Source organism: Nicotiana tabacum, chromosome 5 (genome assembly GCF_000715075.1).
Source record: "Nicotiana tabacum cultivar K326 chromosome 5, ASM71507v2, whole genome shotgun sequence".
NCBI classification, from domain to species: Eukaryota; Viridiplantae; Streptophyta; class Magnoliopsida; order Solanales; family Solanaceae; genus Nicotiana; species Nicotiana tabacum.
Genome location: NC_134084.1, coordinates 9,370,606 through 9,442,694, shown reverse-complemented (window position 1 = coordinate 9,442,694; position 72,089 = coordinate 9,370,606). Strand labels below are relative to the sequence as shown.

Sequence of the window (72,089 nt, the reverse complement as noted above, 5' to 3'; positions counted from 1 at the left end):
CTTTAATAGCAACCGACCCTAGACTACGCAGTCTTCCCCCTCTCCTGCTTCTAGTAAGAGCAAAGGGAAGTTCATCAATAATATGAACTTTTTGGGGATTAGGGTTCGAAGAAGACATAGTTGTACGAGGAAGTAGAGAATATTGAATATTCAAAGATGGAAAACTTTTCTGAGAAAGAAAAGACAAAGGATATATTTATACTCAGAAGAAACCGTCAAACAAAAAGGTAATGATGGGAACGTCATAATGAAAACTGTCACTTCGTGATTGATGTAAGACGTAAAAGAGCCTTAAAAGGCGCTGAAGGGTTGCAGAACCAATCAAAAGTCATCACGTGTCACATGCATTAAATGAAAGTGACATGCGAAGCGTCAGTTCTGGAGAAGGTATAATGACATATAGAATGGCGGCAAAAATTTCCGCTTTAATGAGATCCACTTCCCAGATATTCAATTGATGAATAAATGGCAAGTGGGGAGACTATTTGTATTGGGAAAAATCAAGTTAATATTTGAAATTAATTATGTGCTGACATGTCAAGACACGTGGATCAATGAAAGAATGACAGCTAGCAAAGAGTATTCAAAGAGACACGAGCCTTAATAGACACGGGCAAAGATTCGAGAAAACAAGAAGGAGCGGTTACTTAGATCTCTTGGTAATGTGAAGAAACATCGGATGAATGAACCTAGATAGCAAAAAGTATAGATATGTGTTATCTGTAATTAATGAGCATCAATGATGGAAAACGTTATAGAATCTTCACGAAATAGTTACGATTGTCAATTATAACGTTACATTAATGTCATTAATTGCTCATAATGGCTCTATTATGAGAGGAAAGAAACGTAGTACTTAGAAATAGCTATAAAAGGAGAAAAATAATATTTGTAAAGGGACACAGGATATTATTGGAATACACTGATTTACTTTGCATTGCTTACTCTGCTACCTTTCAATTTAATTCTTCCTTTTCATTACTTAGTCATTTCTTTATTTGATTATCAGTAACCCCAGTTATTCTAAAATTAAGCTTTGACCGAAATTCTTATTTTCTGGTTAAACATATGAAGCCTAAGGGCTAACCCTATTTCGAGTTCGAGCAAGTCCTCACTCGATCATAAAATCCCAAAGGCTATCTTAACCCGAGTTAGAGCAAACCCTCACTCGGGGACTATCCATAAATCCAATGGGCTAACTTTAATTCGAGTTCAAGCAAATCCTCACTCGGCTATAAAGCCTAAGAGCTATTTTCGTTTCGAGTTCGACCAAGTACTCACTTGACTACTAAGCCCAAAAGCTACCCGAGTTCGAGAAATTCTCACTCGGGGACTATCTTTCGAGCCAAAGGGCCACCTCATCTCAAGTTCGAGCATGTCCTCACTTGGTCATAAGGCTTAAGGGCTATTTTCATTTCAAGTTCGAGCATGCACTTACTCAATTATCGAGCCCAAGAGCTACCTTACCTCATCGACTGTTAAGCCTAAGAGCTACTCAAACTCAAGTTTGAATGGTCACTCGGGGACCATTGATCAGAAATGTTCGAGGGAAGAACTTATTGTCGGTCGTTACCATCTCAAAACTTTGTACATTTAAAAGGAATTTATGATAAGGCACTTTGACCCGCACAAAAGGGTAACATATTCAGAAGCCATGGAAGGAAAAAGGCTTTGTATAAACCTTTTTACATAAGCTATAGGTCACGATCAAGAGTTCCTCGCAAGGACCAATCAGTCTCAAAAGCAAAAAATTACTAAGAGCACAAAACCTAAGCAGCACGGTCCTTATCGGCAAAAGTGTCTTCGCCCTCAGAACCTTCCCCACCGCCGGACTCTCTAAAAGTTCACGAAGTTTTCCTCGGGAAAGGCCATATTCCAAGCTTTCATTTCCTCAGTCGCTTATGTCACGATAATGCTGTCGTGGCAAATCGGGGTAAAGATCAAGGACTTAATTCATTTCTTATCGTTATACTCTAAGAAATGCGGGGACTATCTGTATACGGTAGAAATAGGGGCTACCGTGGGCTCGAGGGTCACTTCAAGAGCGAGATCAAAATAGACCAGGAGCGAGCCCGATGGGAGGCTTCGAAGATCAAAGTATCCGATGAACATCGAGGCCAAACGTGACCGGTCTCGAGATAATGCCGTTATGAGTTTGTTACAAAAGGACAAAATTCATGCCACATCCCCAAGATCGTGGCGTAATCCCGAAATAGATTTGTACGAATTAGTACTAATCCGTACTAGGCGGTTAGACAACTGTCCCAATAAAATTCTTTATTGTAAATAGAAATGTACCTTATTTAGGGTTCTCCTATTATATAAAGGGGACTCACTCATTTGTAAACATCATCTAATCATTGGCAAAGAATATACTTTCTTACTTTTTTATTGTCCATCAGAATTGTCCCTGAGTTTTATTATTCTTGCTTTATTGTTCTTGGTTCATCTCGAGGTCCCTTTGGCTCGAGGTTGATACTGTCTAGCAACACTGGTTTGATTTACTTATTTCTTTCATTTACACGCTATACTTCTCGATTATTAATTAATATTGAATTAAATCACATATCTTTAAAACTACAAATCAAATTTAATTGTTACTCGTATTTTCGAGGTAAATAACTTATGATAAAGAATTTTTCCCTTGTGGAAAACTACTGAGTTTATTGTTGTTGTATGTACCACTTATGATAAAGAATATCATGTTAGTACATAGTTCCATAATTAAAGATTTTATTCAATTTCATTAAAAGATATATTTTTATATTTTCGAATACCCTTTTGCTAAAAGTTTGGACATAAATCTTCGCCAATTCAAACATTATATCGGTAGTAAGAGACTTGAATCTACAAAACAACCTGCAATTATAGAGTTCTTTCATAAATCTTGAAAGAATTAAATCTTCAAGTAGCTTTAAAATGTGTGCCTTAGAGTTAAATTTTTGTACATTTAGTAATGAATTTATTGATTATATATTAGATTTTTAAATATTTAATTAATAAAATACGCGTATCTTTTGAGATTTTAAATTTGAATAAATTTTTTACTTTTTATATGAAGGGGAGCCTTGACGTAACTGGTAAAGTTGTTGCCATGTGACCATGAGGTCACAAGTTCCAGTCGTGGAAACAATCTCTTACAAAAATGCAGGATAAGGCTGTGTAAAATAGACCTTTGTGGTCTGCTCCTTCTCCGGACCCTGCGCATAGCGGAAGCTTAGTCCACCGGGCCGCCCTTTTATATGTAAAGTTAAAAAAAGAAAAAAAGAAAAAAAAATAATTCTTGATATTTTTTGTTTATAATAGCCAAATAGTATTTAAACACCAAATGTTATTATATGCGTATAACAGTTATTTACTATAAAAATTAAAATACCGGAACAAACGAAGCTGTCATAAAGATGTTAGGTGACGGTAATTGGTTTATTCACACATCTATTTTGTCTCTTAAGAAAAATGTCTAGGGGCAGTAGAATAGTAACCATTACTAGAATTCTAATTATTAACAAAATGTAAAAGTTCATTCACTAATAAGGTAAGACGTCGATCATAATTATCATGACTCAAATCCAAATAAGTTAGATACCAATTATATGATTTATTCAATATAAAGTTAATATTACAAACAAAAAAAAAAGAAGATAATTGTGATAGCACTAGAATGTCTCTACATTTCCTGCTGAAATTTAAATCTCTAATAAAGAAAAGTAATAATAAAAGTGAATCAAATATAATACAAAAAGGTTAAAGTGGAGTATCATATATTTACTTTAACAAGAGCTATTAGGATTAAATTATTGAGATGGCTAATTATAGAAGAGAAATATATATTAAAAAAGGTACCACTTCAATAAGGTGCAATGTAACCAGAAAAGGTAAGAAAGCATTAGACTAAAAGCTGAAGTTAATATAATGTTTTAGAACAAATAATTGGTACATTTCGTACCCAAATTGAAATTGGTGGGTACTAGTAATTTATTTAAAAAATAAAATAAAAAGTACAATGGCTTATAAAAAAAATTCAGTCCTAATAATGTACAAAATGCCAAAAGGTTCTTCACTACTTTTTTTAATACAAAAAGGAATACTTTTATATCGGCTCTCTCATTTGCTAACTATCCAGGCAAAAGCTGCATTCTCGGAAGTTAGTTTCTTTGCCATCTTAGTGGAATTAGGCTGGAAAAAATTAAAGATTTGGCTCTCTTGTTTGATAACGGTTCGGGTCGATAGCTGAACTCTGAGCATTACTTCCACGGTTACTATCGACCCGAGCCTAAAAAAGAAAAATAATGAACTAAAAGCATTAGAGTAAAAGCTAAAATAAATAATTTTCTAAAGCAAATGATTGGTACGTTTCGTACCAAAATTGAAAAGGGGTTGGTACTAGGAATTTATTTTATTAAAAAATAAAAAAGTGCTACTATGACTTATAAAAGAATATTCACACCTAATAATGTACAAAATGCCAAAAGGTTCTTAACTGCTTTTCTGAATCCAAAAACTTCACTTCATATGCAATCAGACAAAATCTTATTTTATATAATGTTGTATAAATATATATTTTTTTATTAAGAATTATGTAATGTATATTTTATTTCATCATATAATTTTTAAGGTAAATTGTTGATTTAGTGTAAACTTCCAATGCAAACATGTATTTTAGCCAACTCCCTTCATTACATTTTCGTTAACACATAGTTAATTTGATGGATTTTCTATTTAAAAATAAAATCAAATTGGATCAATTCATTCTAATAAAATTTAATATCAAATATGCACCGTTTCTTACACGTATTAGCGATTTGATTTGAACACCGTAAGTAGAGATCGTGATCTTTATAATTAACTACCACTGGTGCAGCATAGGGGTGCACAAAGAAAATCGACAAACCGCACCAATTCGAGTCAAACCGAGAAAAAAAACCCGACTATAGTTTGGTTTGGTGTTGGAAAAAAGAAATCCGACCATAATTGGTCTGGTTTGGTTTTAACTAAAGAAGGTCAAACCGAAACCAAACCAACCGCACAGTACATATATAGAAATTTTAGATATATTTAATATATAAATATACTTATTGTGATGTAATTTATACATATTTCTTAAAAAAATTCATAATTTTATCTTTTAATGTATTATTTCAAGGTTGGACCTAGAACTTTTGAATATTCTAATAAGTTTTATAGCCATTAATATTAGTAAATTAAATAATACTAATAAAAGCCCAAACAAAAATTAAATCCATACTAATGCTAACAAAAGACATTCAATTCAATACTACGATCGAGAATGTATTGTATATCTATTTTTTGGTTTGCAATAATTTAGATAAAAATGCATAACCTATTTTTATTTTTTTGTAGCGTTTAGTCATGTAATTAATACTCCCTTATTAGTCTATTTATTTTAGCATGACTTAATACTTTTAGATTATATTTATTTTTATTATGGCTTTTATTTAGCAATATTTATATTACATAATTTTATTGTCTTTATTGTTGAATATTTTAGGATAATATCATGACACATCTCATATTTTGTATTATTTTCTTGAAAATACTTTATATAGTTGTATCTTACTAGGATTAAAGAAATATTTGAGCACAAGTTATATGTTTTGTTCTACAAAGATTTTACCAGAAAAAATCCGAATAACCCGAAAACCCGAAAAAATCGAGATTGAAAAACTCGAGTTTTATTGGCTTGGTTTGGTCTTTAAATTTAATAACCCGACACAATTAGTTTGGTTTGGTAATTGTAAATCTGAACCAACCCGACTTATGTACACCCCTAGTGCAGCGGATGGGGCTGCTTTTCTCTTAACCAGAGGTCTCGAGTTTGAACCCTAGGTATGGAAAAATCCTTAGTAGCAAACGCCTCTCCCCCTCCCCTCCCCCCTCCCCGAATGAAGTCTTATGCGGCGCGAATCTGGATATAGTCGGGTTCTAATGCAGGTATCGGACACCGGGTAAGAAAAAAAACAGATCTTTACAATTAACTAGTCATGTGTATCACTATTCAAATTAAAGATTTTTTTTTCTTAAATAAATTATTCATATTTCTCTTAATTGTTGCAAAAATGTCACATTTGCATTGGCTGATTCCTCAAGGAATCTTTACACGTTTAGCCATATCCCCACCATTAAGACACTACAGAATTAAAATCTATTTAACTATTCTATAATGCAGCCTTATCACAATACATGAATAATATACTACAACTAAAATCATATGATATCATATGGTTTAACCGTATGATATCTAAAGTTTACTGGTCAGTTTAATTTGAATTAGTATTCCTATATTCATTTGGGAAAATACTTTTTTAACCGAAAGGTTCTCTGTTTGTGTGACTCGAACTCGAAACGTTTGATTAAAAATGAAAATTTTTTAATTACCTCACCACACTCATTCATGGAAAACTGGTGAGTATATTATATTCAAAATGAACATATTTATGTATTTTTGAGCTACTAAATTAAAATTCATTTTTGTGCATATAAATAACAAAGAGTTCAATGCAGTTGACTTCTGTTCAACCCATCTGGCACCATTTTCATCAAACAAAAATCATACACAATCACATATTTATTATAAATATATCTTTATATATACGTAGCTTATGCATTAGTTGAAAATTAATGTAACATGGTACAAGGTGGGATAAATTTACCATCAACCAACATATTATAAATTCAGTCTCAACTTAATCCTATCTTATCCCATTAAATTTGATATAATTTTATCCCACATCCCAAGTGAGATAAATTAATCTAGAGATTATAATTTCAGGACTATAATTCCAGAATAATTTAACCCCACGTACCAAACGACACCTTACAATCTCACGTCCAAACTCATATACAAGCTTAGTTGGAATAATATACTGACATCTTGGGTCGAGCTAATAGGAATGAATAAATTTCTAATAGAGAGTGTTTTTCCCTAAAGCTTCCTACGCAACACAAATTCAAATTAATCGGACCAACAAATACCGAATAAAATGATAAAATTCATGTACTTTCCAACAATAAAACAAAAAAATAATTGATAGCCATAGCCCATAGGAAAGTAAGGGAGCAGATAGACAAATAACAGCAAAAAAAAAGATTTTTGTAGTGCTATTTATTGGGCAAATTTTCAAGTCCAAGGGACAAAATTAGCAGGAAAGTGGCTTCATAAAGTGAGCCATGCCTCATTTGGCCACAACATTGGTTTTTCCTTTCCCTTTATATTCTCATCATTTTGTCCTCTCCTTTTTCTTTCTTATTTTTAACTACATATACATGTATGGAATCACTCAGTTTCGTTCCGATTTATGTGATAGTATTTGATTAATCAGAATTTAAAAATTCTTTTAAATTTGTAATTTAAGATAAATCACAAATATTTGTATAGTTATAAATAATTTAATTAAAAATAAAATTAAAAATTTAAAGTTAAATTAATTTTAAATATAAAAAGGTTACTTTTCTTGAACAAACTAAAAAAGAGGAAAATCTAATTGGTTGGTTATATGAGCTTTCACCTTGCCGGTAAGAATTTGATTCTCCGCTTTATTATTTCCTTCCTTATTTTGTTGTCTCCTCCCCCTATGTATAATTAAGAAAAAAACTAAAAAGATAGTGTGCCAAATAAAATGAATTAAAGATAGTAATAATTTTTTGAATATTTTATTAGTTTATATCCAAAAATCTACTTCAAGCCTTAGTAATAACCGATGTTCAATTTCCTATGATGGTTTGATTAAATAAAAGAAACTAAAAGAATAATAGATAAATAGTCGAGTGAAAAAAAAAAAGAATAAAATAGTTAGAGCCGTAAATATAGGCTTGGACCGTTGGGCTAGCCCAGTCCAGCCCAACCCAGCCCGTAATTTAGTAGGGTTGGGCTAAAGTATTTGGAGCCCATTTAAAAACAAGACTTTTAAATCCGACCGGAGTAAGCCAGTGGCCCGTAAGGTTGGGCGGAACCGGCTTGTGGTCTTAATAAAAATATTTATTTAAAATATAAAAAGTATATGACATTGTAGCATCTAAATCAGTATTTAGCATTGGTGGGCGTGTTCTTACCAAGTATAGAAGTTGCATCCATCACGAAATGTCCAAAATCTTGTTACTACTCGAAATTGGTTCAACGGCTTTTCCCAAACTCAAACTGGTAATATTTTTGTATGTGAATTTGAATATCATTAGTTTTTAAAATTTAATTATTCTTAATATTTAACTAATTAATATTGCATATGAATTGTAGATGTAGATAAAAGTGAAGATAGTAAGACAACCTTGTCACAAGCGGATTCAAATGTGTTTGATGAAGATGATGTATTGGATATCTCATAAGCATCATGGACGTTCTCTTGAATAGTTTGTTTTGAGTTTGACTTTTAGCGAATGAAGTATAGTCTTGTCTTTTACTTTTTTAGTATTTATTGTGATATATTAGAAAAGTATAAAAAATTATTAACTTTTGCGAAATTTTTCCAATAAGATATTTTCAATTTTTAAATATTTATCTTTTTTTAGGTTAGTACTTAAAGAAAAAATATAAAATTAAATTTAAAAAAATTATGGGCCGGCTCATTAGGCCCACGACCTACATAGGGCTGGGGTTGACTAACAATTATAAGTCCCATCAAAATGGTGGGCTTAGCCCAAACCAATCAGTCAATTGTTAAAGCCCACGTAGGCTAATCTGGGCTAACTCGGCCCGACCTCATATTTAGAATTCTATAAATAGTATTACAACCATCAAAGGTTATGGTGAACAGATAACTATTTTTTCATTCTTAATTAGAAGTTTCAAATTCGAGTAGTGAATATTTTACCCTTTAAAATGGGACTTTCCGACGTGAAATTGAATTGGTCAAATTCCAAAATAAATACTAGACAAAATAAAATGCAGCAGACACGTAATTCCTCATCCCACTTCCCATTTACCAAACATTATCAACTTTTACTTTATAGCCGCCTTTAGGAATATTTATTATACAACATATACAAAATCTTTTTTCACATTGACAAAATGAAATGCATGTGTTAAAATACAAATAAAGAGTACTAAAATAAAAAAAAATTGACCAAGTCAAGCAGATGAAATTCTAAAAGTCAGAAAATTAAGTTTGACTAACTTTTAAACCTTTGAATTCTCACCATTATTTACTATGTTAGGTAGTATAAATTAACGTAGTAGCTATCAACAATGATGTAGAGAATTCAACCCACAAAAAAAGACAACGATATAGAGAAAGGGTCTTTTTGAGGTGTATAATCACAAGTTTACGCGTAATTTATTAATTCGATACTTGCTGATCCGACTAATTTAACTTTATATCGGGAAAATCTACTATAGAGAAAATCACTCTAGGGACTTGATTCCCAAAGATTGAATTTGAAATCTCTTGCTAAATGAAAAGGGAATTTTCATCCCGCCACATCTCTCTTTTTTATATTTCTTTTTCATCATATTTTTCGATAGTGCTGGAAAATTGCTATTGGGTCGGGTTCACCCATAAAGGGTGCTAATTAATCCGTAAATTCATAGCTAGTTCTCCTCCTAAAGAACATAATTGTTATAATAATAAAAGAACGGTTAGGATTTTACATAATAAAAAATTCAATCTTTGCATCTATAGGATTAGTAGGTTATTAAAAAAGGGAGTTCATCCGCCTTGCGAGGATTCCCGACTACCAGTGACACAAGTCGTGGTTGCTGTAGATCCGCTTCCGCTAAGAAAAAACCCATAAATCTCCTAAACTAATATTACAAGTTAAATACATAAGATGGTAACTTTCAGGGATATTATTACTTTTAGCCTGCGCCAAAAAATATTTATATTTGGTAGCCGAAAAATGTATAAAATTTATATAATTTTTGTAAATAACATACTGATACAAAAAATATATTTTTTTGACTATTATTTTAAAAGCGGCTATATATCTACTATATATGACTTCCAAAGTAGTGGTCTATATATGCAGCTATAGCCCCCAAAAGCCTTGACTTTACTTGCGTTAAAATTCTTATTTATATCAAAACGTGGAAAGATAATATTATTTTTTATTTGTAACAAACCTCAACACATTTATTCAGTCAAAAAATTTACTTTCCTTATATTACCCTTTCGATATAACTAATGTTTTTTAATATTCGTTAGTACGTAGTACTTTTTGTATGTTATATTTACGGAAAATAGCCAAATATATCCCTGTACTATCAGAAAAAGTTTAAATGTACTCCTCGTTATATTTTGAGTTCATATATACCTTTATCGTTATACTATTGGTCCAAATATACCCTTTTTCTGTTAAGTTTGTCAAAAGTGGACGTCCAATCCTACGTGGCACTGACATTTGATGAGGTGGATGTCACACGGCTTGCCACTTAAGCGCCCTAACCTATTTTACCCCTCCCTTCTATTTTTTTTTTCACCACTAAAATTTCCTTCCCCTTCGCCACTATTGCTACAATTACCGCTACCATGAAAACTATTGGATTTCAAATTTTAGTCTTTTATATATGGATTAGGAGCGCTGAGGTGGCAGGTCATGGGGCATCCACCTTATCAAATATCAGTGTCATATAGGATTGAATGTCCACCTTGGACAAATTTAACAAAAGAAGAGTATTTGAACCAATAATATTACGGCAGGGATATATTTAGACCCAAAATATAACTAAAGATATATTTAAACCTTTTCTCATAGTACAAAGATATATTTAGCCATTTACAGTATATTTTATAGATATAAAATAGCACATGAAATACAAAAATTTTTTGTGCGTACACACTTCAAACATCTTTTTTATAATTATATTTTATTATTTCTATTTTTCCCATTAGTTAGGCAGGTGGGATTTCGACGTTAATCCTTGAGTTCTTTCACTTATATTTGCACATAAAATTCTTTTACTTAATCATGATTAATTAGTAATATTATAATTTTATTAAATTACTTAACATAATATGTTGATATGATTTAGCATAAATATCGGTGGGTTAATTTTTTTACCAATTCGGAATTGCACCACTTATGACCCATTAAAAAAAAGGAAATGCTACGATTAAATAGTTAATGGATATATAAAACAAAAGCAAGTTATCAAGAACTTATCGACAAACTTAAGTAAGTTACGTTTATCTTTTTTACTTGTTATTTCTATGATGAATCATTGCTAAGAATAATTTTAGAATTTTATACTTATATTTTAAGTTAGCATTTTCAGATTTTTGTATATACTACACATGGCATTTAATTAATGGATCATTTCACGTATACAGTGGCGAAATCATGAATTTTCTTAAGGGTGTTCCAACTTGAAATAAGTAAAAAAAAAATTCAATAAGGAGTATTCAATATATATTATGTACCTCTAAAACCGAATATTTTACTTATATACACAATGTAATTTTCCAACAAAGGGTAGTCAATTGGCCACCCGGTCACGACCCGAAATTTCCACCGCCGGGACCGTGATAACACCTAATATTTCACTTGCTAGGCAAACCAATGTTAGAACAATTTATCCATTTTCAACCATTCAAATTAAATGATAAGAAAGAAACTGAAATAACTGTAATAATCCACAGTAAAAATGTGGAAGACCATAACAAATGAATCATCCAAATACATCCCTGAATCTGGTGTCACAAGTGCACGAGCTATTAGAATAATACAAATAAAGGTCTGAATAAAATTTAAGTTATTTGAAAGATAATACACAACTAAGATAAGATAACACACTGATTATATATTATTATACATATATTATATTACTGCCGATTATTTTAAAAAAGAAAAATTAGATGGTTAGGTATGCGCCTGTCTAAGTTAATTCTTCTAATTATAATTCAAAGCCAATCATAAGTAATAAATGCATGAATATCTTAAAGCATTTAATCCTTAGAATTTGACTCAGTATTTTGGATAGTGATGTTCAACTAAAGCATCTTTTGGGCGGTGGAATCAGTCTAAATCAAGAAACTTATTATTGGCTTGTTAAGTCGTACTTTTCAAGTTTCTTTTCCCTTTTTAAGAAATATTTTTCACTTGACATGAGTTGAGCTTAAATAAAACGGTAATAATTCATATAATTATTTTAATTTAATTTGGGACTGAGCCCTGAGGTATGATAGTACTAGTAATTATTGTTGTAGTCTTTCACAAGTTTAAATTAGTTTTCTCTATGGTTTCCTTTTTTGGCATTTGAGATTTGAGAATAGAAATTGTACCAACCATTGGTTCAACTCTTTGGTCCGTGACGGAGTCAGAAATTCTACCTCTGACCTAAAGTGATTTTTGAGCTAGATTTACGGTTGCATTCGAAGCTACCCTTATGTCAAGAGATTTGGCAATTTTTATGCATATAATTTTTTTTATTTTGCCTTATTTTTACAGTATAATTTCTGATAAAAGATAGAGACCTCAGAAAAGAAATTGGAATCTTTCTTTTAGTAGTAGATTTTAAGAGCATTGCAAAAGATAGGAGTATTTCTTTCTCTATACTATTTAAGCCACATGAACACAATGCATAGTCATTTCTAGTTTCATTCACTTTTCCCCAAATCCAGAATTATAGTGGCGGATTTAGACTCGACACAGCGGGGTTGATAGAACTCACCAAGTCTATTTGATGAACTATATAGTATATATGCATGTGTAGAAAAAGTTGGCACATATATAATGAGCAGAACTCACCGACTCTAAATCCTAAATATGCTATTACTGATTTAACTCAATTCCAACGGTCATAGTTATTAGTGAACTGAGGGTCTACCGGAAATAATTTCTCTACCCCATAAAGGTAGGGGTAAGGTCCGCGTACATCACACTCTTCCGAGACTTTGCTTGTGGAATCACGCTGAGTATATTATTGTTATTGTTGTTATTACTGAACTACTTTGTGGAGTAATTCATGCCTCGAAATAAAATGGATTGACTTGTCTAAGTAATAGTTCCTATTTGTTCAACCAGGGGAGGGTTAATAGAATTTTGGGAAAAATTGCATTTGCTTTTTGGTCAAAAGCCCAAAGTAAAATGAATTTGACAGAATCAGCGTCTTTGGGCTTGGAATGGGTAGTTCAAGAATAAAACTATTGTTTTCAGGCTGGAAAATGAGCAATTGGATTAGGGCGAAGTGTACCAGTAGCCGGTTTTAATCATGTTATTTAAAATATATTCACAATTTATAATATATTTAAAGATAAACTAGTTCATCCAAACTTCAGGACCAAGGATCCTGAATCTTTGTATCCTGAATTATTGAGTTGCTAATTTGAAATTTAATACTAAAGTGTCCTGAATTTTTGAAGTGCTAATTTAAAATTCAGGACATAAAATTTGAATTTCTGGACACAATTTTTGAACTTTAGGACACGATGTCCTGAAGTTTGAACTCTGAGGTTAAACTTCAGGACGTCGTGTCTTGAAGTTTGAACGAATTGGTTAATCTTTAAATACATTGTAAACTATGAATATATTTTAAACAACATGCTTAAAAATAGCTTCTTTTTATCCCCAGATTGTTGTTAATATTTGTTGCTGCCTTGTTTCGATTTTCTATTTGCATTACTTAGTGTTAACTTTGTATTTTCGCTTTGGTTGTCAAATTAGTTCGTTTGTTATTGCCCCTTCTCTTTTTTCTCCATGAGCCGAGGGTTTACCGCAAACAGCCTCTCTGTCTTTTTAAAGACATGGGTAAGGTCTGTGTACACTCTACTCTCCTGGGACCCCCACTTGTGGGAGAATTACACTAGGTTTTTTGTTGTTGTTGTTGTTATGCTTAAAAGTGGCTACCTGATATCATTTCCACATTGGATTACTCCCCACATATCCGCTCCTTTTTGTTTTACCCGCTCATATCCGATTCAATCCGCCCATTTGCTAACACTAACCGCTAATATCACGAACTTTTCGAACTCGGAACATAGAGCTAAAAACGAATTAATAAGTCACTTGAGAATGAAAATAAGAAGAAAAGGAAAGAAAAATAGCTTCTTCTTTTTTAAATGTGAGAAAATCCTTTACTTTTGGGGTTACTTGGATTTTAAGGACATAAGAGAGGAATAAATCATCATAGGCAACTGCGTCGCTCTTTCTTGAAGTCACCTCAAGTATTGTTTGGAGCAATACGTGATTTAGTTGATACATCAATTATCGTTTTTGCTTTAAATGTTGGAATCCTTTTTTAATTGCTTGACAATATTTTACTTAGATTATACTATGACTTATTTTTTCTCATTCGCGGTAACTCTCACTAATCTAAAAAAAATTCCAAAACTATTTACTCACTCCGATCCAATTTATATGCTATTATTATTTGACTATACATGAAATGTTAGAAGAAAATCATTTAAGATAGTGTGATTTAGAACAAGTCAGAGACACTTATAGCATGTTTGGTCAACCTTCTTTTTGGCCAAAAGTGCTTTTTTTTTTTTTTTTTTTACCAAAAGCACTTTTGACCAAAAATTGAGGTGTTTGGCGAAACTTTTGGAAGAAAAAAAAGTGCTTTTGAGAAGAAGCAGAAAAAAGTAGCTCCTCTCCAAAAGCACTTTTTTGAGAAGCACTATTGAGAAAAATATACTTAGAGACAATTTTTTAAAGCTTGGCCAAACACTAATTGCTGCTCAGAAGTGTTTTTCAAACTAATTAGCCAAACACAAACTGCTTCTCACCAAAAGTACTTTTGAGAAAAGCACTTTTGAAAAAAACACTTTTCAAAATAAGCTGATTTTTACAACTTGGCCAAACGGTTAGTGTTAAGTCATGTCATTAAGGGTAAAATTAAAAACTTAAGATTCAGTTATTTATTAAAAAATTAAAAAAAAAAAATGGCATTCTTTTTGGACAAACTAAAAGATGTGCTACAAATTGAGACAAAGAAAGTACGTAGTATTTAATCAAACATTTTATTTTCAACCTTAGGGCAAGTCGATGAGTCCATAAAAGGAGGAAAAAAATATGCATCAACGGCACACTAAGGAGAAGCAACAATCATATAAAAGGATGAGTCCAACAAAAACAACAACAAAAAATCCAGTGAATTCCCACAAGTGGCGCTTCAACGCAAGAAATAGCGTAAAAAGAAAGATACATGACGAGGTATGCATATCAAACTAAGATAAAAATCTCTGTAACGTACAAAAATAACTAAAGAATATAGAACCCTGTTGTGAAGAAACAACAGTTAAGATCTCCAAACAATTAGATAGTGAAATATGAACAATGTAATATTGTTGTACTCTACCACATAGCAGCATGTACTTATCTCAGCATGTACAAATCTTCAGATTTGAATACATTCATTGAGTATACCGGTGAAAACCAGCTATGGTCAACTCTTGTATAATATAACCCAAAAACAATCCAAATGACCGCCATTCAGCACCTGATAGAGGCCGTCCTGTTAAATCCATGAACGAAAAGATGATCAGAAAAAATGAAGGTTATTGCGGGGTAGAGGATATATAAGCATCTTCACCTATATAGGTAACTCCCCACCCACCCCTCCAAAAGAATAAGAAATAGAGAGTGAATGTCCCCATATGCAGGGCAGATTTTGTGAAGAGCAAAAGGGAAGTGCGAAAAAAGGATATTAAAATTGCAGCTACACCATCAACTCAAGGAAACAAGAGAATGGTGGGGATGGGGCGTTAAACTTATGAAGAAAGAATTCTGAAACTGAAAATAAATACCTCAATAGGGGCCTAGGTGGCTCTAATAACTTATCAGTACCATCTTGAGCAATTTCTGTAATATATATGCTGTTCATTGCTTGCGGTGAGGAGTCAGCAAGTTCTTTAAGGCCCTATAACAAGATTATGTGAAGTCAAATGCAAGTGCATTATAAAAGGTTACTGATTTTTGCCGAAACCATATGAAGTGAGAAGAAATATAAACCACAGAATGCTAATAGGTGATGGACAATGGGCAGTAACATGACATATAAACCATGCACGTGGAAATCAATCCTTTTCAATCTGAAATCATAAAAGGTTCAACCATATCCACACTGCTTCAAATTTGCAAAACTTGTTATTTCTACTCGCAAAAATGATGAAAGGCACATAGAATGCAAACAACAACAACAACCCAGTATAATCCCACTTAGTGGGGTCTGGGGAGGGTAGTGTGTACGCAGACCTTACCCCTACCCTAGGGTAGAGAGACTGTTTCCAAATAGACCCCCGGCATCCTTCCCTCCAAGAACTTCCCACCTTGCTCTTGGGGAGACTCGAACTCACAACCTCTCGGTTGGAAGTGGGGGTTGCTTACCATCAGAGCAACCCCTCTTGTCTAGGGTAGAGAGACTGTTTTATTACAGGCACATAGAATGCATCTGTAATAAAACACTATGTTTGTAGAGAACTTAATAGCCTTGTGCTGAAGAGTCTATTCCAATTAGAGGAATGTTTTTGGTTTCACATATATCCAAGAAATCAACATGTGTACCAGCATCCAGGAATAGTCCATGCATTTGATGGAATAGGAAATGAATATCTTTCATTAATTGTTATGAAAGTTTTGATAAATTTTAAACAAGTTTTCTGTTCCGTTTTCCATTTGTAAGGAACGTGCCTTGATAGATTCATTCCTCCGAATAAGAGACGAATACCATTTACATTCATGAAAATTGAAATATAAACGCACAATCACAGCAACTGCATGAAAATGGCAAATACCAAGAAAAGATACTTGGAAAAATACATCTAGTAAATCCAAGTTAGCGAAAGTACCATTAGACTAGGAATAGAGTTGCCCACGGTTTTAAGTTGTTCCTGCAGTAGGAAATTAAGATTAGAAAAGTTATTGATAACCAACATCTAATAATGCTAAACAATCAAAGTGCCATATCACTTAAAAAGGACAAGGTATGCTCATAGGTATAAAATACCTAGGAATTGAAACACCAAGAAAACTTTACAATTCCAAACTCTCAGGGGTAAGAAATCCCCCCACCTCCCCACCCCCCCAAAAAAAAAAAAAAAAACCATCTGGGGAACTAACACTTTCTTCATTTCCTTGTAGAGTTAATAAAAATATCACTATAGAAGTAAATAGTAAAAGTAAAGAACTAAGTTGTTAGCTTCATCAAATGATGAATGAAGAGGGTCTCTACACACAAGCACTGGTTAAATAATAAACAAAAAAAGTCAAAGTATCAGCCACTACAGGATGTTCACAATTGGATTATGGAGTTGCATTATCTCGTTCACTCACCGCAGCAAAAAGAAATAATTGCTGAATCTTCAACTAGAGATCCTACTTTCAATAATTACTTGCAATTTCCATTTTAAAAGAAGCTTCCAGATCAACCAAAGATATTTCCTTTTTTAAATGTCTATACATAAAAAACAATACTATTTCCACTATCTTTTGTTCTTTGCTCTCCCAATGATTTCGCATAAAACATCTCATATATAATCTCAATGCTGATTCAACTTTCGCGAAGCGATAAATAGTTTTTGGTCTATATAACGCAAAATTTTCCATCTATCCCACCTTCACTCCAGGACCAAAATCAGAATTATAACGACAAACATCCAATTCTGTGGTTCTTTAGATAACTGTATTAATTTCCAAAGAGCATTTCTCTGCACTTTTAATACAAAAAACTTCAAGCAAATCCTATCATTTTCGGAGAATAAGTTTCCAGTCAACAACCAGCTTTGTCTAAATCTGCTTTGCTTTAAGAATAAGGATCCTTAATCCTATTCTGCTTCACTAGACATACCCACACTACTCCATTCTATCCAACGCAGGGAGTGAAATAGAAGCATAAGAAGTCAAATCTGTTAAAGCATAAAGCTGAGGAAGCATCATTTTAGTGGAAAAAGTTATTCTCATCAAGAATTCTACGAACCTGCAGTGTTTCAGGCATCTTCACCCTTTTCCCGCTGATAAAATCGCACAGGTACATGACACCAGCATTTGTAAGGTCCTGTTATCAACAGTAAGTGCAGTTCTTAGTACTAAATATCTATTATGACACCTTGGAGGCATTCATTACAAGCTCCAGAAACCATATTTCAAACCTTGTTTCTTTTCCATTTTCTGGGCTAATTATAATAAAACAGAGCTAGTAGCCTAAAAGCTGAAATGGAGACTTTTTTTCTTACCTGCTTGCCTTCCAAGGATAGTAGCTTGCCATCCTACAATTCCAGATAGATTTGAGATAAAAGGTTCAGTGGATATAACATTAGGTGACAGATATTATTTATGTAATACACACGTAAATATATGTTAATATAGACGCGCAGAGTGACCAAGTGGCCGGAACAGACAGTGACTTTTCCACTGTCTCTGCTCCCATGTGAAAGGCTTGTACTCCGCATAAATTTCAAAATAAAACAAACAAAAAAAAGCCTTGCAATCACACTATGCCAGAAAGCAGAACTCACCAGACCATAAACCAACCCTTTTAATTCATCCAAATCACAATCAATCTTGGATAGATCACCACGCACACCATTAACCTGTTCCAGAACAAGGAAAACCCAATCATACCAACACTCCATACGTTTCATTATAGCAGCAGATTTGTGATTTTAACTTTGAAAAAGGCAAACTAGCAATATGATTCTCTTATTGTCATCTACAATGGAATACAAGAACTTGACATTTCCACTATAGGAGAAACATATAAATAAAATAACGGAGTGCGGGCAATGAAATCAGATGACAAGTCTCATAAACAACTAAAGACAACAATTGAAGTGGAGTAGATTTGCACCTCATTCCTTAATAGTTTTGATATCTCCATTTGCTCATCCAATTTCCCATCCACGTTCTCAATTCGCTGTGTCAAATGCTTCTTTGTGGCCTGATCAAAGGACAAAACAGAACAATATGAAATGATTGAATTATCAATACATTATACATAAGTACAAACACACATCTATAACATTTAGAAACAACTCTGAATGCATATACAATTTATGCATTTGAAATATCAAATATGTCAAAGTTGTAGCACGGAAGAAGCTATGTAATTTCTGACATACATTTATCAAAAGTAAATCTCTATATGTTTCACAGGATGCAGAAAAGTAGCAGGAATATGAGGCTTCCCTCAATGTTAGCCCCCTCTTTCTTGTTAATAAAATCGTCGCCCGGCTCTTAGAAACAAGTCAAGAATAAAAGAGATACATCATCCGTACATTCAAACGCACATCACCCTTGAAGAGGACCATAGACTTGATGATCCAAGTCAGCTTAAGAAACTTACAACTGTGGATAGATTAGTTGGAATAATCTTCACATTGACCGTATTAATATTTCAATCCCCACTTCGTAGCCTTGAACTTACTGTTTCCTGCAGACAGCTGCTGCATATTCTCTCTCTCAACAAATTCCAACTAATCAGAATAAGCTACAATGACAGCATCTGTAAGCAAGAACTTTGCACTGCAAGTGTGTCCATACTAAGCTACACAATAACAATAACAAACCCAGTGTATTCCCAGTGTGAAACTAAGCTAATTTGTCCATAATTTATATTATCAATTGAAGCTCAACCATGGCAGCTGAAATTAATCACTCCCTGGAGATTCAAAAATCTTGCAGAAAAGGGGGTTCCTCGAAGCAGGGACAAGTGGCACATATTGCCATGACGCACAGAAGCAGCAACTAACAAACAATGCATGTGCAAGCCCGGATAGGCCAGTCCAATAATCTCCAATATAACTTTGGGTACTCTACCTACAGTCTGATTTAAATGCCAAAGAATTGACAGGGTAAGTTTCAGTAATTAGAAGGTCAAACATTTATGCAGAGATATAGGACACATCAATCCAGGTAGGTTCCAAGTTCTAGTTCGCGCTTAAGCCCCGAAGTGACGCGCAAAACATGTTGAGAGTTTCGCCTCGCTTAGCGGCCGCTTCAACATCGTCATCAATGCTCCAAGGCATACTTTTCCTTGCTAAAGAGCGTATCCTAAAGCGGCAACACTAAACAATTGATATATCAATTTATCATAAAAAAATTCCAATTCCTTTGTCTATATATTTGTTATTCATGCTTATACTTATTAGTCTTAGACCACACACCCATATTTGTATTTTCTTCATATGTGCCTTTATTTATTAAAGCCCACTCTTTATTTGCGCTTTGCGCTTAGAACCCCAATTGACCTTAGAGCTTTTTTGCGCTTTTGCGCCTTTGATAACACGGGGGCTTGCTCCACTTCCTCTCCCTCCTCTCCACCTCCTCCGCCCGAAGTCATTTAACATCATAAAAGTAAATTCAGAAAAACACAACCACACCAATTGAATTTGGGAAAGAGGGTTTCTGGCCAACATCAAGAGTCCTGGGGAAGTAAGGGTTTCGGTAAAGCAGTAACAGTATGCTATTCACACATATATAGCATCTATCAAGCTCATGTTATAACTTGAATACATGGAAAGGCTTGTATCTGCCAAGATTAAAAGAACTCATGAATAAACCATAGGCATATAAGGAAGATACTCACAGCAAGAGCATCAGAGACATGCTCCAGATGTTTTGTCAGATTTGAAACAGCAGTTGCCATATTCTTTTTTGTTACATACATAAGGTCCGAGAATGACAGACCCTGCAAGTATTACAAGCGAAAGAGGTGAAGAAAATGGAATAAAATTAGAGACGGTGAGAGAAGGCAAGCATTTCATGAAATATTAAAAATTAGGCAGAAATTTGGTGTCTCCCGCTTACGTCTCTTAACTTTTATTCACTTACTTCTTTGTAGAAGGTTTGTTATCTAAGATAAACCTAACTCCAGCTAACTAAATACATACAAAAACATGCATATTACTCCCTATGCCCCAACTTACTTCAAGCATATTTAAAATCTAATCCAATTTTTTTGAACCCTTCATGCTTTTGAGAAAAGAAACTTGAACCCTAGACTTAATGAACTGGTACCAAAAAGAATCAAAAGAAATACCCGGATATTGATGGTTTACATTCTTGCTGAATCTTTCACTTTTTTATCAAGTAAAGAACACTGAATCTTTCATTTAATCAAGTCTAAAAATATCTTGTATTTCAATGTGATATTATTTAAACCTTCATGTAGTAATCATCACGTTAGTGACAATCCCCTTTGAGATGGAAAATTAATAAATAAACAATATAAGGTTTATTTCACCTTCCACCACATGTATCCATAACCTAAGGCACCCACTGCAGCAGCTGGCACTATCAGAGATGTCCAGTCACCTGCCAGGGTAAATGAGAATTAGGGAACATCATCTAATATAAAGCAAACTTCTTCCATGTCAAAGGCAAGATAGACAAAATCTAGCATGAGAAGGCATCAGTTAAAGGATAGTAGAGATACCGCTAGAACTTCCATTTAGAACAGTAATTGGTCGTGCCGAAGCCAACTGTCGAACCTCCAGTGCCAACCTACGAACCTGTCAAAGCAACAAAAAAATCAATTAGATTCCAGTTGTACCATGTAGCAAATCACAAGCCCATATATAGTTGGTCTATACACAATAGTAGGACTACAGGTGATAACTTTTTTCTTTTGACAAGTGGACTAGGGAAACAACTTCGTAAGCTATTTTTGGTAAAGAAGATTCGCTGTGGATTTCAAATCTTGCCTATACATTGACCGAAAAGATCCCATAGCAGAGGTAGCTGGGACAATGACATGCAGACAATCATCGTCCTGCCCCTCACCACTAGCTTATTGTTTCTTGACCCATGAACAAGGGATCTTAAACACTGGTATTTCTTTTCAGCAGATTTTACATAAATTTATGGCAAATTTATCTGTACATTCATCCTTAACACCATAACAAATTACAAAACCACATCTCATGCCTAAGCAACAATGTCTAGATACTGTGGGCGCCATCCACCTCCCAGAGGGAGAGGCAAAGACCCAAATTAGACAGAAAATTTTGTCGACCCCTCCCCAAAGATGATAAGCAAAGGCAACTCCAAAATCAATTCAGATATCACTTGTAAAACTACACTTAAACAAGATGAGAGGCAAAAGCACAGAATATAACCAAATTATTGCCAATTACGGAAGTTCTCATAGAAACTACATTGCAAAGTGATCTTGTCATTCAACTAAAAGAAAATTGAAATATAGAAATGAAAATGTATTCTCTGATGGTTGATTCTACATTGATAAAACAGATCACAGCTTGGATTGATCATCTAAAAAGCATATTACTACTTACTTAGGAGTAGTACATTAACAATCTTGACAAGACCAAGCCTTCATAATTTAAGCTAATATTATCTGGGTACCTGTGCAGCAATGACATCCGATTCTCCACCATCTGATTCCCCTGATTTTTCATAACTTTTGACCAAATTCTGCCAGAAATTTTTTAACATGAAACACTTAAGCTCAACGCACGCGGAAAAAAAAACTAAGAAAAGGTTTTTAAATTGACAAATAGATCCAGCCTTGTTACAATTTGTCACAGGACTCCTCAGACATTTATTCAAATAACACCATAATATGCAAACCAACCTTCAAAACCTATTCCACCATTGCAGTTTTAGTTAATAAAGTAGCTCATAATCAGTAGTTGACTGTGGCACTGCTAACTTTCAAAGGCATATTATAGCTTCATCTAGTTTTGTTTTCACTCTCATTGATATCATCTACTTCGAGATGGGAATTAATGGAACATAAATTAAACCACTATGTGGTTGAAGTATTTTACCTATCAGCATTAGTGACCCCAATAAGAAACCTAGTCAATCGTTGCATTATTGTTCACAAAAAAGATCATACTCACTAGTTGACTAAGGCACCTCTATCTTTCACATGCATACTAAATAACTTGCCTTGGTTTTCACTCTTATTCAGCTGTCTATTTAGAAATTGGTATTACTAGAATATAAATTGAGCCATTACACGATTAAAGCACTATACCACATGCAAATAGTTGATTTCAATTTAAATTACCCAGTCCAAGCTCATTGAACACACAACACTCACCAGAGGCGGAGCCAGGATTTCAAACTTATAGATTCGGGATTCTAGTACTTCTATATTACTGGGTTCTAAATTAATAATTTATACACACAACAACAACGGCAACAACAAACTAAGTGAAATCCCACAAGTGGGGTCTAGGGAGGGTAGTGTGTATGCAGACCGATCCTCGGCACAGTAAAAGCAAAGTCACAGCATTGTTGAAAAGAAATAAAATGATGGATACAATTCCAATGAATTTATACATAATTCAATGAATTTCTTAAGACAAGGTTTGGACCAAAGCTACAGAGATCAGCGAAACCCGTAGCCGAAGGGCTAGCTCTGCCCCTGCACACACACATGCAAGCGCGCGCTCGCACACAAAACAATATATAAATGTACAATCTCTATAACAGAATTTAAATAACACAAAGCAAATCGGAACTAACCTGAAGCTCGCCTATCACATCAGATAATTTACCGTTTTTGAAAAGCAAAGTACCTGTATACCCTAATATGCACACAACACACATATATTATCAGATCACATAACTAAAATCAATCACAAACAAAATTAGCAAAAATCTCAACAAAAAAAAATAGAACATAATAGTCGAAGAACAAGTGTGTGTGTGTGTGTACCTGCTCCGACGATAAATACGATCTTAGTTAAGCCTACTCCAGCTTGCATAGCCATGGCCGGCGTTAGTCCGGTGATCAACAAATCCTAGGTCTTTTTATGACTCTCCGGCAAGTGATTTCGGAGTTAAAAAATGTAAGAAGTGTGAGACAGGAGCTATATCTGGTATTTATATGCCTATATTACCCTTTCGCGACTTGTGTTAATTCGGCCACGTCAACCGTGTGGCACGTTAATGTTTTTTTTTTTTTTTGAATTAATTGCACGTTAATGTTTTACTTCTTCCCTTTTTTGTCTCGTTTTTTTTGGAGATTTTAGTTTTTTAAAGATTTAATTTTTGAGTTGTAATTTTATTTAAAAGATTTAAGTTTTCTTATAAAATAGTTTAAACAAATACTTTCTGAAACAAACAAAATAAAAAATCTTAGTAAAACTTGAGTTTGTGAATTCAAATTTTCAAAACTTAAAGCAAACTTCAGCTTCTTCTTTTTTGTGCTAGAATTATTATTCTACTTTTATAGTTTAATTTTTTCTCATATTAAAAGTTAATTAATTATACGTATTTTCACTTTTGAAATATGGTGAAGAATTTCGATAGTTGTATATTTCACAAATTAAGTGAAACGTTCCTCCGATCCCCTTAATGTTACACCAACACAACTACCCGGTGAATTCTCAAAAGTGAAGTCTTGTAAGCATAGTGCGTACGCAAACCTTATCCCTATCCCGAAAAATAGATAGTCTGTTTTCGATAGTCTAACACCAAAAAAATAAGAAAATAAAACTTGGAGAGAAAGAAAGGGGTGATATTAAACTCTATCAAGGTGATCATTAGCGCGTGTAATTTATTACAGTCAAACCTTTTTATAATAACTTTGTTGGTTCCAACTATCTTTTTTACTATTACAGTGAATTGCTATTATCAAAAATTAGTTCCAAAAACAATTGGGCCTTATAAAGCAATTTGAATATGGAATGTTACGGGGTGATCTATCATGTCAGGTGCATGTAAACTTAGTAGCTTTTGTACGATATATGTATTACAAAATTATTGAATATCTATAAATATTTAATTGTGAGATCAGTTATATTATATAATGAGTTGAGTCCGCTGTAAAAGCTGATAAATTTTAAATTAAGCGATTTGCACCCGATCATCTATGGTGAGGTAGTGTTACATATTATTTCTATTGTTTTGATTCCAATGTGAGCTGCAAGGTTAAGAAATTCTATAAATTTAGATCTTGACGGGATTTTCACTATTATTGTACTTGATATATATAGAGGCGGAGTCAGAATTTAAATAGTTTGAAATTCTAATTCGTTTATGTTACTGGATTCTAGCTTAACAATTTATATATAGTCAATGAATCTTTTTCGATAAATATAGAGTTTGCACCAAAATTACTATGTTCGACCGAACCCGTAAATCCTATGCCAACTCCTCCCCGGATATATATGTGTCTATAACCGTATACTCTAATGGTGATGAGTGTTTTATTAATGTAAGTTGAGATTTGAGATTGTTATTTTACATTGTCAAACTGTTTTAGTACTTTCCCTATTTCAATTAATGTTTTACTCCATCCATCCTGCTTTAATTGTTACTTTAATTCGTTTCATGCTCGTCAATAAAATAATAAATACATGATATAGTTTACAAAGTTACCTTCTATTAAATATTTTTTTAAGAATTGAGTAGTATTAAAAGGATTTACTATTTCTTAATCTCAAGGGTATAGTTGAGAATAATTGAAATCAGTACTGGATTCATAAACCTTCAACTATTTTGTAACAACTTTTTGATTAAAGTGACTGTTAGTTCGGGACCGAAAGAGTAAGTAATACTCCCTCCGTCTCATATTATTCATCACGATTCTCTTGTACACATCCCTTAAAAAAATTAATTAGAATGAGATTTGATTATTTTACCCGTATTCATATTTTAATATTTAATATATTTTCATGGACATTTGAACAAAGTTATCCATAATTGAGTGTTTGTCGTCTTCAAGGTCAATTATTACTACTAAGGGTAACAAAGGAAAAAGATAATCAATTTTGTCTTACACTTCTAAAATGACAAATAATTTGAGACAACTATTTTTAATAACCACGACTTATAATATGAGACGAAGAGAGTAGCATTACCAGATTCCAATGTATGGTCTTCATCAAATGTGAAAAGAGTACTGGTTCTATTAATATAGGTATTGCAAGTCACCTTGAATTTATATTTTCTCCTCAATTTTATGTACAGACAAATTTCTCTATAACAGTCTCGTTTTATTCCAAATATTTTTGGATGTTATAATGAAGTGCTGTTATAGAAAATATATATTATAACATAATATAAAAATTTGTTCCGGAAAAACTTGGCTTTTATAGTGAAGTTTTGTTATATAAGGATAATATTATAGAGAGGTCTGACGGTGATATATGTAAAATAATCTCTTTATTCAAAATCTAGAATTCAGGCTAACAATTTATTCTTGTTAGAACTGATAGTTGTAAATAATGCTCTATTAGATGGAGTAAAAATAGGGAGGTTGCGGGGGAGAGGAGGGGAAAGACCTTTTTAACTATTATCTCCTAATTAATTGGCTATCAAAAATATTATCTCTCTTTGAATAGAGTACTTAATAAGGATTATTATAAATTAGATATATGCTTGGTTGCATCCATTTTTTTTTGTATAACAGTATATAATCAGTGACGAAGCCACATAGCTCCAAGGGGTGTCAATTGACATGTTGGTGTGTCAATTGACATGTTGGTGTGTCAATTGACACTTTTTCGTAAGAAAATTATACTGTTTAGATAGGATTTTTTATTTTATGTTTATATACTATGCACTGAATCACCTTGTCCTGTGTATGTTTACTTCTTTAAATTTTGACAACCCTTAATAAAAATTATGGCTCTACTACTATATATAGCATTAAGCTTACATTATCAATTTATTAACCTGTTTGGCCAAGCTTCTAATTAACTTATCTTGAGAAGTACTTTTGTCAAAAATATTTTTTTTAAAAAGTACTTTTTGTGAGAATCACTTTATGTTTGACTAATTAATTTGAAAAGTACGTTTGAGTGCTTTTTAAAAATACTTCTAAGTACTTTTCAAAAAATGTTTTTGAAGAGAAGCTACTTTTTCTCCTTCTTAAAAACTGTAAAAACATTGTTTTTTTTCCTTTGAAAAGGTTAGTCAAATACTTTAATTTTAAGAAAAAAACACTTTTGACAAAAAAAAAAAATCGCTTTGCTTTAAAAAAAAGAAGGCGGCCAAATAAGCTATATACCAATATACCATTAAGCTACACAAATATCGTAAATATAAAATTTAAATACTTTAATAAATAAACGTACAAAATTTGTGAAGCAGAACTATAAGTCAACGGATAAGCACCTGGAAGAAAGAGAAAAACAACCGTCGTCAACTGTCGTGTCCGGCAGCATCTCCACCGGTCACCACCGGCTGAAAAGAGCAAAAACCACCGTCATCAACCACTGCGTCAGCCGGGCACTCCATCGGCAACTAACGCTTAAGCTGCCGGAAGTAGAAAAAAAATGTCCATTTTGCACTCGCCATCTCTCATTTTCAACACTAAAACCACCATTAAACCCTACTGCCTCATTTCATTTCTTCCTTATTCTTCAATCTCGAACTTTAGATTTAGAAAATTTACAATTCATTCATCCTTTTCATTATTTAATGATCCTCAAGATTTTTTTGTACCAAAATCTCCGGGCAATAAACTCAACCAAAACGACAGCAATTCTGATGATAAACAAATCTCATTTGTTGATGAGTGGGGCGAGAGGTCGGAACCGGATACCCGACCCGTAACGAAGTTATCAGAATCGGATCCTCCTATAAATGATGACGAATGGGGCAGAGGAGCTGAATTAGTGGGGAGCAGCAACAATCCAGTAATTGAAGATGAGTGGGGTGAGAAGTCGTATCCGGAGCCCCGGCCCGCTCCGACAGTGTCGGATTCGGATCCTCCTATAGACGAAGACGAATGGATCGGAGCTAAGCCAGTTAAAAATGAGAGCGTTTCTGATAATAAAACAGCGTCGGATCCGGAGACCCGACCCTTAACGAGATTACCAGTTTCGGATCCTCCGAAAGGTGAAGAAGAGAGGGTTGCAGAGCTGAAAAGGTGCTTAATGGACACGGTTTATCGGACAGAATTTGGGCTCAGGGCCTCATCGGAGATTCGGGCCGAGGCTCTGGAGCTGGTTTCTCAGTTGGAGGCAGCAAATCCAACTCCGAGCCCAGTTGAATCACCTGAGTTGCTTGATGGGAACTGGATTTTAGTGTGAGTTGTTGATTCTCATTTCTCTTTTTAAATTTTCTGTTTTTGGCTTTATGTACTCGCGGTTGTATGAAATGTATGTGAATCAAGTGGACTAAGTGGCGGATTCATATTGTTGTTCCAACTAAGTTGGGATCAATGAGTAGTTGATTGGAATAAAAAGATTTATATAGGCGATACCAATTAGTAGTTGGGAATATATTTTAGTTGTATTATTTGTTCTTGGAAACAACCTCTCTACTTGCACAAGGTAGGGGTAAGATTTGCCTATACACTATCCTAGACCTCACATATGGGAATATAGTGACTGTATTGTTCTTGTTGATATGTTTTTTAGGTGCTATATCTTCTAGGAATATTTTAGCCATTTTGGAGAATTTGGTGGTGGTGAAAAGTATAGAGAACTTCTAATACTCTTTATTTTTTTATTCGGCATAATGTGGTCATGCATAATATTGACATGCGATGATTTAAATGGAGTAACATGATCAGTGGAGATTCATATACTAGACCCCAATTTGTTTGGGGTTGAGGCATAGTTGTTACTACTGTTATCTGCATAATGTTGGCTTGAGATGAGAATTATGGTTAATAAGGATTCATATAGTTGATCCGGCTTGTTTCGATTGAAGCATATTTGTTATTATTGTTGTAAGGAATAGTTGATTGATTTGTTTATGTACTTGCGAAGCTATATGAGATTACAGCTGACAGTATCATTTAAACTGATGCTGCCATGCTTCATTTTCTTCAAATTTCCTTCGTTGTTTTGCTGAAAGTAGCTCTAGTCTTGGTATTTTGAGTGAACATGCTAGCTAAGATTATACGATAAAACAGTTTGAATTCGATTTTTTGTTAACATATAGATTCATCGTGAGAGCTTGAAGGGAACTGATCACGCCCAACTATGCCTTATAAAAGGACAATGCGGACGTTGCAAATATAACCTGAGTATTTATGCCCAGAGTCGAATCCACAGAGAATTAACCTATCAATTACTTTCGTTGGACTTACTAAATTCTTTAGAATCAACTTCCCCAAACGTTGTGAATAACAGTTGATGGTATATTTAATAACTAAGATTGAAAGTCAATAAATAATTGTAAACTAAATATGCTTAAGTTGTGAACAATAATGAGAAGGTTCTAAGGTAGTGATTTCCCCTATTGATGGAATCCCTTCTGTTTATGTTTCATATAGATTTACCAACACATCTCTATCAACCATGAACACTCTTTTTACCGTGAATCTCTCCCGAGTAATCACGATAATTTACTAGACGCACTCCCCCGAGATACGCTAGCTGGCTTTGTTTATTACAGTTCACTTTAGATTGCACCCAAGACTTCGTTATCCCTAATTCCACCTTTAAACCCGCAGTTATAGATCCCTCTTATACTTTAGTACTGGTGTTGTTCAACAATCACCTAAATATGCACTCTCTCCCGAGTTATGCATACTAAATAGGCACAACTAATTGAGGATCCTGTCAATTAACTACAACAAACACGTAGTTGAACAAATAGAGATTAAACTGGCAAACTATATTAACATAATCAAGAAGTTCATCCTTCAATAGGTTCTATCAAAACCCTAGACAAAAGATTTAGCTACTCATGACAATGAGTAAATAAACTTTGAAAATATTCATGATCAAAATTGCAAGAAAAATAAAGAGAAGAAGAAAATATGATGTTTTGGGTGATCTCTCACACTTGTTTCTCTTGCCAAAGTACTTTCTAAAACATTACATGCCTCCCTTGGACGAGTTCTATTGTTTAATATAGGGTTTTGGGCTAAAAATCCCGTGTTTTGCACTTCAGTCCCTCAATTTTTTTCGCTTCCTACCGCGGTTACGCCAGGACCGCGGCCAACTAGCCTCTCAGAATCCGCAACAGCCTTCTGCCGCGGTCAGACCGCGGTTACGCCGGGACCGCGGCAGTCCATCTCCAGTTCTGGTTTTGCTGCCTTCGCGTGGTGCACTTAGCGAATATTGTAAGATTGGCCTCTTTTTCTTCGTAATTGATCCCAAAAGTACTCCATAGACTTCTTTTATTGTATATAGCCTGCAAAGCATGAAAAACACTAATTAGAGCATTTTGTTATCACTTTTTACCATAAAAACTATACAAGAAGGTGGTTCTTTAGGGCCTAATTATAGTCCAATTCACCTATTATCAATACCCCACACTTAAATCTTTGCTCGTCCTCGAGCAAGTTGAACCACACTTCTAGGCCTAATCGTTCGATGCATTACCCAGTTTATGTCACACCCACCATTATGAAAGAACAACCTAAGCAGTGCAACAGCCACACCTCATATGAAGACTCTAATGCCATGCCACACTCGTGCTTACTCTAGTTACTCTAAACAGAGGTGAAAACTTGCTTTTTCTTCCTGAGTCACATGCCCTCACATCACATTTCTGAGAGAAGTTCCACACACATAAAATCAAGCAACAAGGAACTATAGATAGAACGAATCCACTCACTCTCAGCAAAGAACATTCACATGCCACACAGATACACCATACGCTTGCCCTTAGTGTAATACTGTACTAATCAAGTTGTTCAGTCCAAGATCAAGAGGTCTTTATTTGGTTATAATGTAGGCTAAGGGACGGGTAGGATATATTTGGATATAGTGACTAACCTCCCGAAACACTTTTAATACAATCGTTCCCTTTATTCCAATTTCCATGTTCAACCCAATCATTCTTCCACACTTGTTTCATAGGCTACCCCACTTTTCTTTAGGTGCAACTGGCCTCTTTTTTTTTTTTTTCATAGTCATTGCACCATTCAAGTATTTTCCTGATTTTCCTTTTCCCTCTCCATTACTACCCCACACTTTGACTTTTATATGCTCTTTAACGATTCAAGTGCTTCTAGGAGGTACAGGTTCAAACAATCAAATTATTCAAACACAGGGATGTAGGTTATTGTAAGGTTATCAAAGAACAGGCTTCAGGCTCGAAGGGGTTAACTATGACAATATGTACATGTGGATTCATAATTATACAAGCTACACAAGGAACTGCCTCAATCATCTCTAAGGCCAAACAACTTCTATTTCGCTTTGCAAACACACAGGGCAAGTTCTAGGTATCGCATGCAAGCACAGAATACAAGTATTATCTCACACACACTTACGTGTAACTCATTCCGAATTAGTTTGTCAACACACTCACGTGAGCATTCAAGAAAGACAAGGTGTGCAGAATTAAGGCATAAAATTACGAGTCTACAAACGAGCCTAGACGTCGCACCCTCAAGTTCGTTTTCGTTATTTGCAGGTGTGTACATTACGGGTTGCATTCTTGCCTTCACCCATTTTGGTCCAATAGAGTCCTAAGGGTCCTAAAAATATTAAAGAAAAATCTACCTAACCCGGTTCAATAAAAGCCCTTGGAAAAGAACCGTGGTCAAAAGAAAAACCAATGAGGAATTACTACACTACCTAAAAAGAAAAAAATCTAAATGGACTACTTCCCTTAAGAGTACTGTCCAAGTGGTCCGTCCTCAGGAAGAGTCTCCTACATTTATTTATTTTACAACCAATGTATATGTACACTAACAATACACCACTAAAGCAAGTCTCCCACCCAACACAAAAAGAATATGGCATGTCCCCATGTCATTACACAAATAAAGTGCAGAAGGGTAAGAAGACTTCCCTGAGCGTCACTCGGAGTCGGAGACGGTGCTGGGATCCACATGACAAGCCCTCCCCAAAGCACGAAACCAAGCTATCATCCGGCTCTCAGACCTGGCCTGCTGCTGAGACATGGCATCCATACGCACATGCAAGCCATCCACCGAGGAGCGAAGATCTGCCACCTCTTCCTCCAAAGAATGCAACATGGGTCGGCTGGACTATGATCTAGAGAACCCTGCCCAGTATGGGGTCGCCGAGAGGATCCGGCTCCATCATAGGATCTCTTGGATGGTGCCATGGGTGCTGAGGCGTCATCCTAATCATCAAGCTCAATGGTTATGGGTGTATCTCTGCCCACTGTGATCTTTGAAGCTCTGAATGCCGCTTTTGCGGGCAAAGCTCCATCTGTAGGATTGGTGGGGACACCATCCAGCAGACACAACCTCGTCACAAGTGAGGGGAAGTTAAACCCCTTAGATAGCAGAGGTGACCGAAGGATCATTTCATCTCCAATAATTCTCGCCACATCAAAGTCTTTCTTGGTGACGAAGCACCACACCAATAGAGCCCGTAGGTGGTTCACATCTGTCGTGTTGCCCGTGGGCAATAACCGGCTGCAAATAATGGTGAACCAGCACTTAGCCTCATGTGTGAACGACTTGGAGTGAAGGGTAATGTTTTCCTGTAGCCAGATTGGTCAACCCCCTGCGCAGATTGTCTCAATCATAGTGTCCCAAGTGACCCCTTGGACGTCGTGGTAATGATCAATGTCACCAGTGAACTGGGGCAGCTGCAAGACCTGGTGAATCTTCAGAATTGAGGCATCTACCACCCTGCCCCGCACAATCACAGACCGACACAAATTTTCCGGGCAGTTCGCGTAGAACTCCCGGACTATCATCGGGTTTGCCGTCTCAGGTTCATCAAACAAGAACTCCATCTCCCTCCGTTTGATTTCCTCATACATGTCTGCTTTTTCCATACGGAGGGCAGCCATGTCAACAGGAATCTCAGGGATAAAGCTTTTGGTGGCCTTAGCATGAAACGCGTCCTCTGCCTCCTGTGACTGAAACCTGGTGGCATCATATATTGGCATTTGGGAAGTGCTTGCCGAGCTCTTTCGCCTTTTTCGGGCCATATTACCTGCAGACAATTCAGGGTAACAATCAGATGCATCCTAACATGTGCCAGTCGGATGGGTACTCAGACTTCGCCACCTGATGGCACCGAACAGTTTCCTTTTGACAATCAATGTCAGTATACCCAATTAGTAAGGTGCCCAAAGTTGACAACTTCCACTAGTGCCCTCACACCACTATTAATTCTACAATTCCGCCATATAATACCCCACACAATCTCCCACAAGCGAATCATGTCAAATGCTACCACCACCACAAACCAAGAAGGGCACAAAGTGCTCCAAAATTTTACAACACACCCCCAATTTTCGGCCATTTAGACCCCTCCACCAAGCTTCACCCTAAAAAATTTGTTTAGGCCTCCAAACCTTCTAAAAATCGCCCCCAAGTTAAGCACAATGAACACCCAACCATTTAAACATCAATCATGGCCAAAAGAAGCAAATAATGGAGAAAAGGAAAGAAGAAAAAGAAAGAAAAAAAAAATTACACTAAAACACTACACTAAGTTATGTAAAAGAAAGAGAAAAGAATAAAGAAGCTTACCTTGAGGATGAATGGAAGGGATAGGTGGTGGAGAGAGAGATCGAGAAGAAAGGAGGGGCAACAATGGGGGTTTGAGGGATAGGAGAGTGTGAAAGAGAGAAGAGAAGAAAGAAGGGGATGGGGGAATAGTGCGGGGTTAGGTTTATTAAAAGGGGGGAAAAAAATTCTGCACTTACCTGGCTCGCGCTGGTCTGTCGCGGTTACGCTGAGACCGCGGTAAACCTCTTTCAGAGGGGGTATTTGACCGCGGTTACGCTGGGACCGCGGTAGACTTCTGTCAGAGGAGGTCCTTGACCGCGGTCCGACCACGGTTACGCTGGGACCGCGGTCTGGGCGTGTTCCTGCTACTACTTTTTTTTATTTTTTATGCATTACACTTACAACACATTCGTGGGTTGCCTCCCACGCAACGCCTGATTTAACGTCGCGGCACGACGCAGATGAGCGCATTTAAGGCTCGCTCGACCTCTGTGGTTCAGTCAGATGTAGCTCAGACACTTCCTTTGGTTCGCTCATGCCCACATATAGTTTCAATCTCTGCCCATTAACTCTAAATGTACGAGAGTCTTTCTCTGTGGCATTCTCGACAACACCTGAAGGGAAAACTTCGACCACTCTAAATGGTCCAGACCATCGTGACCTGAGTTTACCCGGAAATAGCCTTAATCGTGAGTTATAAAACAACACCATATCTCCAGGATTGAAATTTCGCTCCACAATGTTCTTGTCGTGCAACCTCTTCATTCTTTCCTTGTACAACCTTGTGCTCTCAAAAGCAAGATGTCTGAGTGTCGAGCTCATGCAATTCTGTGATTCTCGTTGTGCCCGCAGCCTCGATGTCTAGATTCATCTGTTTCAGTGCCCACCACGCTCTATGTTCAAGTTCCACTGGCAAATGGCAGGCCTTCCCGAACACCAGCTTATATGGTGACATACCAATCGGTGTTTTAAAAGCAGTTCTATAGGCCCAGAGTGCATCATCTAACTTTTTCGCCCAATCAGTTCTTGTAGCGTTCACAGTCTTGGTTAGCACACTCTTTATCTCTCTGTTGGACACTTCAACCTGCCCACTAGTTTGCGGGTGATAAGGGGTAGCCACCTAGTGGCGTACATCATACTTTGCAAGCAACTTCTCGAAAGCTCTATTACAGAAGTGAGTGCCTCCGTCACTGATAATCGCTTTTGGTATCCCAAATCTGGTGAATATGTTCTTCTTCAAAAAACCCACCACCACTCTTGCATCATTAGTGGGCAACGCTACTTCTTCTACCCATTTGGACACGTAATCCACAGCAACAAGTATGTACTTATTGCCATAGGAGCTGACGAAGGGACCCATGAAGTCAATCCCCCAGACATCAAACAATTCCACCTCTTGAATTGGGTTCATGGGCATCTCATGGCGACGGAAAATGTTCCCGGTCCGCTGACATTCATTGCAGCCCTTCACCCATTGGTGCGCATCTTTAAACACTGTTGGCCAAAAGAATCCGGCCTCAAGCACTTTCGCAGCTGTCCTGACCCTCCAAAATGTCCTCCATAAGCCGATGCGTGACAAGCCTGCAAAACAGAAGATTGTTCTATCTCGGGGACACACCTCCGGATCATATTGTCAACACAAATTCTAAACAGGTAAGGCTCATCCCAATAATACATGCGGCAGTCACGATAAAACTTTTTCTTTTGTACAGATGAAAGGTCATAGGGAACTATACCGCAAGCCAGGTAATTTGCAAAGTTTGCATACCATGGCGCTTCCTCAAGATTAGTAGCGAGCAGCTGCTCGTCTGGAAAGGTTTCCAGAATATCTTCAACCTCAACTGCATTTTCAGCTCCCTCAAGTCGTGATAGATGATCAACGACTTGGTTCTCTGTGCCCTTACGGTCACGAATTTCAAGGTCGAATTCTTGCAGCAGCAACACCCAACGAATCAGGCGCGGCTTAGACTCCTTCTTCTCAATCAAGTACCTGAGAGCTGCATGATCAGTGTATACAATTACCTTAGAACCAATCAGATATGATCTGAACTTGTCGAAAGCAAACACCACAGCCAACATCTCCTTCTCAGTCACAATATAGTTCAGCTGGGCTCCACTCAACGTTCTACTAGCATAGTAGATTGGATGCATCAGCTTGTCCTTCCGTTGTCTAGCACTGCCCCCACTGCGTAGTCACTGGCATCACACATGAGTTCGAATGGTTGCTCCCAGTTGGGGGAAACAATGATAGGTGCTGTGACCAGTCTCTTTTTCAGCTCCTCGAATGCTACCCTGCAATCATCAGAAAACAAGAAAGGGTGATCTTTTTCTAACAACTTATAGAGAGGGTTGACAATTTTTGAGAAGTCTTTTATGAATCTCCGGTAGAAACCGGCATGCCCAAGGAAGCTTCTGATTGCTTTGACTGAAGTTGGAGGAGGTAACTTTGCTATTACATCCACTTTAGCACGATCCACCTCAATTCCTTTGCTTGACACCCGGTGCCCCAAGACTATGCCTTCTTATACCATGAAGTGGCACTTCTCCCAGTTCAGAACCAGGTTAGTCTCGATACACCGTTTCAGCACTCGCGTCAAATTTATCAGGCACTCATCAAATGAATTCCCTACCACTGAGAAGTCATCCATGAACACCTCCATTATGTCCTCTACCATGTCAGTGAATATGGCCATCATGCACCGTTGGAATGTGGCGGGTGCGTTGCATAGGCCAAAGGGCATCCTCCGAAAGGCATAAATGCCATAAGGGCAAGTGAAAGAGGTCTTCTCTCTGTCCTCCGGTGCAATGGAGATCTGGTTGTATCCTGAGTACTCGTCCAGAAAACAGAAGTGTGACCTCCCTGCCAGTCTGTCTAACATCTGATCAATGAAGGGAAGTGAGAAGTGGTCTTTCCGTGTGGCTAGATTTAGCTTTCTATAATCCATGCAAATTCTCCAGCCCGTGACTGTTCTTGTAGAGATCACTTCATTGTTATCATTCTTAACTACCGTCATGCCACCCTTTTTAGGTACACATTGAACTGGGCTAACCCAGCTGCTGTCAGAGATTGGGAAGATAATTCCCGCGTCTAACCACTTTATTACTTCCTTCTTCACCACTTCTTTCATGTTAGGGTTCAGCCTTCTTTGGTGTTCCCTGGAAGGTTTGTGTCCCTCTTCCAGTAGAATTTTGTGCATACAGTAGGCGGGGCTGATCCCCTTTATGTCTGTCATGGTCCCCCCAATGGCAGTCTTGCACTCCTTAAGTACCTGCAAGAGTTGTTGCGCCTGCACATCTAACAAACTAGATGAGATAATAACAGGAATGTGGAGTTAGGTCCAAGGAATTCATACCTGAGATGGTTGGGCAATGGCTTTAGCTACAACTTTGGTGGTTCTTCGATAGATGGCTTGGCTGGAGGAGTTTCTCGATTTTCCAAGTGCAAGGGCTCAAATTCTAGAGTTCTATCCCAGAACCCTCTACCCTCTAATGTCAACACCCATTCTGCCAGTTCCTCTCCATTCACCTCATCCAAATTCATTAAACATGCCGCAAGGGGGTCCTCAATGGTTAGCACCTCATCATCAGTCTCCATGATTACATCTACGGCATCAATAAGAGAACAATTGGCGAATTCACTTGGTCGCCTCATAGATTTCTGCACATTGAATATTATCTCCTCGTCGTTCAATCTCATCTTGAGCTCCCCGGTTTCACAATCAATGAGAGCTCTCCTTGTGGCCAAGAATGGTCTTCCCAAAATTATGGGAATCTCTTCATCCACTCTGTAGTCTAAGATCACAAAATCTGCAGGGAACACAATTTTTCCTACCTGAATCAACACATCATCCAGTATATCAGAGGGTCGTTTCATTGTCCTGTCAGCCAGCTGCAACAACATAGAGGTGGGTCTAGCTCTTCCAATGCCCAGCCTCTTATAAATCGCCTGGGGCATAAGATTGATGTTGGCCCCCAGATCACACAGTGCTTTAGCAAAAACAAAATTACCAATAGTGCATGGAATTGTAAAGCTCCCTGGGTCAGACAGCTTTTCTGCAATTGGTCTGGTCACCACTGCACTACATGTCTGAGTAAGAGTAACTGTGGCCAAGTCTTGGAAATCAAACTTTCGGGACATCAAGTCCTTCGTCATTTTTGCATACCCAAGCATCTCCTTCAAAGCTTCAATCAATGGTATGTTTACCTGGATTTGTTTTAGCATTTCGAAGAACTTCTTGTATTGTTCCTCCTTTTGGTACTTAGCCAGCCTCTGAGGGAAAGGTGCAGGAGGTCTCTTCTTCCCAATCAACTGGGATTGATCCTTATCAGCTGCTACATCAACTACTGGTTCCTGGACTATCTCAGCTTCTTTTTCGGTCGCATTCTGGATGCTATTTTCTTCCTGGGCCGGCTGGACTGGCACCTCCGTCAGTTTCGTTGACTCATCCAGCTCAATGGGCACTGGTATAAGTGTCTCAGCTTGTCTAGTTTCTCGAGCTCTCTCTTGCTCTACATCCAGATCTCTGCCATTACGTAGACTTACCGCCATCAGCTGCTTTGGGCCTTGATCTTTTGGATTTATCTGGGTGTCTGCAGGTAGTGTCCCATGAGGACAATTGTTCAGAGACATAGAAATTTGGCCCACCTGCACTTCAATATTCTTGATTGCTGCATCATGTGCATCCACTCTCTCATTAATCTTTGCATTAGACCCAATAACCTGCTGCATCATTGCCTCAAGTCTAGCAAACCCATCTTCCTGCCTTCCACCATGCTGCTGCTGAGGAGGGTGATACCCCTGCTGCTGATTCTGATTATTATATCCCTGTGGCCTTGGGTAAGGTGCCATATTGTTAGGGGGTCTCATACCTCCCATGTTTCCATTGTTGAACTGTGGATGGACTGACCTGTATTGCTTATTTTGCTGGCCCCAATTCTGACCACCCTGTCTCTGGCCTCCATAATTAGACACATAATTCATGTCTTCAGGGTAGTGATGATGATCATGTTCTGCATTCCATTGGTTACCGATTGACTGACTAATGCAAGATGCGCACAAGCCCCATTAGTAGTATCTACGATGTGTACCTGCTGCTTCTGCCTTGACTCTTCCACCTTTTTGGTGAGTATACTCATCTGTGTCAATAAGGTGGCCATATTTCAGCCATAGAGTTGGATGGATCTAAGGGCACTGAGTGAACCACTGGAGTGATAGGTGCATTCCTGGTTGTCAATCCCGAATTTTGTGCCATCTTGTCAAGCAAACTCTGGCTTTCTCTCCATGTTTTGCTCAAAAATGCTCCACCAGCTGAAGCATCAACAATGTTCTTCACGCTATCTGACAATCCCATGTAAAACCGTTGCCCCAACATCAGATCTGGAATACCACGGTGCGGGCATATAACCAGCATCCCTTTAAAGCGCTCCCATGTTTCATGCACTGTCTCCACTGGTCTTTGTTTAAAACTCAAAATTTCATCAATTTGTTGAGCAGTCTTATTGGGTGGGTGGAACTTGTTATGGAATTGCCTGACTAACTCATCCCAAGTTGTTATAGAATTTATGGGAAGTGAGTTTAGCCAAGTCTGGGCAGCTCTTGTCACTGAGAATGGAAACAATAACAGCTTGATTGCTTCAGGAGTTACGTTGGGCTGCCTTTGGGTTTTGCAGATAGAGAGGAAGTTCTTCAAGTGCTGCTGAGGATCTTCGACTTGCGACCCCGAAAATAGTCCCTTGTTCTGCAACAAGTGTAGCATGTTATTCGTAATTTGGAATGACTCAGCCTGTATCTACGGAACTACAATGGTTGTGGACAAATTTTCAGCTATGGGTTGTGCCCAGTCATAGAGAGCAGCCTCTGGCACTATTGGTACCGCTGGGTTTTCCTCATGATCCCCCATGACTGTTTCGAATTGTGCAGTTGTTGGTTGTTGTTTGTTTTTCCGATTAGCCCGATTCAAGGCCTTGAAAACTTTCTCGGAATCTGATAATGCTTCAAATACTTCACCAGATCTCGATGAGTTTCTAGGCATGCACTTCTTTCAATTGTAATTGATAACACCATTAATTCCCTGGCAACGACACCAAAATTTGATCACGCCCAACTATGCCTTATAAAAGGACAATGCGGACGTTGCAAATATAACCTGAGTATTTATGCCCAGAGTCGAATCCACAGAGAATTAACCTATCAATTACTTTCGTTGGACTTACTAAATTCTTTAGAATCAACTTTCCCAAACGTTGTGAATAACAGTTGATGTATATTTAATAACTAAGATTGAAAGTCAATAAACAGTTGTAAACTAAATATGCTTAAGTTGTGAACAATAATGAGAAGGTTCTAAGGTAGTGATTTTCCCTATTGATGGAATCTCTTCTGTTTATGTTTCATATAGATTTACCAATACATCTCTATCAACCATGAACACTCTTTTTACTGTGAATCTCTCCCGAGTAATCATGATAATTTACTAGACGCACTCTCCCGAGATACGCTAGCTGGCTTTGTTTATTACAGCTCACTTTAGATTGCACTCAAGACTTCGTTATCCCTAATCCCACCTTTAAACCCGCAGTTATAGATCCCTCTTATACTTTGGGACTGGTGTTGTTCAACAATCACCTAAATATGCACTCTCTCTCGAGTTATGCATACTAAATAGGCACAGCTAATTGAGGATCCTGTCAATTAACTACAACAAACACGTAGTTGAACAAATAGAGATTAAACTGGCAAACTATATTAACATAATCAAGAAGTTCATCCTTCAATAGGTTCCATCAAAACCCTAGACAAAAGATTTAGCTACTCATGACAATGAGTAAATAAACTCTGAAAATATTCATGATCAAAATTGCAAGAAAAATAAAGAGAAGAAGAAAATATGATGTTTTGGGTGATCTCTCACACTTGTTTCTTTTGCCAAAGTACTTTCTAAAACATTACATGCCTCCCTTGGACGAGTTCTATTGTTTAATATAGGGTTTTGGGCTAAAAATCCCGTGTTTTGCACTTCAGTCCCTCAATTTTTTTCGCTTCCTATCGCGGTCCTACCGCGGTTGCGCCAGGACCGCGGACCGCGGTCAACTAGCCTCTCAGAATCCGCAACAGCCTTCTGCCGCGGTCAGACCGCGGTTACGCTGGGACCGCGGCAGTCCATCTCCAGTTCTGGTTTTGCTGCCTTCGCGTGGTGCACTTAGCGGATATTGTAAGATTGGCCTCTTTTTCTCCGTAATTGATCCCAAAAGTACTCCATAGACTTCTTTTATTGTATATAGCCTGCAAAGCATGAAAAGCACTAATCAGAGCATTTTGTTATCACTTTTTACCATAAAAACTATACAAGAAGGTGGTTCTTTAGGGCCTAATTATAGTCCAATTCACCTATTATCAGGAACGGATTGTAGCAAAGGCGAAGTCAGGTTTTAAATTTTATGGATTTAGGATTCTAATCATTTTAAGTTACTGGAATAATTCATTTTAAGACAAAAATAAGGTTCGAATCAAAGTTACTGGATTCGGCCGAACCCGCTCCCGGCGCTCTAGCTATCTCCTTGGATGGTAGCACAATAAGTTGCTTTCAATTCACTAGTTGAGTCATTAGTATATACTTTTCTTTTATCTGGCATTTTTTAGCATACCCTATTTTGGATGAAAAACAGATATTTAATTTGAACCGAGGAAAAATGTAAGCTTTCAAATTTTGACCTGGCTAAGATTTATGTAGAACACCTTGTCTTATCGATATCGGGATAATTTGAGATGATTGCCTTCCCAAACATTTGGCATTTAGCAGCAAATTGGAGGACCATGTCTTGGTAATTTTTTTGATAGGTCACTATGTCTTGGTAATATGTTAACTGCAATTTTTGTTAATTCCCAGGATAGCATATGCCTAAGTGTCGATGTTGTAGTACTGGTATTATTGCAATATTCTAAAGTGCCCATTAGTGAGTTAAACTAGTTGGAAATGTAAAGTTTCCTTGCTGGAAAGGGTAAGAGGATTCTTATATGTACAAACTGTATTGAGGTAGATAGCCACTGGCATACTTCTCCGCGCAAACTCATCTTTGGAATGTTCATTATCATAATAAGTAGTCGATTAGGAGAACAACTATATCACTATAGAGTATACTCTTCCTCATCTTTCATTCATATTTTGCGTCCTAGGACTTAGATATTCTAGATACCCCCTTATGTTGCTTTTTGTGTGTCAGGTTTACAGCATTCTCTGAGTTGTTACCTCTTCTGGCTGTGGGCACCATTCCTTTGTTGAAGGTTGAAAATATTAGCCAAGCGATTAGTACAAGCAACCTTACCATAGAGAACTCAACTACATTATCAAGCCCTTTTGCCACCTCTTCTTTCAGTGCAAATGCTGCCTTTGAAGTTCGAAGTCCGTCAAGAATACAGGTAACCTTTTGGACTGCAATGGACTGCCATTGTAGTATCTTATGCGAAGAGAGAAAAGGAGCAAGTCGCTTACTACAGACAATGAGAATAATTGCTGTGGTGATGTGACTCTTTGGCAAACAAAAGCATAGATCATCTTGATAAACTTCCATATTCTTGTAGACTATTTCCAGCTTGTGCCATTATTGACTATAATAGTCTCTCTATTTCAGGTTGAATTCAAAGAAGGGACAGTTAATCCTCCAGAGGTTAAGTCAAAAATAGACCTGCCGGAGAACGTTGATATCTTTGGCCAAACCATAAGTTTGTCACCTATACAGCAATCTCTAGGTCCTCTGGAAAATGTTGTGGCAGGTATAGCCCGAGCTATTTCTGGTCTGCCTCCTCTCAAGATTCCGATTCCAGGTGAGAGGACGAAGTCTTGGCTTATTACGACATACCTTGACAAGGATCTTCGGATTTCAAGAGGAGATGGTGGCCTTTTTGTTCTTGTTAAGGAAGAGAGTTCTCTTTTAGACCAGTAGCCAGGTCTGATCTCTGTATATTGTATAGTGATATATAGAGGTCTTAGGAGCTTCATTTATACAATATAGAATATACAACACATTGTTTGTAAAGGGAGATACATCCCACATTTTTATGTATAAGATGCCATTTGTGTAGCCTTTACTCACAGTGGAAGGAACCAAAAACTGGAAATGAACAACATTTGCATCTAATATGATGTTATTTTGAAGTTCTGGTGGTATTTAGATCCAGCCGTTTGTAAAACTGATGTCACTCTTCTCTTGAGGTCAAATTTTTTGTTTAATTGGAAAATTATATTAAGAACTATTGCATCTAATGCTGGGCTCTCAGATGGAGACGTGTCATTCAAGCATTCATTTTCTTATCCATAATGCCACTATAATTGTTACTTTCTATGAGTCAACTATAATTCCAATGAGCACTGTAACTAAAGTAACATTTGATCTAGGATATTTGATGTATATGCCATTTCGAAGTGATCTATTAATCTACTAATAAGTCGGTTCACGGCAATTTTGTCTATCGCTTTATTGTGAAAGACCATATTGGCTTGTTCTACCAGAAGTACCTCCATATGCCACGGAGTGATATTCAACAATGGGTTTGAGTTGGTGATTGTAAAACTTTCTTTTATCGATCTTGATTCGTGTATATATTCCAAAACTATGGATCTAGCTGAACCAGAGAGCCCCGAAGTCTCACGGGTATCATAGAATTACGTTAGGTACCATATGAATAAGCCCAAGCTTGCACGTACTTGTGGAGTTGAGTCTAATGGATTCAAATGTTTGGGTTAATTTAAGAATCAAATTGCTGATAATAAACTGCTGACCAAATTTCACAAACTATAAGTGGCAACTTTCTTGTGGTAACTGTTGATAATCCAACACATTAGTCATCCACCAGAAAGTTTTCTCACACTCCAGCAGCAAACAACAAGAGAATAATCGACCATGTCTTGTTTAGTGTCTGTATAACTAAAAATCATAGCTAGAGGTTCCAAATCATAGTTAATACAAGAATAGAGAGACACATCTATGTGAAGGCTGTTCAAAGTTGAGAAGAGTTAAAAATAGAAGAGATTATTGGTTATCATGAAATTAGTAGAGAGCAAAAATGGATTTGACATGGTCATATCATGCCTTCTTCTTCTTGGATTTGAGCATAACATATCCAATAAACACGCTCAATAAGCAGATGAGTGCTACTCCAGCATATACAGGAATGAGAATCGCGTATTCTTGTGGTAGAAAATACTTGTGCACGAAATGATCCCTATCAACTAAAGGCTGAAACAGGAATAAAAAGCATATATCAGTTTCCTCACTTAATAAAACATGGGTCTAAAAAAACTGAACATATCTGGAAGGAAGAGTATATCAGCTTTACCAGAATGATAACCCAAAAGGTATAATATGTGAAAATGGACAAACTCGTCAATGTCAAAAGCAGCCCAACAGCTCTGTCCGCTAATTCCATTGAGGCTCTTCTACTTGTGCTGCCTGTAAAAGAAGAATGCTTTTAGTTAAAAACTTATACAACTAAAAAGAAGAGGGTTCAAACAAAATATCTGGTGGATTAGCCTATTAAAAGGTTCAAGGGACTAAAAGTAAGAGAGAAAACCAAAAAACGACTGGGTGGAACACAGTCTGGAACAATGTCATATAGATGACCAAAAAGTGCTCTATATTATAAGCCGACACATAAGACATTCTCTCTCTGACATAGTTTTAATAAAATAGTAACTGTAACTTGAAGTATCACTGTAATTGAGTCATTTTAGAAAAGCATAAAGTTTCACTTCAACATGTGTTGAGCTTATCCCATGTCTTCAAAACATGTGACCGATAACTTAGTGAAATGCCTTGTGAATGAACGCATCACATTCAATATCTACCCAATCATTCGTCAACCGTAGTATGTCTTAGACAAGCAAAACATGCATTCGCTCAATGCACTCCTGTTTATTAGCACTATCCTGATCTCAGAATGACAAAATTTCACCTGGTAAAGATGTCTAATGATGGTTTTAAACTACAACTAACAGCGCCCAGAAAGATAAAGGTAAACAAACAAATCAGCTGATACCATAACATTATGTTTTTGCCAATGAAAATGATTAGTAAAACAAAATAAGTACCGGTGTCTTTAAAGATTCTAATTGAGCGATCGAATATTGACTAGATTCAGCATACCACACAGGACAAATCGATCTGGTAGACCATAACATTCCAGATTCCAACTATAAATACAGAGTGAAACCTTCGTCTAAAATAAGATCGTCACATATTTAAGAGTGGGACATGTATTAGATATAGTAATTGCATACACGAAACAATTTTTTCGAGATGCAGGGTACAAAAAATCAGCACAATAAGGAACAAGGTTCAGTTACTTCAGTATTTATCTCCCTGCATTAAAAGAAATGGTGCCCTAATTGTAAGGCTGCGATCTCATAATTCTGGAAAATGTTAGATGTTAATAGCCTCATATTAGAAGGAAAAATCAGGGAACAACAACAACAACAACAACAACAACAACAACAACAACAACAACAACAACAACAACAACCACAACCACAACCACAACCACAACCCAGTATAAATCAGGGAAGGAGCCCACAAAATGTTAGATGTTGGTAGAGATTCCTGAATGAAAAAACTTTATAATTGACTTCAAAAATTTCAGGTGATGAATCACAAGATAATGTCATATTAAAGGGGAGCAACACTGACCAGATATTAGGCCCTAATTTCACCAAAAAAAACTCGTTTGTTAAGTAAAGATACAATATTACAAAATTAACACGAGTTTGCCCATTCAAGTTCAATCTATATCTCAAATGTAGTAAAACTGACCCTTAGCAGTCCTATCATCAATGAGAACTTAATAGAAAAGCTTAAGTTAGTCAAGTTGGAGAAAAAAGAAAAGTACTTTCCTAAGAACCAAATTACTGCTCCAGCCAAACGGCACCTACACTGTAATTTCCAAGTAACTCACAAGTTCCTGAATCTTAAACTCCCTAATTATTAAGTGAAATTACTCAGCTGAAAGGGGTAGCAAACTAAACTTTAAGGGTGAAAAACTTGACCATTTGGAAAGCAACAACTTAGACCAGTTAAAGCTGAGGTGAAGTGAATCTAATCTTTGGAACATGCCTACCACAGTCGAGGCGCCTCTCCACACTGATCAATACATATTGATGGTTTAACAACACTAAGTATCAGACGATAAACACCAATTCTTAAATGGCCAACATAGTCTCGTCCGCTCAAAGAGTATAAGACATCCTTCAGATGAGTACACAAAGCCTATCCCGATAAGACTTCCACTTTACCATCCATGTCAGCATAACATTTACCAATCTTCGGTTGAGCTACCTATATGGTGCCATTTCTTTTGTAAAACAGGAACATTAAAACGAGACAAAATCACAAGTTCTCGTGGTGTTGCATAAGAATTATAAACTATGGCCATCTTACTAGAAACAGCTGGTTATATCTATTTTTCGACAACCAACGTTGGAATATTTCACCTCTTAGTAAAACCTTCTAAGAAGTATTATTCAGAAACTAAAAGAAAAAACAAAAGCGCCTAGAAATTAAAAACTCCCAAAAGTTTCCTTACCCTCACCCCCCCCCCCCTCACACACATAAAAAAAAGAGAGAGAGACAAATTTTGTTCTTCCCCCACTTTAAGGATATTCGTAGACTTCCAACAATGTTCATATAACAAAAACCTTAACACATGAATTGAATCCTAAAAATAACAACTTTCCACCATAAAAGGCTAAATTAACTAAAAAGAAGCAAATATGGTGTATTAATTCTATAATTTACATTAGATTCCAAAAATAATTCGTTTCAAAAGAGCTCATATAAGAAGATTCACAAGTTATGATCCTACAGGGATACAAAGATTTTAAAAAAAAAAACAAGAAATATTTTTGATGAATAAGAAAAAATCAATGGATGAATCAACAAAATCTCAATCCAAACTTAGTTAGAATTCGCTATATGAATTCTTACAAAAAATGTCATATGTCACCCGTATTGAGTGCGAGAACTGAAAAAACTAAACATAAATTATCAAAATTCATTAGAATTTTTGAGACCACAGAAAAAATGATAGAGAAAAGAAGTAGATCACCTGAAAAGCTTCGTTCTTGATGATGAAAAGCTTCGATTTCAGAGCATGAAGATCGTCGTCTTCATCAAATCGAAACTTGTTTTTTTTTTTTCACTTGGTTGTATCTGTAATTGGACCAATAATATATTGGGCTGACGTTTACATGGGCCGAAATTAGAATGGGTTGCAGAAGGGAGATTTGCACAAATAGACCATTTAATGCCACTGTTTAAATTATATTCATGTCCAAACACAACTTTAATTTTCAAATACCATTTTACTTTTAAAAATATAATTTTTTGGAATTTTACAATTTTTATGTCCAAACGCCCATTAACTCACACTGCTTGAATTTTGAAGCACAATGTTATAGTTTTAAACTATGATGTCAGAATTTTGAAGCACGCTGCCACAATTTTAAAGTATGCAGCCAGCATTTAAAAGCATGCTCCCACAATTTTGAAGTATGCTGCCATCATAGAAAATTCTAGCAGTGTGCTTCAAAATTCAGGCAGCGTACTTTAAAGTACTGGCGCGGAGCTATTTTATCAAAAAGAAAAATAATCAAAATATAAATGATGGTTCTAAAGAGTTCCATCTGGCATAGTTTCCCACGACTGACATTAGTTGAGTGAGGACTCTTTTTATCTCACACATTTGTGGACCCATATCTTACATATTTGGATCCACAAAATTCTGGGACCATAGAGTTGTGAGACAATAAAAGAGGCCCTACTCAACTAGTATCAATTGTGTGAGGCACAAAGTAAAAATTTTCGTTTCGCAATTATATAAGAAGAATCGAACCTAGCTGCCCATGTTTTCGATTGGGTTTGGAATATACAAGGTCTTCTTATACTTTTAGCCCGCGCCAGAAACTATTTATATTTAGTAGTCGAAAAAGTGTGCCAAAATGATTAAAGAAGAAAAGGAAAAACAAAATTAATGCATATAAATAATGGTCAAACATGTCAACTTGAACCGTTCAACCTGGAGTCCGAAACTTTTTTGATGTTTTTTTGGACAAAAAGCACGTTTCTAATGCTAAAAAAAAGTTACATAACTAGGTAAAACGCAGTACTATATTGCGTTTTACTTAAAGTTATTTTTTTTAACTAATTCGCAGTACTATACTGCGTTTTACTTAAAATTTGGGCCCAGCTATATTTTATTAAAGCAATTCGCAGTCCTATACTGCGTTTTAACTAAAACGCAGTATAATACTGCGAATTGCTTTAATAAAATAAAGCCCCTTCTTCTTCCTTGGACCACAGAACCGACAAACCCCGTTAAAAATTTTCGGATTCTGCTGGTCCCCCCACCCACCCACCCGCGCCAAACTTTAAAAAAAAAAAATTGGCCCCCACCTGTCACCTAAAGAGCAAGGAGTGTAGGTCTCACACACAAGACAAGCTTTGGATTCCTTCTTTCGGGTGCAAAAATTCGATTTCAATCAAATTTAAAAAACTTAAATCGAGGTATTTCAATTTTGTTTATGTCGAAACTCGTATAGTACATGCATATTTGTATTGTTTAATGTGTTTCCATGTTAATTTGTGTTATGTTTGTGTTTAAATTTGTATCTTATTTATACCCGAATTGATTTATTAGCTTTGGTACAAAAAATTATTAAAATTTGATAAATTATTTGTATTGTTAAAAAATTAATATTATTTATTTTGTTTGTTGTTCATATTTGTATTTTATGTTTGTTGTTTTTATATGTAATAGTGACCTTTTAGCGTAGTAAAATAAATAGCATTTTAGCGTAGTAAAATATAAAGCCTTTTAGCGTAGTAAAATATAGAGTCTTTTAGCGTAGTAAAATATAGAGTCTTTTAGCGTAGAGTCTATGTAGTTTAAGTATGTAGTGACTGCAAACTCTATCCAATTACACTTTACAAAATTAATTATTTAATTTATAACAATAAACTTACAAAAGTAACAAATTAATATATATTGTAAAATTAACTCCAATATCGAGCCTGAAACCCATACATAATTATTCAGTCCAATTTTAAATATAATTAATTATTTAATTTATTAAGCTAACACACACAATTCTAAAAATGTTGAAATTGACACGCATAATAATTAAGGATAACTCGGTGCTACCGGGCCTCAAATATCGAGTCTCGAACCCATACATAATTTTTCAATCCAATTCAATAATTTTTAATTTAATTCCTTAAACTAACAAAATTCTAAAAATGTTGAAATTGACACGCATAATAATTAAAGATAACTTGGTGCTACCGGGCCTCAAATATCGAGCCTGGAACCCATACATAATTATTCAGTCCAATTCAATAATTTTTAATTTAATTCCTTAAACTAACAAAATTCTAAAAATGTTGAAATTGACAAGCATAATAATTAAAGATAACTTGGTGCTACCGGGCCTCAAATATCGAGCCTGGAACTCATACATAATTATTCAGTCCAATTCAATAATTTTTAATTTAATTCCTTAAACTAACAAAATTCTAAAAATGTTGAAATTGACAAACATAATAATTAAGGATAACTTGGTGCTACCGGGCCTCAAATATCGAGCCTGGAACCCATACATAATTATTCAGTCCAATTCAATAATTTTTAATTTAATTTCTTAAACTAACAAAATTCTAAAAATGTTGAAATTGACACGCATAATAATTAAAGATAACTCGGTGCTATCGGGCCTCAAATATCGAGCCTGGAACCCATACATAATTATTCAGTCCAATTCAATAATTTTTAATTTAATTCCTTAAACTAACAAAATTCTAAAAATGTTGAAATTGACAAGCATAATAATTAAAGATAACTCGGTGCTACCGAGCCTCAAAAATCAAGTCTGGAACCCATACATAATTATTCAGTCCAATTTAAAATATAATTAATTATTTAATTATTTAATTTATTAAGCTAACAAAATTCTAAAAATGTTGAAATTGACACGCATAATAATTAAGGATAACTTAGTACTACCGGGCCTCAAATATCGAGTCTCGAACCCATACATAATTATTCAGTCCAATATTAAACATAATTAATTATTTAATTCCTTAAACTAACACACACAATTAATTTTGTTTAAATTATAGTAGACGACATGAACTTCCCTCCGCCTGCACATCCTGGACCTGCCGAGGATTAGCTACTAGTGTTGCAGGGCGACCGTAGGTCCTCTTTTGTATGGGAGGGACAACTATCGATGTAGGCTCTCCGCCTCAGGAGACCTGACGATTTGTGGGAGTTCATCGTGGAGCATCATTTCCATGCCCGTGTAGTCGCGCGCCTACAGGTTACGGGCTTCTATACGATTTTTGAGCTTGGACGGATGCAGCTTGATTGGTCTCTCATCATGGCCTTTTAGAGCGATGGCGACCGGAGACGCACACTTTTCACTTGCCCACTGGAGAGGCCACCATCACGCTGGAGGATGTTCAGGTTTTATACGGGTTGTGCGTAGATGGATGGGCCGTGGCACTGCCCCAGTACATTAGATACATGACGCGTACACAAGTTTTGGATATGATGGGGCATTTTACTGGTTATAGACCTCAGGGTGACGCTGGGGGCAGTCGCGTTGCTTTGTCAGCCATCAGAGATCATATGGCTGTTTTGCACCCAGACATTACCGGTGAGACGGAGGATCTCCATATTGAGAGGTACACGCGGTTGGCGTTGCTCCTACTTTTTGGGTGTGTCTTGTTTCCGAACACTTCGAGGAGTCTCGTGAGTATGCACTCTCTCCATCATCTTTAGCAGCTGGATAATTTACCCAGTACAGCTGGGGTGTTGCTATTCTCGCATACTTGTATAGGAGCATGTGTCGGTCGAGCATGGGCCCAACGGTGGACATATGTGGTTTTCTGCCCCCTACAGGTGACAACATTTTTTAATACTCTGTTCATTACTCCGAATTCTAGATGGTCGAAATGACTCATAAATTTTGCATCAACCTTTTATCTTAGGTTTGAGTCTGGCATCGGATTATGCCGTTACAGCCACCTCTACCACCACTTGCGCCCGGTGAGGCTTATCTGTTTCTCCCTCTAGCTTCTAGGTGGATTCTCCGGCGTGGGAACTACTGAGGGACCGATGCTTATCATAATCTCCCCTTATCAGGGATGTGCTAGATATGCTGGTGGACGGACAGGTAAATATGTACCTACACTTACTTGTTTTAAATTGAGTTGTGTTGCACATTCTCACTTTTATGTTATTATTTGGTAGTTCATCTGGATGCCATAAAACGACGAGTTGCTAGCTCAGCTGCCCGTTTATTGCTCAGTCGATCGACTGCTTTGGAGCACCTCCATCCCGATGATCTTCTTCGATATGGTTGAGTATCATGCCACAGAGTGTGTGCTTTGCCAGTTTCACCATCCCCAGCCTATACCGGGGGAGCCTGGATGGGTGGCTACACACTATCAGCGGGATGACCGTGCCAGGCTTGACGATATATATATGGAATGGCTAGAGCAGCATGTCCATATTTGAGAGGAGCGAGCTGACCGTATTCCGCTAGCACCTGCATTTACCCAAAAGGCCACTATTCATCTGTATGTGTCATGGTACCACCGTCACACCCGACTGATTATCGGGAACCCCATTCATGTACTTGGCGAGCGCTACAGACCATACACCGAGAGGCACGAGGCACTGGTATGTTTTTTGGCTTATTAATATCGTATAATTGTGATATAACGTTATTTAATTAATATTTTAAATGTTTCACAGGCTATTGGGCATCATCACCTCTACTAGTTGGGACAGGAGATGCAGCAACATACCGACATCCTTGCTGTCGTTGACTATGGCCGGCGGGTGGCACAGTTGGCTCGTCGGACCCTGTTTCAGGCGAGAGATGTCGTGAGGTTGGACCACGAGGCTCAGTATGCGGTGCCAGAGGACTACCATCGGGGTAGGAGTGTCCCACGAGGCAGGGGTAGGGCACGAGGTAGGGGTGCCCCACGGGGTTGCAGGGGTCGCGAGGGACGGCGAGGAGGTGGTCCCCAGCAAGGGGGCGTTGAGGCACCTGTCGACCCACCTGTTGAGGGACATGATGAGGACTTTGGAGTTGAGGCGCTTGGAGATGATCAGCTGGGTTATATACCTCGGGAAGATAAGCCTTCCAGCAACATGCCTTCGTACAACCTTCAGCTATCTCTGCCAGCATCGTAGGTCACCCCGTCAGGAGCATTGTCGATCACGGGTACATTCAACGGGGATGTAGACCAGTACTTTGCATGCCCATATACCACAACTGAGGATCGGCCCACCTGGGCGTGGATGGCGGGCCTATATTGAGTTATGCCTCATCCCCGGCGGTTGATGCGGATCCAGCACAGGCGCAGGTATGTTTGTATTACTTTAAAATTTCAATTTGTTTTCTTTTCCTTAATGAGCTGACATTAATTAAATTTTAACTTTCTTATGTAGGTTTTGTCCCAGCCCATCTTTGAGGCCACTACATGCTTTGATGAGGACTCCACGGATGCATATACTCAGTCGGCCGACGAGACCACGGTGAGAAAATATTTTTTGACTCAACACGTACAATACAAATATACTTTTTCACATGCTAAGATTACTACTTGTTTTGTAGGTTGCTGACGGCCCGACGACATATTCTTCCGATCTTGCCAGTTGTGGTGTCGATGCTACTGCACATCCTCACATAAAGAGGCGGCTTGATGACGATGATCCAGATAGTGTACCCGGGCGGCAGGGGATGCGACTTAGGCCGGCAGCAGCATTGAAGCACACAGGCTGCAAGACTCACTGATTTACTTATGTTTTTACTTTGTGTAAATAGTGCATTATGTAAATAATGGTAACAATTATCTTTTAACTACATTTTTATTTTAATTGCGTTTGAACATCAATTTTACTTAAACAGTACACAAGAAACACAAACATTGCAAACGCAACACAAAAACAAACAGTAAAACTAAAATCATCACTGCACAAAGGATAACTAAAACCATAAAACGTAATACTATACCACTCTTTATATATTAAATTTTTCTGCAATAAAGCTATTTTTTTCACATGGTTTTTATCTTTTTCAGAACGACAAGATAACTCCATAAACGCAGTACTATACCTCGCTTTATATATTAAATTTTTCTGCAATAAAGCATCTTTTTTCAGATGGTTTTCATCTTTTTTAGAACGACAAGATAACTCCATAAAATGTAGTACTATACCACGCTTTATGTATTTTGTCTCGCCTATAAATAACGGCCTCATTGTAGTTATTTTGTATAAAATTAGTAAAAACAAATATTTCATTAAAAGTAAGGTTTTTTACTAAAAGCAAATATTTCATTAAATGGCTCAACCTCTTCGTCCAGCAAAATGCAACTGTGGAAAAGAATGCTCGATACAAAATTGTTGGGACGGTGGTGAAGTTGGACGCCACTACTGGTGTTGTATGAACCAATTATACAAGGTTCCCGACGAACCTATTTGTGATTTTGAGGAATGGGTTGATGAACCATGTTATCAGGAATGCTACAGAGAACAACTGCAGTTTCTTCATAATATGTGTTTATGCCAACGGAAAACACAAAGAGAAAGCGATAGAATTATTGTAGAAATGAGGGCGAAACTGAAGGACGTGGGAGAAGAAAAATGGAAAGCACAATGGAATTGTGAAGCACAAAAGGAACGTAAAAAAAATATAAACGGGAACTTGTGGAGGTGAAGGCGAAACTGAAAGTGGTAAAAGAAGAAAAAGAACAAATGGAAGAACGATTTAAGTAGTTGGAGCGGGTTATAAATGGCAACCGAGACTAAACATTGGCATGTATGTGTTTAGTGTATTTTTCATATTTCATGTATTTTTATTATGTTGGCCTGTTATGTTTGTGTTTGTGATGTAGTAATGTTTTATTATAATTGAAATGACATGTATGGCATATATTGAAGTGGCATGTATTGGCATGTATGTGTACTAAATTTTATTTTAATTGAAGTGGAAGTTAAGTTTAAGTTCTTGTGTTGTTATATGAAACTATCAAACCACGCTTTACATATTACATTTTCCTACAATTAAACAGCTTTTTCTTCACTCATTCCAGATTGTGGAACATAATTTTATTTGATATATATTGCAACATACACAAGTACAAACACGTATTACAAAAAAATACCAAAATAAAAGACTAGGGGTATCCTTGATAGTTGGGTACATTCGACGAACTTGCACCAGGAGCCGGATTACCACCGCCATGAACACCACCTGAAGGACATTTACGACGGTCGTGTCCTGTTTGCGAGCATATGCCACATTTACGCGCATAAACGGTGTCACCAACATCCATTTGGTTCCGTATATGCGTTCTCTTTTGCACTTGCAGCTTGCACAAATAGTCCTTGTTACATACCATCTTAAAGTTTTTCGGCGGCCAATAATGCTCAGCACCTAATGGCTGCAACTTCCCACTATACGTGTCTACGTATGCAGCAACACTGTATTGCCTATCAATATAGTTTATTGCCCCATATCCAACTTGTTGAAATCATTTCAATGCATGTGCGTACGACATGTGGTAGATGGTCCATTTCCCATATGAACATAACCTTCTATTTTCATTCACCGTCTGTAGATTATTCCCACGGTGTTCGTGGATAGTGGTCTTAACTTCAAAAACACCTCATTCATGATCGTACTGAAGAAATGAATGCCACTGTGCTCGCCTCCTGGACCTTTCAAATCTTCTCATGGGTATTGGCATAAATTGAACACCCCTGTCCATCAATGCAGCTGCATGCCTTTCAACAAACCTCTCTGCACTCTATTTGAATGTCATGCGGACCATGGCAGTGACAGGCAGTCCACAAGCAAACTTCAACAAGCCGTTGAATGACTCCGACACGTTTGTAGTGAGGGCTCCCCATCATCTGCCGCCATCAATATGCAATGTCCACATGTGAAGCTCATGCCCCATCAACCAAGTATAGGCTCGTGGTTCTAATTGTCGGATCGCTTCTATGCGCCCCATGAATTTGCACTGTTGGTGCTCAGTTGCAGCCATCCACAATAAGTCATGCAAGGCTTTGTTAGGATATTTCTTCTAGAAATTGGCCTTCAGGTGACGCACACAGTAACGGTGGTATGCATATGGTTCCTGCCATTCAGGCAAGTGATGTACAAAACTTAAAATACCACCATGCCGATCAGATATTAGACAAATACCTGAACGCTGTTTGACTACGTGCTACTTCAAGTGGTTCAAAAAAAGCATCCACGTCTCTTCGCTTTCGTTGGCACATATGACAAAAGCTAGTGGAAATATTTGTCCGTTGGCATCTACTGCAACTGCAATCAAAAGCTTAATATCATACTTTCCATAGACATGAGTACCGTCTATGGAAATAACAGGACGACAATACACAAAACTATTAATTGATGATTTAAATGACCAGAACACATAGTTGAAAATATATTCGGGTCTATCCGGACTCCGCTCACGCCTCCATTCAACAACAGTCCCGGGGTTAAAGTCTTGCAGTGCAGCCATGTACCTGGGCAGATTTGAAAAAGACTTATCCCAGTCGCCATAAATAAGTTCAAAGGCACGTTTGCGACCGAGATATGCCTTTCTTTTGGTTATAGTACAACCATATTCCTGGTGGACGGCTATAATACACTCTTTAATCTTGAACCTAATGGACACTTCCAAATATGGAATCAAGACAAGAGAAATCAAGTCCACATCCATGTTGAAGTGATTCTCATTGTATGTGTCCATTTCACATCTGTGCTCACTAATAAATTTACCCACTTTCCACAAACCTGATTTCTTCTTGCTGGCATGCAACATCCAGTGACAACCCATAAAGTCTCTACGGCATACAACCTTGTATTTCTCCGTAGTTGACTCATTTACCGTCATCTCACGGCACTCTCTTATACTGTAGATTTTTACAGCCCTAATTAGGCGAGCTTTATCGGGGAAATACATGCCCTACACATCGCTGACCGATATTCATCATCATCCCTTGTGAGGGCATCCATGTTCGGCATGCTTGACAAATTATTAAGGTAGGGAATATTCCGCTCATGAAATAGCACGTGGGACTCGTACACTCTTGGTCTAGCAGGAGGTGGAGGAACATGCTCCCTAGTCAGCTCAGGTTCAACATTCACTTCCTCCTCCTCATCACCCTCATCATGGAAGGGTGTGTCATCCCCAGACTCATCCGCATTGTTGTCATAATCACTATCATCTTCCTGACTCTGCGCATCTGCCAAATCACAAGTAAATACGTCGTCTATGGGCAAATGTGTGAGGTCAGGAGCTTCAAGAAGTTCGTTTTCACTGCACAAAAAGAACAAAATGATAAGTTACCCAACTAGATAAATACTTTAGATATAGCTATATCACTTTACTTACAAGTCGTGTTGTCTTGACGTTTCATGATGGATATTTTCTTGTTGGTGATGACTCCTGGATGGACCACTGTGGTCCAATATTCCAGAACTACACATATTCCAACTAGGGGCGGGGTCATAACTTGTAAAATTCATATTCGGACGGTACCCCTATGAATAATATGAGTGTTAATACAAATCCAATTAAAACATAAAATAAACATCACTAAAGCGTAGTAAAATTGAAGTTTACCAGTCGTCTTGTTGATTATATAAAGTCGAAAAATTATTTTGTGGATGCTCATTCGTCGGTGGTGACAAGTTTAAATCAAGGCAAGCTCTTTCATCAGCAATCTGTCCGGCAAAAACTGCTCCAGAATAACCACCCGACGACTGGGGGTTGTCCCTACTATGCACGCCCTCATTATTGGGAACGTCTTCCACCTTGACGTACATTTCCAATAATTTTATTACAATAAATTCCCTGTATTCATCCGGAATCCGCAAAAAATCTCTGAGAGTTTCATCATCCTCGATGTTAAAACTCAGAATAATAAGCAAACCCCTGCAGAGTCACTGAATACGAAAATCTACCGGTTACTTTAAGGTTAACCGAACGCCTCCTATCACTCATTTTTTTACGTAACAACGATACCAATTTATCGTACTCCATAGTAAGCGGCAATTTAACATGACACTGTGGAGGTGAGCTATACCTCACAGAGTTATTCTCTAGCACAACCTCAGCCCCCTCCCCAATATAGTGAAACCCTTATTTTTGGCACTTCAAACATTTATAAAAAAATGATTGATAAGAGGAAGAGAGAAGTATGAACGTAAGTTTGAAGTAAAGTATTGAATGGATTTTCATAAAATTGAAACGCCTTTAAATAAGGCAAGTCCGAGCTTGGGGTGTAGAATTTTTCTATGTAAAACGCAGTACAATACTACATTTTATGTATTTAAATTATTGTTATGTCAGTTAATTGGTGGGGCCAAAAATGAGAGTAAAACGCAGTATAGTAGTACGTTTTAGTGTAAAACGCAGTATTATACTGCCTTTTACAAAAAAAAAAAAAACAAATGTTGTGTACTGCGTTAAAGTAAAACGCAGTATAGTACTGCGAATTAGTTAAAAAATAATTTTTAAGTAAAATGCAGTACTATACTGCGTTTTACTTTAACGACTAACTTTCCGTTAAAGTAAAACGCAGTGTAGTACTGCGTTTTACCTAGTTATGTAACTTTTTGTTTTAGCATTAGAAACGTGCTTTGTGTCCAAAAAAGCATCAAAAAAGTTTCGAACTCGTCTTCAGAGCGGACTTCACACTGAATTTCAAACATCTTCAGAAACCTTTCTTTTCGAGCCTTGTCGGGTACTACACTAGGCCCCATAGTCAGATGGCCTGAGCAGAGATTCCTTCTTTTGTTTGTCACTTTAATTATTTTTTTCCACTCAAAAACTCATCTTTCAAACATCTTAACAACTCTGATGGATTAATATGTAAATTCCTAAGAGAAATTGGTTAACTCAGGCCTAATAAATTACCAGAAAACATATGTACCCATTTTAACACCTTTCTGATAATTTTTTGGGCCTAACTTAACCGGTTTCTTAATAACTTAATTGTACAAATTATATATATATATATATATATATATATATATATATATATATATATATATATATATATATTCCTACTATTATTTTGAGAGCAACTATACATTATTATTTTCCGAATAAACAAACCAAGACCCATTAATGCCTTCACGACCCAAATTAGGTGATTTTCTCAAATGCACACTTTATTCAGCTAAACTAATTTTCAAGGGTAAGATTTAGTAGTTAATGAAATGGGTAAAATCATCCAAAAATATAGTTTAAATTTCAGTATAGCGAAAAAAAATATATCGCAACCCCGTCTCGTATTTTACGCGCATCTCTGTAATATACCTCACAATTTCAAAGCCACACTTCCTTCCAAATATCAAAATGCCTTTAGAAAGATTTTCAGCTATGTAAATTCTTAAATAATTAATTTTTTTTGGTAAATAACACTTTTATTACCAAATTTGAGAAATTACAGCTCAAACAGCTTTTTTATATTTACTTCTCTTTTTTGTTTTTTCGTTAGAGAAGTTTCCTGTGGTGGTTTCTTAAATATTTTGAAGACACTCGTACACTTTTTAAAAATCAACATCTAATTCTGTAAAATTCACTTGATTTCCAAATAATTGACCATACGAATTTGTCAATTTACTCGAATATACAAGTGGAAAAGCTAAAAGGGGCTGCTATTTCACAATATTATAAGAAAGTAATAACAAATGTTAAAAGTATTTACAATTGACCATTAGATTACGTATTTTCAAATTCGTAATCGGACAATTCAAATTCAAAATTATAATAACATTTTAATCATAAGCTGTCATAGTCTAATATGTTTAAGTTGACAAAAATTAGGACTCAAATGATACTATTGAAAAGCCAAAACACAATTCGAAATTTGAACACACATGTCAGCAAAAACTATAGAAAAATTAGAACTTAAATTTTAAGAGAGATTATTGTTCGGTGATACTTTTACATAATTAATCTAGATGGTCAATGAAAACACCAATTTGTTAATATTCCATCCATGCCCTCTAATAGACTATTTAAGTTTAAATTTTACATAACAGTTATTTAATAGTGGCGGAAATAGAATTTTTATTAAATAGATTAAACTATAAAGAAATAAACCCACGAAGGAATCTAGGGTATCAATATACCTTGTTATACAGTATACTTGATCACGCTCAACTATGCCTTATAAAAAGGACACGCGGACGTTGCAAATATAATCTGAGTATTTAGCCCAGAGTCGAACCCACAAGGAATTAACATATCAATTACTTTTGTTAGACTTACTAAATTCTACGAAATCAACTTCCCAAACGTTGTAAATAACAATTGAGGGTATTTCTACTAACTAATAATGAAAGTATATTAGCAACTGAAAACCAACTATGATTAAGTTGTAAACAATCAAGAGAAAAACCTAAGGTTATGGGTAGAATAGTGCAACGGTTATATCATACTCCCCAAATGTGTCAATCATGCCTTAGACTCAAGTATCCGTCAATTGACCACTTAGGTAAAAGTCACTACCCTAGTGCCTTTTAATCATTTGAACAACTCGCAATAGTTTAATCTTAGCTTACTTTAGTTTAATTTAGCATTGTAGTTTTATATAATTAGAAGTAAATCAAAAACCCAAAAATGTTAAGAAGTATAATTTGGAACACATACACAACTCTCAATTAGATAGACACCTGACTCTAACTTCTAGCTCCCTGTGGAAATCGATCCCGACCCTAAATCGGGTAAAAGCTGCTTCGACCTCTCTCACTACTCAATAGTAGTGCAGGGTTGGCCTCGATCACCTTTTTGGCGTCGTTGCCGGGGAGCTAACGGTTTTGGATATCTATCTAAATAATTTTGTGTATTGTTCTTCTTTTCTTCTTTGTTACTAATTCGTGTGTGTCATAACTTCAGGTACCAAATGGAAGCTAACAATGCCAATGACCCTCTTGGAAATATGATTGCGGGGGAGGAAGTAGATGATGTCGGAGATGATAAGGTGCCTCTTGTACCTCAAGGACAACGTAGAGGCTGCCAGGCCAATGCTAATGTTAATGGGAATATTCCAGACCCTCCTCCGCCACCTCCAAGAGTGGCTCAACTAATAGGATCCTATCAATTAACTACAACAAAAACGTAGTTGAGCAAATAGAGATTAAACTGAGCAAACTATATTAACATAACAAGAAGTTCATCCTTCAATAGGTTCCATCAAAATCCTAGACTAAGAAATTAGCTACTCATAACAAAACAAGATAAAACTACTAAATTATTCATAATGGGTAATTGCAATAATAAAGAGAAGATAGAAGAACTCTAATGTTTGATTGCTCTTCTCACACTTGTTCTTGCCTCCAAGGTAGACTAAAAACAAGCTTGAACATGTCTTGGGCGAGCTTCTAAAGTTTATAAGGGTTTGAAACAAGTTTTCCCCGAGTTATACTTTGGTCCCCAAATTTTTGGCACGTGAACAGTTCACCGTGGTTGCGGCAAGACCGCGGCTCAACCGCGGTGAACGCTGAACATTCTGCATCGAGTACTTGATCTGTCGCGGTTCTACCGCGGTCGCGGTGGAATTCACTTAGTCCATTTTTTTTGCTTTTTTATGCTCGAGTACTTCTTGGTTGGGCGTTTTCTTCACATTATTGACTCCAAAACACTCTGCAGTGCTTCCTCGCTTAGATTATTCCCTGCGAAGCAAAAGAACACTATTTAGAGCATTTTGTTATCAATTCGCCTATAAACAACAATAAACCATGGTAATATTAAGTTATAAATATCATTTATATAGCCTAATATCAACACCTCACACTTAAATCATTGCAAGTCCTCTAGAAATTCACCACACTCTATCAAAGTTCCTTCCCTAAGCTTTTCCATTAACGACTCATACCTTGAACAATTTACCAAAGTTGTACCTAGTAGTGAACAACTCTTGCCTCAACAGTCGAATCTCTCGTACCATGCAATATTCACACTTACTCAAACTACTCTATACAGAAGTCAAGACTTACCTTTCCTTTATGAATCACATGCCCTTACATCACACAAGAGAGTAGTTCCACAATTAATATGATACAAACAATTAGGAACTCAAATGGACAAAATTCGCTCACTCTCCAAAAGAACATTCACATGCCACAAAGATGCACCATAGGCTTGCCCTTAGTGTAGTACTCGACTAATCGAGCCTATCCAGTCTAAGATCAATTATGACTTCATTTGGTTGTAATGTAGGCTAAGGGATGAGTAAGATATATTTGGATATAGTGACTAGCCTCCGTAAGCCCTTTTAATACACAACACATTAACATTCCATATCATTCTTATGTCAACCAGACATTCCCCACAATTCATTTATCACAACCCATTCCTTTAGGTGCATTTGCCTCAAACTACCACTTATCAACTACTATATTTTTTTTTTGTGGCACGTCTTCTTTTATTCTTCAAAACTGCACCTTTCCTCTATCTCAAAACCAAACCACCACCCCACACTTTAACTTTTGCATATGTTAGGGCCATTCAAGTGCTCCTGGGAGGTAAAAGGGTTCAAACAGAAGGCTATTCAAACAATTGGGTAAGGATCACAATGTGGTTGCCAAAGAAACAGGCTTATAGGCTCAACGGGGCTAACTAAGATGTATTACATTTAGGTGGGTTTACGTTATATATATCTGGCTTAACAAAGAAATGCTTATATCACTTCTAAAACTGAATGAAGCTACTATTTCGCTTTGCAAACACACAGGGAAAGTTCTAGGCATCAAATGTAAAGCATGGAATACAGTATAACTCACACACATATGGCATATGACTCACTCCAGATTGATTTATCAAGACATTCTCTTTTGAGCGTTCAAGTCAGCTACAAACATACAACTTTAAGGCACTTTAGCAAGAGTCAACCATTGAGACTAGGCGTTGCACTCTAGTGTCGATTGTGTTCAGGTGTACTAACGCCAAAGGATTCTTTTTCTATTTCAGCTCTTAGCCCATCGATGCTAACTAAAACTAAAGAAACAAAATAAACAAAAACTACCTACACCAGGTTCAAGCTAAACCCTTGAAAAAGAATCGTGGCCCAAAGAAAAACCAAGGGGGAGTTACTACACTACCTACAAATAAAATAAAAAATCTTTTTGGGATTTTCTCTAGACTAACTTCCCTCAAGAATTGTCTCAAATATCCGTCATCGGGAAAAGTCCTTATATATCTTTTTTTTTGTTCGACTTATGTCCCTCAAGAGACATGTCGAAAGGTGTACGTCATTGGGCCAAGTCGAAGTTAATTACATGATCCTACCCTACCAATCAATCAAAAGTAAAGCAACAAAAATAAAGCAACATCATACAAAGTTACACAATCTCTTTACAATAACATCATACAACAACAGCCATCCCCCACCCCATACTTAAAAATATGGCATGTCCCCATGTCAACAAATAAAGAGCAGAGTAAGGAGGGGGATTTTCCTGAAGATCAATCCTGATCAAAGACGGTACCAGGATCGAGGTGACATGCTCGTCCTAGCGCTCGAAGCCATACCATAATATTCTTCTCCGAATTTGCTTGTTGAGTGGTTAGAGTCTCGACTCTGGTGCTCAAGTCTATGACAGAAGTGCGGAGACCAGCCATATCCTGCTCCAGGGCTGTCATGCAGGTACTACGGCGGGGCTGCAAAGGGCCCACCTCATCAACTTTTGTAGGTGGTGGGATCTCAACAGCCTCAGCATCATCATCATCATCAGATTCATCATCCGATTCATCAACACTCACCACCGGCTCTATCCCAATTCTGATTTTTCTTGCGAGGAACGGGGCTTTCAGTGGCAATTTCCCATCAACTCTAGGGTCTTTAGGGATCTAGCAAGCCGGCACAGCCTGTTGACTAGAGAACGGAAGTAGAAGCCTTTGAGCAACTCAGGTGATCTAATGAGCATCTCATCATGGAGGAGCCGAGCTACATCAAAATCTCTGTGTGCCATGAAGCAGTAGATCACTGCCACTCGTGGTAGATTGACATCGGTCGTATTGTTGGAGGGTAATAGCCGACTGTTGATAATTGTTAGCCAACACTTAGCCTCCCAATTGAGAGACTAGGAGTTAAGTGTGATCCTGTGCTTTATCCATATGTAGTCTCTGTCTGGCACACAAATAGTTTCAAGAAGAGTTGCCCACAAGGCACTTGATCGGCTAAAGTTATGATAAACATCAGTTTCCCCCCTGAACACTAGCAGCTGGTACACCCTGTGAATGGCCTCGATGGATGCATTTACCCGGGTATTGCGCACAGTAATAACCTCATTCTCATGTTCCAGGTAGTTAGCATAGAACCCCCTTACCATCTAAACATTGGCTTCCTCCGGTACCTCGAAGAGGATATCCAGTTGGCACCTCCTCAACTCATTGAAGATATTCGGGCATTCCACCTCTAAGGCTTCTCGGTTAATATTCACCTTATGTAGCAATTTCTTAGCTGCCTTTGCATTTTACTTATCCCGCCAGTTTGGAGACAAACCTGGTATTGTCAAACTGTGGTGCACTGGCTTGACCCGTGGCCCTCGAGGAGCTTTCCGGTCCACTAGCAGAGGATCCAGTGTCGCGTCTCTTCCTAGATGGATTCATTGTACCTGGGCGATGCAATTTTACGACTTACTGCAGTGGGTTGAATTTCAAAGACAGTGTACTAAGCCTTCACCGCGGTCTTACCGTGGTCGCGGTGGATTGCCTAGTTCTGAGGCAGAATCCTCGCCTTACACCGCGGTCGCGATGGTTTGCCCAGTTTTTATTTTTTTAGGGAGTTACATAAAAAAACACTGGCAACAACGTTCATGGGATGCCTCCCACGCAATGCCTGATTTAACATCATGGCACGACACAAGCAAGCGCATTTAAGGCTCGCTCGACCTCTGAGGTTTCGTCAAGTGGGTCTCGGACAGTTCCTTTGGTTCTTTCATACCTATGTATAGCTTCAATCTCTGCCCATTGACTCGAAATGTGTGAGAGTCTTTCTCTGACGCAATCTCTACATCTCCTGAAGGGAATACTTCGACCACTCGAAATGGACCAGACCACCGTGTCTTAAGCTTACCAGGGAACAACCGTAATCTTGAGTTATAGAGCAATACCATATCCCCGGGTTTGAAATGTCGCTCAATAATGTTCTGGTCATGCAACCTCTTCATTCTTTCCTTGTACAACATTGTGCTCTCAAAAGCAATATGTAGGTTCAGCTGTTTCAGTGCCCACCAAGCTTTATGCAATTCAGTCATTCTCGTTGTGCCTGCAGCCTCAATGTCTAGGTTCAGCTGTTTCAGTGCCCACCAAGCTTTATGTTCAAGTTCCACTAGCAAGTGGCAGGCCTTACCGAACACTAACTTATATGGTGACATACCAATTGGTGTTTTAAAAGTAGTTCTATAATCCCAGAGTGCATCATCTAGCTTTTTCGCCCAATCAGTTCTTGTGGCATTCACAGTCTTGGTTATCACACTCTTTATCTCTCTGTTGGACACTTCAACCTATCCACTAGTCTGGGGGTGATATGGGGTTGCCACCTTGTGGCGTACATCATACTTTGCTAGCAACTTCTCGAAGGCTCGATTACAGAAGTGGGTGCCTCCGTTACTGATAATCGCTCTCGGGGTCCCAAAATGGGTGAATATGTTATTCTTCAAGAATCCCACCACCACTCTTGCATCATTAGTGGGAAACGCTGTACCCATTTGGACACGTAATCCATAGCAACAAGTATGTACTTATTGCCAAAGGAACTGACGAAGGTTCCCATCAATCCCTCAGACATCAAACACTTCCACCTCTTGAATCGGGTTCATAGGCATCTCATGGCGATGGGAAATGTTCCCAGTTTGCTGACATTCATTGCATCCCTTCACCCATTGGTGCGCATCTTTATACACTGTTAGCCAAAAGAAACTGGCCTCTAGCACTTTTGCAACTGTCCTGACTCCTCCAAAATACCCTCCATACGCCGATGCATGACATACCTGCAAAACAAAAGATTGTTCTATCTCGGGGACGCACCTCCGGATCATATTGTCAACACATATTCAAAATAGGTAAGGTTCATCCCAATAATACATACGACATTCATGATAAAACTTTTTCTTCTGTACATAGCAAAGGTCATAGGGAACTATACCGTTGGCCAGGTAATTTGCAAAGTCTGCATACTGTGGCACTTCCTCAAGACTAGTAGCGAGCAGCTGCTCGTCTGGAAAGGTTTCCAGAATGTCCTCAACCTCAACTGAGTATTCCACTCCCTCAAGTCGTGATAGATGGTCAGCGACTTGGTTTTCTGTGCCCTTATGGTCATGAATTTTGAGGTCCAATTCTTGCAATAGCAACACCCAACGAATCAGGCACGACTTAGACTCCTTCTTCTCAATCAAGTACCTGAGAGCTGAATGATCAGTGTATACAATTACCTTAGGGACAATCAGGTACGATCTGAATTTGTTGAAAGCAAACACCATAGCCAACATCTCCTTCTCAGTCACAGTGTAGTTCAACTGGGCTCCACTGAGTGTTCTACTAGCATAGTAGATTGGATACATTAGCTTGTCTTTTCGCTATCCCAGCACTGCCCCCACTGCGTAGTTACTGGCATCACACATGAGTTCGAATGGTTGCTCCCAGTCGGGGGCAACAATGATAGGTGCTGTGACCAGCCTCTTTTTCAGCTTCTCGAATGATACCATGCAATCATCATAAAACAAGAAAGGGTGATCTTTTTCTAACAACTTACAGAGAGGGTTGGCAATTTTTGAGAAGTCTTTTATGAATCTCCGGTAAAAACCGGCATGCCCGAGAAAGCTCCTGATTGCCTTGACTAAAGTTGGAGGTGGAAGCTTTGCTATCATGTCAACTTTCGCGTGATCCACCTCAATTCCTTTACTGAACACCTGGTGCCCCAAGACTATGCCCTCTTGTACCATGAAATGACACTTCTCCCAATTAAGAACCAGGTTAGTCTTAATACACCGCTTTAGCACACGAGTCAGATTTATAAGGCACTCATCAAATGAGTTCCCCACCACTGAGAAATCATCCATGAATACCTCCATTATGTCATCTACCATGTCAGTGAATATGCCCATCATGCACTTTTGGAATGTGGCGGGTGCGTTGCATAGGCCGAAGGGCATCCTCTGAAAGGCATAAATGCCATATGGGCAAGTGAAGGAGGTCTTCTCTCTGTCCTCTGGTGCAATGGAGATCTGATTATACCCTGAGTACCCATCCAGAAAACAGAAGTGTGACCTCCCTGCCAATCTGTCTAGCATCTAATCAATGAAGGGAAATGGGAAGTGGTCTTTCCGGGTGGCTAGATTTAACTTTTGTAGTCCATGCAAATTCTCCAGCCCGTGACGGTTCGTGTCGAGATAGGTTCATTGTTATCGTTTTTGATTACCGTCATGCCACACTTCTTAGGCACACATTGCACCGGGCTAACCCAGTTGCTGTTAAAGATTAGGAAAATGATTCCCGCATCTAACCACTTTATCACTTGTTTCTTCACCACTTTCTTCATGTTGGGGTTCAGCCTTCTTTGGTGTTCCCTGGAAGGTTTGTGTCCCTCTTCCAACAGAAATCTTATGCATACAGTAGGTGGGGTTCATCCCCTTAATGTCTGTTATGGTCCACCCAATGGCAGTCTTACACTCCTTGAGTACCTGCAAGAGTTGTTATACCTGCACATCTAACAAACTAGATGAGATAATAAAGGTAATGTGGAGTCAGGTCCAAGGAACTCATACCTGAGATGGGCGGGTAGTGGCTTCAATTCCAGTTTTGGCGGTTCTTCAATGGATGGCTTGGCTGGAGGAGTTTCTCTATTTTCCAAGTACAAGGGCTAAAATTCAAGAGTTCTATCCCAGAACCCCCTGCCCTCTAATGCCAATACTCATTCTGCCAGTTCTTCTCCATTCACCTCATCTAAATTCATCAGACATGCAATAAGAGGGTCCTCAATAGTCAATATCTCATCATCAGTTTCCACAATTACATCCACGGCATCAATAAGAGAGCAATTGGCGAATTCACTTGGCCTCCTAATAGATTTTTGCACATTGAATGTTATCTCTTCATCGTTCAATCTCATCTTGAGCTCCCCAGTCTCACAATTAACGAGAGCTCTCCCAGTGGCCAAGAATGACTTTCCCAAAATTATGGGAATTTCTTCATCCACCTTGCAGTCAAGATCACAAAATCTATAGGGAACACAAATTTCCCTACCTAAATCAACACATCATCCAGGATACATGAGGGTCTTTTTACAGTCCTGTCAGCCAGCTGTAACAACATAGAGGTGGATCTTCCAATCCCCAGCCTCTTATAAATCGTCAGGGGCATAAGATTATGCTAGCCCCTAGATCATAAAGTGCTTTAGCAAAAGCAAAATTACCAATGGTGCAGAGTGTGAGCACGTGATTTTTACCTCATACGAATTACTCCAAAATAATTCCCAAAATTAGGTCTTGTCTTTAATTATGTATTATTTTAGGAATTATTGTGTGATTTTCCTGATTGTTTGTATATATTTGTGTGCATGTTTAATTTTATTAATGCATTAAAAATACAAAAATATAGCATTTGCATTTAAGATTTGATTTTTTACATTTTTTTGAATTAATTAATAATTAGGTATTTTATAAAAATTAAAATTCAAAAAATAATAACATATTTTTGTCAAATTGTGTGATTTTATTTTAAATTAGTGTTTAATTGTTTGTGATAATTATCACTTAGAGTTAATTAATATTCTTAAAGTTAATTTGGGTTTTATATAATTTAATTAGGATTTTAGTTTTAATTTTGGAAAAAGAAAATTGAAAAGAAAAGAAATAAAAGAAGAAGAGAATCAGTTGGGTTGTGTTTTAATTTAAATCTCAAGCCAAACCAATTAACCCAACCCAAAAAACATGCCCCATACCCGGTCCAAACTTCTAGTCTCTGAAACCATCGAAACGACGTAGTATAGGGACAAAACTACGTCGTTTCGATTTCAATAGATCTCAACCATCCATTCATCTACATCCAACGACCAGAACTTCGCCCCATTTCCATTACCCGACCCAGAACCGGTCCGCCCCTCATGAAACCAAAACGACCCCGTTTTATTTAATGAGCTATTCTGAGCCGTTGGATTCCAATTATCCAACGTCCCGAATTAATCCCCCATTTTAATATACCCAAAATCCAAACCCCTTTACCCATATCAGAACCCCCCCTCATTCGTCTCTCATCTCTTCAGAGACCCAATGCAACACCGCCTCACACCACTGCCATCCGCCCACCGGAAATCGCCTCACGTCGATTCCGATGGTCCAATCCCTTTCAAAATTACACCGCAGAACCCCCTCACTCCCCTCATGCCAAATTCTCACTCCCTTTTCCTAGAATCACCCCGTAACTCTTCAAATCTTGGATCGAAGATCTGACTCCGAACCATAGCTTACCCAACCAGCCCCAAATCGATACCCCAGAACCATCTCACTACCCTCTTTCCAGATCCCCACTTCACACCCTTCGAATGACACCATAACTGTTCGAATCTAAAAAAAACTAAAATCCCAAACTCTAAATCCGTTAGATATTGGAGGATTTGAGGTCGAAATCGACCTTAGTTGTGTGTTCTCAGTCGAGAACACTCGAATAAGGTCTATTCCGGCTTCATATTCAAAATTTAAGCTCTAATTCAAGATGGGGTTCGATCATTTGGAGGTAGGTGTCCTAATTTTAGTTTTTCTAATTCTTTTTATTATTTTCTTCCTCTACTCCTTTCTTTTATATTCAGAATGGTTATTTGGTCATATTCAATTTGTTTTAGTTTAGTTTTTGTGTCGAACTAAAAATTGTTCGTCAATTTGGTCTGGTTTATTCATGAGTTTCTCTAGCTATTGTTCATGTCATATGACTTTTTGATTTCTTCTGTTAATTATGGCAACCTCTAAGTCCTTCATATTCTAGGTTTAGTCAGAGTAATTAGGATCAGTTCAATAATTTGGTTTAAATTCTTGTTTCATTGTGTTGATAAGAATTGACTATTATAAGTTTTATTCAAGTGGTCACTAATTGAGAAACTTCTAATAGTGGTAGGGTAGTATTTGCATTATTGAATTAACTAAAAGCACTAATCTGAGTGGATAATTTAAAATGGAGAAGATAAGTTGTAGTGGAAAAGGCACTAATTGAATGCCTATTTAAGGGAGCTGGAACACACAAAAATAGACACAGAGAGAGTTAGGGAAACGACTAGAAATTACATAAGAAATTTCTGCAATCTTTTGATATAAGTTGGTCTTAGTTCTGTTCTTTAAATTGGTTTTGCTAGTCAGAATTTTTTTTAAAAAAGAAGAAGTTCTGATTCTGGGTTGAGAAATGATTCAATTCTGAGAAGTTCTGGCTTGAAGCTGTTTTGATTTTTGAAGTTATTGTGATATTGCTAAAGATTAAACTGGGTTAGCTGCTGTTGATTACTGCCTCCTCATTCCCTCTTTGTTTGTTTTCCTTATTATCGGGTATATGTTTCTAAACTTATCTCACACAAGGTTTCGATATTGCAATGAAATGAAATCCGGAGTTCCAAATGTGTTTTCTGCACATTCAAATCTATTAGTTTAGTTTCAGTTTTTTGTTTTTTTTAGTTAATTAACATGTCATATGCTCAACATGGGAGCTATTAGTCAACTTGCGTCTGTTGAAGTTAGTATAGCTTTACAGTAATTTTACTTACTTCTGAAGCTCATTGGTTATAGCTTCTTTTGAACTGCTAAGATGGGGAACTTGGTAGAATATTGACCATTAGCTAAGTTTTGTGTTTAAGCCATGTTAGCTAAGTGTATGGTAGTATGAAAATATCAAGGAACCACAATAGTATATTTCGTCAAACATCGGAATTTTGTTTTAATTCTGGTTGAGATAAGTGCTCTTGTTTGTATGTAATCTTGTATGATTACAACTATTGGGATAACCATAAGTTAGAGGTAAATTGATATAGTCCATTATGTTTAAAGTATTGGAGTATTCTGAGAGGTTCAGTCGTGTATTCGTGGTATATGTAGTGTGAATTTGTCTATTAAATCAATTTGTAAACTAGTTTTCTTTCTTAACAATAAATTGCCTATTTTAGTTTAGGAGTGCAATTAGCCCATTTCTTATAACAAAATAATGTCAACATTATTACAAGGTATAGATTTGGTAGTTGTAAATAGTTTTCACAAGTTTGGACAATAATTGGTTTGATTTTATTCGTCTAAAAGCCAATCGTCATAAGCGAATTAACGGAATAGTTAGGACTTGGACTAGAAATAAATGTGTAGAAGAGGATTGGGTTTATGAGTACTGATTTCGGCATTTTAAAAAAAATTATACAACGTTGAGTTTGCTCTGGGTGGAGTGATGGTTATTTCATAAAACAAATGGTATGCATATCAGCTAAAGTTTCTCCCAACTTTACACGTAAACCATTTTGCAAGCTTTAAACACATACAATTGGTCTCAAGCATAGGAAGAGAACAAACAACTTATGAATATGGTGAACAAGCTTTAGGCACATAATTAAATCAAGGGTACTGTTTTCGCGGTGTGGTTGTGATATTTAATTTCAAATTAGTTTTAATCATCTTCTTAATTCTTCTAGTTGAATCATTTTGAGGCGTGCCATTCACACATTTGAATCATATAACCTATGGCCATCACTTAATGAATCTTAATTCTTTGGAAATCATTTCTCTTTACTACTTTCTTCTTTCTGTTGTATGATTAGTCAACTAATATTTGTATTAGTCGACCAAATTTTAATTAGTCAACAATTCACCCCCCTCATGTACTTTCAAGACGTCCACGTGACACAGTTACGATTTCCTTAAAAAAATCAGAGTATACGTTCGCGTAACTTCGTCTAAACTTTCATAATAATAGAGCATCATTAATCGTGGACGAAATAATTATATAGTATCCCTAAGTCATAAATCGGTTAAATTTTTTTCTCTAATCATTTTTGTAAATAGACCATGAACTATAATAAATTGTCTTTTATAAGATTATAGTAAGTTTCTTTTACATAAAGAAAAGTTTTTTTTCTCTAATTAAACATTTATAATTTTTAACTACCTAGCCATGAAAGTTGGAAATTTCTAAGTGTTAATTTGGTAGGAATGTTTTACAAAAAGAAGGGAGAAGAAAGATTATGTGCTTAAGATATATAATTCATAAAGTGCTCTAGGTAGCTTGTTTGAAGTTTTGTTTTAATATCAAAAGACTATAAAGTTTCATTTTTCGTTTTGCTCAGTTTTCTGTTAGCAAAATTTGTCGCTTTGTGTGGTAATATTTTTGTTTGCTGTTAACATAGTTCTTAAGATTGCAAGTATTTAATTTTTTTTTTTAAAAATTTAATCCCAAAATATGAGAATGAGGAAGGCTCACTGTTGATCCATGAAAATCTCGCATTCACATATTCACATCAGAATCAAATCGATAGTATGCTTTTAGGTATGATCTTAATAAATCAATCATCGTGATTGCGTACATGTTCGCGTGACATAATTACGATTTTCAAAAAGAATTAAGGTACGCGTCCGCACGACTTTGGCTAAGTTTTTTTAATAAACTAAGTGTTGTGAATTGTGTACACGTACGCGTGACATGACTCTTGACACGCCAAACCACACGAGTATACGTATGCGTAACTCGATAATTCTTTAAGTATGAGCAAATCACGTAGTTAAAAGCGATAAAGGTAAAATGCATGCAGTTTCTAAACACGTAATTAAATAATTTAAGCCAAGTATAAATTGTTAAGCGACTGTGCTAGAACCACGGAATTCGGGAGTGCCTAACACCTTCTCCCGGGTTAATAGAATTCCTTACCCGGATTTCTGTGTTCGTAGACCAATAAATAAGAGTCAACTTTCTTGATTCGGGATTTTAACCGGTGACTTGGGACACCATAAATTATCCCAAGTGGCGACTCTGAAATAATTAAATAATCTCATTTCGAATAATGTCACTTTAATTGAAAAAACTCCCTTATATACCCTCTCCGGGGTGTAGGTAAAAAAAGAGGTGTGACAGCTCTGGTGACTCTGCTGGGGATAAGAACCCAGAATCTCTGGTTCATGGTTCAAGAATTTGAGCTTAGAATAATTGTTATATTTGGCTTTATTTTTATCTAGTTTTATTCACATGTTTGTGCTTAATATGCGAAATTTTGCTTTTTACCGCTTTGATATTATCTGAACTATATATATAAACTGTTACGAAACCCTTCTTCTTTCTGAGTCTTCTGAATTTATGGTGCACACGTTCACGTGGCCCACCTTTCTGTTAGAAGAGCGAAGTTGGGTCAAGTAACTAGGCCGGGTAGACTTTCGTGCTCCCGGTACGTTGCCCCCACTTCGGCTCAAGCTGTCTGCTTGGGTAAGCCAGGTCTAAAACAGTATACCCCAGGTTTTACACTTAGAATAACTCAGCTTCATGCCGGATCCCTAGTAGGAACGTTTGTTTGCATCATGTGCATTTGACTTCGGAGACACAACACATGGGTTGGGTCTGTCTAGGACAGGTGTACCCGAAATGAAAAGACCATCCTGATACATCTTACTTGCTACTTGTGCATTCATTTGTTTCGGATTTGCATGTTGACCAACTTATAGGAAAAAGTTAGAAAAGTAAAATCAATGTGAGAACCGAGAAAGAAAATTGGTTGTTTTCGTAAAGAAAAAAAAAACAATTTCCAAAATATTTTGAAATTCTGTCGAAATTTTGAAAGGAAAAG

At 37.1% G+C, this 72,089-nt stretch overlaps 2 protein-coding genes and 1 non-coding gene across 3 annotated transcripts; 2 read left to right on the top strand and 1 right to left on the bottom strand.

Annotated features, from left to right (window-relative positions):
- Window positions 1–14,978: 14,978 nt before the first annotated feature.
- Window positions 14,979–23,794, bottom strand: LOC107760190 (uncharacterized). Its single transcript, XM_016578206.2, has 13 exons — window positions 23,573–23,794; window positions 23,380–23,441; window positions 22,249–22,317; window positions 21,320–21,395; window positions 21,128–21,198; window positions 20,471–20,572; window positions 18,734–18,823; window positions 18,402–18,476; window positions 18,120–18,152; window positions 17,864–17,941; window positions 16,737–16,778; window positions 15,696–15,808; window positions 14,979–15,403 (listed from the first exon to the last, which is right to left on the bottom strand). The coding sequence occupies exons 1-13, from the start codon at window positions 23,625–23,627 to the stop codon at window positions 15,382–15,384; spliced, it is 888 nt and encodes a 295-aa protein (XP_016433692.1). The 5' UTR covers window positions 23,628–23,794; the 3' UTR covers window positions 14,979–15,381.
- A 3,104-nt stretch (window positions 23,795–26,898) lies between these two features.
- Window positions 26,899–42,376, top strand: LOC107811405 (plastoglobulin-1, chloroplastic-like). The gene is made up of 3 exons (XM_075253320.1): window positions 26,899–27,895; window positions 41,435–41,630; window positions 41,843–42,376. The coding sequence occupies exons 1-3, from the start codon at window positions 27,141–27,143 to the stop codon at window positions 42,152–42,154; spliced, it is 1,263 nt and encodes a 420-aa protein (XP_075109421.1). The 5' UTR covers window positions 26,899–27,140; the 3' UTR covers window positions 42,155–42,376.
- Window positions 38,597–38,703, top strand: LOC142181363 (small nucleolar RNA R71). Its single transcript, XR_012710031.1, has one exon. It is a non-coding gene; the product is annotated as a small nucleolar RNA R71 (small nucleolar RNA).
- Window positions 42,377–72,089: the final 29,713 nt, after the last annotated feature.

Excerpts from the sequence above, each read along its gene's own strand:
- LOC107760190 (XM_016578206.2), bottom strand. The coding sequence starts at position 23,627 with ATGGCTATGCAAGCTGGAGTAGGCTTAACTAAGATCGTATTTATCGTC. Across the intron at positions 22,318-23,379 it reads ATGTGATAGGCGAGCTTCAG|AATTTGGTCAAAAGTTATGA; the intron begins GTTAGTTCCGAT and ends AATTTCTGGCAG. Across the intron at positions 16,779-17,863 it reads AGATGCCTGAAACACTGCAG|GAACAACTTAAAACCGTGGG; the intron begins GTTCGTAGAATT and ends TTCCTACTGCAG.
- LOC107811405 (XM_075253320.1), top strand. The coding sequence starts at position 27,141 with ATGTCCATTTTGCACTCGCCATCTCTCATTTTCAACACTAAAACCACC. Across the intron at positions 27,896-41,434 it reads GATGGGAACTGGATTTTAGT|GTTTACAGCATTCTCTGAGT; the intron begins GTGAGTTGTTGA and ends TTTGTGTGTCAG. Across the intron at positions 41,631-41,842 it reads GAAGTCCGTCAAGAATACAG|GTTGAATTCAAAGAAGGGAC; the intron begins GTAACCTTTTGG and ends TCTCTATTTCAG.